This window comes from Schistocerca piceifrons, chromosome 2 (genome assembly GCF_021461385.2).
Source record: "Schistocerca piceifrons isolate TAMUIC-IGC-003096 chromosome 2, iqSchPice1.1, whole genome shotgun sequence".
In the NCBI taxonomy this organism is placed as follows: Eukaryota; Metazoa; Arthropoda; class Insecta; order Orthoptera; family Acrididae; genus Schistocerca; species Schistocerca piceifrons.
The window spans coordinates 838,440,508-838,512,596 of record NC_060139.1 but is presented as its reverse complement, the minus strand read 5'-3'; positions in this window follow the sequence as shown (position 1 = coordinate 838,512,596).

The following is a 72,089-nucleotide window of genomic DNA, read 5'->3' as shown; positions in this document are numbered from 1 at the left end:
CTCTGCAGTCGGTCAGAACTAGAACAGCCCGTTGTACCTTTAGAGGCACAGATTGGCAAGGATAAAAAGTAATAAACAATCTTTCGGTTTCACCAGATGTGTGCAAAGGTAGAAGAGCTACGACTCTGTTTGGAAAACTTACAGAGCTCTGAAAAGATACACATCCACTGCCTATCAGAACACTGCTCAACCAGAGAGGAGTTCCAGAAGTTAAATATGAAAGAATTCACTCGAGCAGCTAACTCATTAGAAATAATAAGAGAAAAGGAGGCGTTGCTATATATATTGAAACAGAACACAACTTCAAAACTATAGAAAGAAATAGATTTTGTGGAGGTTAGCACACAGAAGTGTGTCCTTATAAATTAACACTGATAAAAAGTTCACTTTCAATTGGAACTACGTGTAGGTTCCCCACTGGGAAGTTTAAACTACACTGTGAAGCCAAAGCATTATGACCACTGCCCACCGCGACGATGGATGCCACCTGGTGGCAATGCGAGCACGTGATGCGGTAACAAATGTATATAAACGGAACAGACACAGATGTGGGATCGCCTTAGCGAAGGCATGGGCTGCAAATGCGGAAATCTATTCAGATAAGCGATTTTGAGAAAGTGCAGATTATTATCACGCAGAACGTGTGAACGACTATCTCGAACACGGCGAATCTGGTCGAATGTTCACGTGATACTGTCGTGAGGATCTACGGAAAGAGCAGAAGGACAGTGAAAGTAGCACTAGGCGCTAAATGTTGAGCGTGCACGACTATTCACAGAACGTGGGCTTCGGAGGCTTCTCTGCTCTGTAAAGTAGGATAGACGGTGATCTGTGGCGTCTCTGCCGACAGAGCACAATGCTGGTACACGAACGAGTACTTCGGAGCACACCATTCATCGTAAATTGTTGAACATGGAGCTCTGCAGCAGACCGCCCATACGTGTTCACATGTTGACCCAACTACATCGTCAATTACGACTGCAGTGGCACGGAACCATCGGGATTCGACCGTTGACCAACGGAAACGTGTCGGCTCTTCGGGTGAATCACTTTTTTGCTACACTAGGGCTCCACAAACGCCGTCATGGAGGTGAACGGCGGTTCGAAACGTGCAGCGTGCCACGGACGCAGGCCGGTGGGAGCTATGGGCGACATTTTCCTGGGTTTGCATGGGACCCGTGGTAGTAATCGAAGACGACAGCTAAGAACCATCCGCATCCCTGCACGCTTGGTACCTTTCCCGACGGCTGCATCATCTTTCAGCAGTGTAATTGTCCTTGTCTCGGAGACAGAACCATGCTACAGTGGTTTAAGGTGCATTATAGTGAACTCACGTTGACGTCTCGGCTATCAAATTCACATGATGTAAATCCTATGGAACCCTTCTTTGTCACTATCGAGCGCTATCACAGCGTACGCAAATCAGTAGCTCGTTATTTACGTGAATTAGATGACCTGTACATAGACATCTAATGACACACACCTCCACAAACCTACCAACAAACTGTTGGATTCCTTATACGCAGAAGAAGTGGTGTAATTCGTTCGAAAGGCGGACAAACAAGCTTTTAAGCAGGTGGTCATAACGTTTTGGCTCATCAGTGTATTTATGAGACATGTGGATTCCATGTCTGAAAGACAACAAGCTGTTATGTTTTAGTATTTATATAGTGTGTAGTGATTTCGGTGTTCTTTCTCTAAACGATTCTGGTAGGAAAAAGATCTGGAAACCTTTTTTGGGAACTGTATGTGGTCTCGCAGTAATTAATATTCCAACACTGGTAGATAAATACAGCAGAGAGTTGATTGATAACATTGCCTTTCGTGAAGATCAAAGCAAGAAAATAACGTGTACACAGTAACAAAAGCTCTCTGTGTTCATGGTGTACAGTTAGTGTAAATAAGTTAGTGCCTTACAGTATAGGTTCCCCTCACTGGAAAGCAGAGTAGTTACTCCATGACAAACGGTTTTAGGAATAATTCGCAAGAAAAAACCTGGACTGCAATTAACGATGAGTCAAATTTGATGCGTTGTAAGATAAATTCATATAATTATTTGAAACTAGCTTTCATCTTAAGTTAATAATAAAGAATATATAACGGCCATTAACAAAACCGTGGATCATTGGGTCTTGTGAAAGGAAAAAGGAAACTGTTGGCAAGAACAAATAAAGATTGTACTATAGTTACACACTACAAAATCTGCTCAGAATTACTAAGAAATGTTTTTAAAAACTCAAAGAACATGTACGTTATATCAGAAATCAATGGCTCCTGTAACTGACTTGTGCCTACACGGAATGTACTGAAATTAGAGACAGGATAACATGTCATAGGACATAGAACAGGGTAACATCACTATTAATTTAAATAGAATACTTGTATGTAAGCAGTCACAGGTAGAAGGTGATAATAATCATTTCTTAAATGGAGTGTAAAATATAGGGACAAGCGGTTCCAGAGAAACATCAGTGACAGCTGTATGTTGAAAAAGCGTTTCACATAAAATCAGATCACAGGAATATGAAGGTGAGTTACTGTTAACAGTTCATTGATAAGGTTGCTGTCATCAGAATGGACAGCAAACCAACATCAGCAATAATAGTTCAGATACACGTGTAGACGCCACAAGCCGAAGATGAAGAAAGAGGGAGAGAAGGCATATGAGGATACTGAACAACTAATTCTGTACGTAAGGACAGATGAAAATCCAACAGGCATGAGGAATCGGAACGCGGTTGTAGGGGGAGGAATACAGGAAAGGATTACTGGAGAATATCGACTAGGTAGTAGGAATGAGAGAGGCGAAATTTCAGCCAATAGCAGCGAATGTTCTGTTCAAGAACCACAAAAGGAGGAGATACACTTGGAAAAGACACGGGGACACGGGAAGCTAAGGCGAAATGGTTGCATGAAAAATGTGAAGAAATCTAAGAAGACATAATTTCCGGGACGACTGACTCAGCATACAAAACAATCAAAGCAACAATCGATGAAATTAAGAGCAAGGGGCGATGACATTAAGAGTGGAGTGGGAATTCCAATTTTACATCCAGACGACAGAGCGGATAGCAGGAAACCGTACGTTAAAGGGCTCTATGAGGGGGATGACTTGCCTGATGGCGTAATAGAAGAAGAAACAGGTGCCCACAGGGAAGAGATAAGGGATCCAGTATTAAAATCAATATTTTGAAGTGCTTTGAACGACTTAAAATGAAGTTAGGCAGAAGGGGTAAATAACATTTCATCGGAATTTCTAAAATAATTGGGGGAAGTGACAACAAAACGACTATTCACGTTGGTGTGTAGCATGTATGACTCTGACGAAATACCATCTGACTTCCGGAAAAAACATCATCCGCACGATTTCGAAGATTGCAAGCGCCGACAAACGCGAGAATTATCTCACAGTCAGCTTAAGAGCCCATGCATCGAATATGCTGACAAGAGTAATATGCGAAGAATGGAAAATAAAATTTAGAATGTGCTAGATGATCTGGTGTCAGATAGGCAATTCTGAAGTTGCGATTGATAACAGAGGCAAAACTAAAGAAAAATCATGACATGTTCATAGGTTTTCTCGACCTGGAAAAAGCGTTCGACAACGCCAAATGTTGCAAGGTATACGAAATTCTGAGAAAAATAGAGGTAACCTATACTGACAGACCGGTAAATTACAATGTGTTCAAGAGCCAAAGGGGAATAATAAGAGTGGAAGACCAAGAAAAAAGTGCTCGGATACAAAAGGGGGCAAGACAGGGATGAACTCATTTCCCCCTTACTGTTCAACCTAAATATCGATGAAGTGATGAAGGAAATAAGAGAAAGGTTCAACAACGTGATTAAAACTCAGGACTAAATGATGTCAATGACAAGACTCGCTGATGAGATTGCTACCCTCAGTGAAAGTGAATTTGAATTACAGACTCTGTTGACCGGAATGAACAGTCTCTTGTGTGCAGAGTATGGCCTGAGAGCAAATCAAAGACGAAAGTGGCAGAAATGAGAACAGCGAGAAATTTATCAGATTAAGGATCATGAAGTAGATGAAGTTAATGGATTCTGCTAACCAGTGATTGAAGGAGCAAGGCGGACATCAAAAGCAGACGAGCACTGACAGAAAGGTCATTCCAGGCCAAAATAAATCTACTAGTGTCAAACATAGGCCTTAATTTCAGGGAGAAATTTCTGAGAATGTACGTTTGGAGCACAGGACTGCATGTTAGTGAAACATGGACAGTAGGATAACCGAAACAGAAGAGAATCGAAGCGTTTGAGATGTGATGTTACATAAGAATGTTGAAATTTAGGTGGATTGATAAAATAAGGAATGAGGAGATTCTCTGCAGAATAGGCGAGGAAAGGAATATGTGGAAAACACTGACAAATGGAGGGAGCTGTAGAGTATAAAAACTGTAGAGTAAATCGGAGACTGGAATACATCCAGGAAATAATTTAAGAAGTCTGTTGCAAATGCCGCTGTGAGATGAACGGGTTAGTACAGAAGAGGAATTCGTGGCGGGATGCATCAAACCAGTCAGAACACTGATGACTTAAAAAAATTAATTAATATTTCACCCACTTCTCCTTCGGAAATTCTCTCAAAATCAAAAGCACATCTGGATCTGAAGCCGTTTTCGTCAATGTACTCAAGAGTTGTTACCATATAATAAGTGATACCTTTTCTGAAATATATAATGCAGTAAGGCCTCGGGGTATTATCACAGACAACAATAATTAGTACTGTCTTTTCTGAAATATGTAATGTACCACGAACTCAGAATATTTTTCCAGAGATGTTCACATATGCTATTGTTTAACCCCTCAATAATAAAGGTGATATGAGAGATGCCAATAGTTTCTGACCCTTTCACTACTGACCTCATTTTCGAAATTTTGTGAGAAGGTAATGCACCTTAGAACAGCATCCTACCATAAATAGTATCCAACCTGAACAACAGTGATATCTTTAGTAAATCACATTTGGGCTTTTAGAAAAGTTGCGCTAATCAGAATCCGATTTACACGTTCACTTACCAAAATTGTTCGAGCATGAAATAACAAAATAGCACCAGTTAGCTTTGTCTGTGACCCGTCTAAGGTAGTTGAATTATACTCCTAGATAAACATAGGATTCGTGCAACTAGTGGTATAGCCGACATGGGAATAAATGTCTGACGAAAAGGGTGCAGGTAGTTGTTCTTAATAATTCAACAAATTTAAGTAGAGGAGATTCTTCTGATGTAGAAGATCAGTTATGGGATGTCACAATGCTCAATCATAAATCCATTGTTGTTTCTCATGTACGTAGAAGGCATTACATAAAATACACAACAAACAAAATTAATTGTTTTAGGAAATGACACTAACATTGTCACCAAGCCAAGCACACATACAGCAACAGGAGAATTGTTAAATAATGTTCTTAAAAGCATTATTGAGTGGTTTTCTGCGAATGGTCACATTATCAATTTTAAAACGACACAAACTGTTCAGTTCTGCACATCTAGAGGCACTGCACCAACGCAGGTAACACATGCACATGAGGAAGAAAAAATCATGAGTGTGGGAAATTGGAAGTTTTCAGGTTTCCATATAGTCGAAAGTTTAAATAATGAAATAAACGTTTTTGAGCTCCTAAATCAACTCAGTTCAGCCACATCTGCACTTAATAACATTGCAGATTTTGGGGAAGAAAAATCAGTAAGTTAAGTATTTTGCATATTTTCATTCGATTTTGTCGTGTGGAACAATGTTCTGGGATAGTTAATCTATAAGAAGCAAAGTTTTCATTGTTCAGAAAGTTTTTGTAAGGATGATATTGGTGTTGACCGACGCTCAACTTATAGACGTGTGTTTAAGGAGTTTGGAATTTTGACTACTGCTTCACAGTATATTTAATCCTTCATTAAACTTGCTGTAAATAATCAAAAACACCTCAAAGGGAACAGTAACGTCCGTAATTACAATACGAGAAGATAAAAAAGACAGTCATTATTCCACACTGATTCTGTCTTTAGCACAAAAGCTGGCGCACAACGCTGATAACACAATTTTTGGTCACCTAAAACGTCTGAGAGTCAGCAAAGTCAAATCTGAAAAGAGGATGAAAACCTTTCCCTCACAACTCCTGTTCTGAAGAAAATTTCTATTTATGTAATACGCCAAAAGTGGGTAGTTATTACAAATTCACGCTGTATGTAAAAAAAAAAAATTCAAAGTGATCATCATGTAGCGTTAGTTATGTATGTATTGTATAATAAGAATGTGATATGACTCCCTCCACATCATTACGATTAATCGTAGATATCTAATTAACTCACTAAATAAGTAACTATCTAATGACACACCAAAGTCATATCATATTAAATAGTTAGGCATAATTTATATTACACTTTTAATTGCGGTGTAAATGAAATCGAAATCTTAGTACACAGAGGCATACCGACAATCCTTCTTTCCACGAACAATACGAGGCTGGAATAGAAGGGAGAACCGACAGAGGTACTCAAGGTACCCTCCGCCACACACCGTCAGGTGGCTTGCGGAGTATGGATGTAGATGTAGATGTAGACTAACAAATGTTCGCAAGTAAAACTTGCACGAAGATGGAGGCTCAACCTGTAATTCATCGTTTGTGTCGGAGACACACAATGGGTCTCCCGCGAAACACCTGAAGAATCTCACGTTATCAGAGAGAAGGTGCTAAAAAATAATTCGTACGCAAATTAGAACTCTAAACTTACCACATGTTTTGGAATAATCTTCAGAGCTATGACTCCATTGTTTGTAAGATATTCAAGGGACGACAGCAGTAAATGGTTCCTGCGCTAATTTGCACAAATTTGTGAAGACTCACTATTTTTCCGGGTATTAGTGCTCTTGGCATTTATAACAGTTATCAAAGAAAACATCCACTGCTCGTGAAATACTTACGTTTATATGAGGGAAAAAGCTCTGCATCTGGGTATGTCTTTCGTTCCCACAAAAAATATGGTACCAACAGATTACCGACTGCTCAGCATGCACTGTATAAAGTCATTTGTTACGGGCACTCTGTTTCAGGCTGACTATTTATCTGTTCCGTAAAAACAGGTATGAATATGGTCTTCATTTACCCTTCTCTTCTCCTTAGGTATTAAACATTAGTTCCTTTGCAGAAAATTTTCGCCGTAAAACTACGGAGTCGTTGTTTGTCTTAGGTACCTATTAATATAATTATAGTCACACTTCTATTTTGTTGTTGTTTACAATCACGGAGATCTTAAAACTAACTTCTTGCTGCCTAGCCTGGCGGAAACAATGATCCCTTTATTTTGATATTGTGAAGTCAAGCGAATGAAGATAAATGTAATCTAGACGTGAAATTTAATAAGAAATATCCAGCACTTAAACCTATGGTCTTGTATGACGCTACCGTAAACCCAGAATAAAATTTCAGCAGAACTTCCAAGTGTTGTCACACACACAGTGCCCATACGACATCATTTCGTTTTATTTATAATCCAAAACGGTTTACTGTTCAGCTTACAAATCGAAGAAGGGAAGGAAATGAAGGGACGTTTCAGGAATGGATTAAAATTCAAGGTTAAAGAATATTAATGATAAGACTCGCTAACACTATTATTTTGAGTCCAAGTAAGGACGAATTAAAAAAATGAGTTGAAATGAATGAACTGTCTGCTGAACCCGAAATACGTACTGATGGTAAACCGAAGAAAGACAAATGTACCGAGGGAGGAAAGTACCGAGGCATTGCAGAAATGAGATCGGTTACATCAAAACTGAAGGCGTCGTAATAAACGAAGTGAAGCAGTTCTACTAGCTGAAAGAAAAACTACCATGATAGAGACAGCAGAAAAGAAACAAAAAAATAGAACACTACTCCCCAAACGAAGTCAGTAATCATTTTCTTCCTAGAGGGTACCATCAACAGCTGTTATATTTGCTTTATTTAATTACGCTGAACTTCCCAATTTCGCCTTACATGCCATTTTCATATGCATAGGTGCCAACATCCCGTAATATAATAGTATCAAACATAGACCTTCGTTATAAAAATACACATCTGAGAAAGGTACGTGTAGCCAACAGCACAATATGGGAGTGAATAATGATCAGTAAGAAACCGAAAACCGAAAAGAATTTAGGATATGGTAATGAAGGTTGCTGAAAATGAATTGGAATGATAAGCTGAAAAATGAAGAGTTTCTTCGCAGAATCGGCGAGGAAAAAAATCTACTGGAAACACTGACTAGAAAGGACTGAATGACTGGACGTGTGCCAAGACACCAGCGAATAATTTCCACGGTACTAGACGGAGTCGTAGTGGGCAAAAATTGGCAGGGAAGACAGAGAATTCATTGTAGACAGCAAATAAATGAAGACGTTGGGTGCAAGCACTACTCTCATCGTTAGAAGAAGAAAATGGCTCACAAGAGATAAAGCGACATGCTGCATTAAATTATTCAGAAGAAGATAATGGTCTAGTTTCAATTCGGACTCCATATGAGTTTTTCTTGGCTCACTTTATACCAGAAATATCCTAAATTTCTTTAAAATAAAATTCTTGTGCTCATCATAATTCATTTTAAAATAAGATAATCATTTAATATATCTGTAAACAAACACCTATGTAATAAATGAAAAGCACCAGTTTGCTTTTGTTCTACAATATTCAGTTCCAAAAAACTTGAATTTATCTAGTGTTTAGAACTGTGCACAAAACCGTAACAAGAATCAATCTCAGAGTCATTTCACTTCACAAAACTTCCTGCTGTTTCGTAAAAATGCATCAAAACTCACAAGTAAACACTAACGAAAATAAGCATATCTTTTGAAGGTTCGTAGTGACCCTTTGGCGTAGTTTATAGTAAATTTAATGCTTTACCTTGCCCTTTAATCCTTATGCTTTAGGTGTGCTGATGCAGACGATTTCTAATAAATGCGAATAAATTCGATCTCGCCATCAGTAATTGAAATTTGTGTCTAAAGGAATCGTTTAAGGACTGAATATTCTGTAAATTAACTTTTAAAGAGCTACTTTTGTTTATTCCTTATCTGTCACATAGAGTGATAGACAAGATTTCGGTTGACTCTGTCATCCTTGTCATAAAAGCTTGGGTTAAATATAATTGCAACCAATACTGTCCGTTTCTATTTGATGATTAATTTTCTCTTAGTTAGTTAAAAAAACGGCAGTGTTATGTGATTTACATATCATTATTCGCGCTCTTTATCTGCTGAACGTCAACCAACAAGAGGACATATCGTTTATATTAATTTCAGTTGTATCACCGAGGGAGCTGGCGCAATGATTTGTACACTGGGTTCGCATTTGGGAGGACGGCCATTCAGATTTATACCTTCCGCGCTTTCCCTAAATCTCTCTGTGCAAATGACAGGACGGTTCCATTGAAAGGGCGCGGCTGATTTATTTACTTATTTTTCTATTTACACATCTAGCTCCGTAGGACCAAATTGAGGAGCGAGTCTCCAAGTTCATGGAACGTGTCAATACATGAAATTACAACACAGAAGAAATAACAGATAAAATAGTTTATGAACTAAAAAAAAGTCAAGCTGTAAGTTTAAGTAAACGCAATCAACAGTATAACATAGGAATCAGCTTAATTTATCATGGAACTCCTCACCACAATAGAAAGAATAACCCATGAGGAAACTCTTCAGTTTCGCTTTGAATGTGCTTCGAATACTGCTAGGATTTTTTAATTTTTGTGATAGCTTACTGAAAATAGATACAGCAGTATATTCCACACCTTTCTGCACAAGAGTTTAGGAAGTGCGATCCAAATGCCTAGTATTAATTGAGTGAAAGCTGCTAATTCTTGACAATAAGCTGATACTGTTAACAAGACATGACAGTAAGGAATATATATATTGAGCAGTCAATGTCAGCATACCCAGAATAGTGAACAGCGGTCGACAACAGGTTCGTGAACTCACACCACTTATTGCCCGAACTGCACGTTTCTCAGCCAAAAATGTCCTTTGAGAATGGGAAGAGGTACCCCAAAATTTAATACCATATGGCATAAGCGAATGAAAATAAGGAAAGTAGACTAATTTCCGTGTCCAAATATCACTTACTTCAGATACCGTACGAATGTGGGCTTTCCACAACAGTTAACTATGTACCTGAACACCTAGAAATTTGAACTGTTGAGTTTCACTAATCATACGCCCATTCTGTGAAATTAAAATGTCAGTGTTTGTTGAACTGTGTGTTAGAAACTGTAAAAACTGAATCTTACTGTAATTTAACGTTAGTTATTTTCTACAAGCCATGAACTTATGTCATGAACTGCACTACTTGAAACAGACCCAATGTTCCACACAACATCCTTTACTACCAAGCTAGTGTCATCAGCGCAGACAAAAATATTTAGTCACTCGTAATGCTGGATGGCATATCATTTATATAAATAAGGAACAGGAGTGGCCCAAACACTGATGCCTGGGGCACCCCCCCCTCCCCCCCCATTTGACCCTGCCCTACTCAGACCCCACATCACAGCCATTCTCAACTGTTAATAATGATCTCTTGCTGTCTGTTGCTAAAATAAGAGGTGAACCAATTGTGAGCTACTCCCGTATTCCATAATGGTCCAACTTCTGGAGCAATATTTTGTGATCAACACAATCGAACGCCTTAGTTAAATCAAAAAATGTGCCTAGCAATCAAAATCTTTTGTTTGTTTAATCCATCCAGTGCGTCACAGAGAAAAGATAATATCGCGTTTTCAGTTGTTAAACACTTCTAAAGCCGAACTGCCCATTTGATAGCAAAGTAAGTGATATAAAATGATCAATTGTCCGTACATACTCAGCCTTTTCAGTAACTTTAACCAACACCGATGGCACAGAAATAGGTCTAAAATTGTCTACGTTATCATTTTCTCCATTTTTGTAAAGTGGCTTTACTACGAAGTACTTCAATGGTTCAGGAAACTGACCATTCTTAAAGGAAAAATTTCAAATATGGCTAAGAACAGTGTTAACATATGCAGCACAGTACTTCAGTATTCTGATAGCCACTCCTTCTTACCCATGAGAGTCCTTAGTCTTCAGTGATTTAGTTATTGACTCACTCTTCCCCTTATCAGTATCACAGAGGAGTATTCCAGACATCAAGCTCGGAAACGTATTTTCCAAGAGAGTTATATGATTATTTGTAGAAACTAAGTTTTCATTTAATTCACCAGCGATGCTCAGAAAATGATTGTTAAATACTGTACATGTATCTGACTTGTCAGTAACAGAAATATTTTTACTACGAACTGGCTTTATATCGTCGACCTTGTGGTGCTGACCAGACACTTTCTTCACAAGTGACCATATTGTTTTAATTTTATCCTGTAAATTAGGTATTCTATTTGCGTACCACCTACTGTTTTCCTTCCTAATAACATTTTTAAGCACCTTACAATACCTTTTGCAGTGGGCTACTGTAGTTTGATTATGACTACTTCTAATAATATGATGTAATTACCGCTTTATTCTAGATGATATCCTTATCCCAGTAGTCAGTCACTTAGTCTGCCTTTTACTGCTAGTACCGCGTTTATAACGTTCTAATGAAAAGCAACACTCAAAGAGCATGAGAAATATGTTAAGGAAAGTATTATATTTCTCATATATGTTATCAGCACTATCAATATCCTGCCACTCTTGTTAAAAAACTCTCTATTTCTGTTGGATTAGCTTTCCTACACAGTTTGTAATTATATGTAATATTATTCCTTTCCTCATCCTTATCTAAAACAATCTGTGCTTGTGCTCCATCTCTAATGAATTCGTTTACGGCGGTACGTTAAACCATAATTTTTCTTCATTATTTCAATTGTATACACTTGTATGCATGTTTAGATATGTGGTGCACTTCAAGCTAATAGCAATTCTACGTTTAGTTTCGTCGTATCATTTCATATTTCAAGTTAAATAGCTTCACAAATTTTAATTCTTGCAGTACATTGTACGATATTACGTAGAACTACTTCTGAATATTATGTAGTCTGCAGAACTAACTCGCTCTTAAAGTTCTGGAATGTTGCTGTGTAATTTGTACTACGCTGTACCAGGTAGTTCATATACAAAAATATTTTTTAGCGCGCTTCGCCTAGTAATATTTGTCAAATCTACAAAATAGTGCTTAATAATTCTTTGAAAAGGTGTCATTAAAGCAACGTTTAAAAGGAAGAAGTCCTATTTACGCAGTAGATCTACATTTCATCTAAAAACACAGCCGAAGGCAGGAAAGGGAAGTACGCTTCTAATTCGTATCAGTGATGTTTCTCTCTTTAAAACGTGCAGGAAGCAGTAGTTGCTGTTTGGTGTAGCTTGGAACTGTTCCTCAGTTTGGCAGTACTTGCTGATACAGCATTGGCTATTCCTACACAGATACAAATAATCTGGTATGTCTGCTCACTGTCGGTGTTATTTATGTCCGTCAGTCGGGCTTCGATTCCCTGCGCCGACGATCCGATTGCGGCCGCCGACAATCCGTTTGCGGGCGCCGTCCCAGCTCCGCGCAGTCCCCGGCGTTGCGCCGGGTGGCGGAAGATGCAGAATCCCGTGGACTGTCCGCAGCGGCCGTCGTGGAAGGATCTTGTGTCTGCTTGTGGCGTGTGGAGCTAAGTAATGGTTTCCATGCCTTGCTGAGGTGAAAACCTGTGTCTCGGTTTATGAGATTGACGATTCAGCGAATTTCAATCGCCTCCTTGAAGATGCTGTCCGAGTAGAAGCTGGTAGGGGCCAGAATCTTGGGTCTCTTCGTACTTCGAATTGTGTCCAGTTTCCAAGCACTGTTCTGCCAGTGCCGATTTGTTGGGCTGGCCGAGGCGAGTGTGGCGTCGGTGTTCTTTGCAGCGGTTCTCGACTGTTCGGATCGTTTGACCGATGTAGGATTTGCCAGAACCAAATGTAATATTATATACGCGCACTTTCTTGAGACCAAATCCGTCTTTCACTGTCCCCAGTAAGGCACGTATCTTGGACGGTGGTCGGAAGACCGTGTCAATTTTGTGTTGTTTTAGCAGTCTCCCAATTCTTGACGTCACGTTGCCTGCATACGGTAGAAAGGCAAGCCCTCGTTCCTCATCTTTAGACTATTCTTCATCTGGGTTTCTGCTGTGTTTCCGTTCCAGCACGGAACAGTGCCAGGGAATCGCCGATCTACGTGGAATCAGTCCCCCAGAGCCAGAATCGATCCGCCAGGACAGGACAACATATCAGGCGACAAGCACCGCTCCACGTTCCCTGCGTCTGAACCAGTACGCCAGTCTAAGCAAGCAGAAGGCATGTAAGCACGACCGCACGGGAACGATACAGTTTGTCACCCGCAACAAACAACAGAAGGCGCTCCTGCAGCATGCAGTAGCCGTCCCAACTTCGAACAGGACACGCAAGCTGCACAGCTGGCCAGTTCAATGAACACAATCATCTCAGCAGACACCAAGACTCTTGACATGATGCAGGAACTAGCAATGCAACTTGCGCAAATGTCGGCCTCTATGGCAGTCATGCCTTCGCACTTCGCTGTGACAACCCCAGTAAACACGACCTCCCACAAACACGAATAGAACACACATTCAAGGCCTAAGCTTTTGCATCTTCAATGCAAACGGTCTCAGTCATAGGTTCAGGAATTGAGACAAAAGACGAAGACATCGACGTCTGTTTGGTATCGGAAAATCACCTGAAGCCAGGCATTAAAGCCTCGTTGCCAAACTACGCTAGCTACCGACAAGACAGGCCAACGGCAGGAGGCGGGGTAACCATCTTCGTACAACGAAGAATCCCCCACCGCCAAATACACTCCCCAGACACTCAGCTAGAGTCAGTTGCCATAGAGAAAGTCACGAGCACAGGGCCACTGACCACTACAGCGGTATATAAGAAACCCTCCGAGAGCATACGAGATGGAGACAACGCGGCACTGGGTCAGCTAAGAGGCAAACTCCTCACTGGAGGAGACTTCACTGCTAAACACCCGGACTGGCACTCCAGAACAACCAACAGAGTCGGCAGCCAGCTCCGCCGACTTGCGGCCAAGCACCACTTCTATGCGTGGGGCCCAGAGGAACCCACACATTTCCCCCTCGACGGGAATCGTTCGGACGTCCTAGACATAGCCATGACCAAAGAGGGTACTGGGTTTTGTGGCCCCGAGTTCCATGAACAGAACCTCATCGGACCACAATCCTGTCATCCTCGAAATCGACGCAGGTGAATGGCTCCCCATATTACAGCGACAGTACTCATACAAACACACCAACTGGGAGCAATTCCGTGATGACTTGGCCACGGACATTGCCGACGCCCCACCTCCCACAGCAGAAACCACAGAACAGGCGCCGCACCAGTTCACCGGAACGATCCTACAAGCAGCTCAGGAAATCACACCCAGGCCTGCAGAAAGCGACCCCCCTCTAAAGAGCTATCACGCATCTGCTTGCTTAGATTAGGAACAAAAACAGGATCGCGAAGGAATGGAAATTAACAAGAAACCCAGGCACCAGAAGACTGTTTAACAGGATCCAGAGAGTGCTGTAAGTAGCCCTCACGGAACACAGATACCAGGAGCGGTCCGCTCGTCTCTCCACTCTCAAAGTGGGAGACAACAGCCCCTGGCAGGCAACCAAACAGTTTACCAAAAGACGCGCAGAAATGCCCCCTCTGCGCCGTGAGCGAGGCCTCGCGTTCAGTGCTGCTGACAAGGCTAACGCGCTCGCGGAAGTTTTCGAAAAACAATTCCAACCGCGAGAGTCACTGGACAGGGAACACGACGCCATCGTCGGGAGGCAGTTGGCCACCTTCGTCACAGCAGAAGACGATGAAGTTGACGCGCTACCGCTCTTCACCGCAGAAGACGTAATAGCAGTCATAAAATAGCTACCAACTAGCAAGGCGCCTGGCCACGACAAAGTCACAAACGAGCTGTTGAAACAACTCTCCCCAAGAGCTATTACGCACATCGCGAACATTTTCAATGAGATCACGCGATCACCGATCACGCAAGTCCCCTAAGGAATGGAAACATGCAGAAGTGATCGCGATCGCGAAACCAGGCAAAGATCCAATGTTTTCACAACATTACAGGCCAATAAGTTTGCTACCATCACTGAACAAACTATACGAAAGCCTCGTGCTTCTCCCCATACAGCAGCACACAGCAAGAGAGCAGATACTCCGCAGGACGCAGTTTGGCTTTCAGAGAGGCCATGCTGCCCCACAACAACTAATGAGGGTGACAGAGGCCAAGCTCTAAACTGCAGACACTACTGTGGAATGGTCCTACTAGACGTAGCCAAAGCTTTTAATACGGTCTGGCACGAGGGACTACTATTAAACTGTATACACAGGGTTTCCCAGGGCCCATAGTCAAACTCATAAAAAGCCACCTCTCAGGCAGAAGTTTCGCAATAAAACTCGACAACACAAACTCAACAAAAAGACGCGTCCGGGCAGGAATACCACAATGTAGCGTCGTAGGACCCATCCTATACAATTTATACACAGCGGACACCCCCAACGTACCGGCAGTAGAAACAGCGCAGCACGTTGATGATACTGCCTTTACGCACAGAGCTCAAAAAGGAACCTAGTCACAAGACGATTACAAAACGTCCTCGACAAAAGAGATAGGCCAAAAAATGACGCATAACACTGAACAGTGAAAAAACTCAAGCAATTATGTTTACGCATAGAAAAGGAAATAGACCTCCATGCCACCGCCTACATCGCACCCTCCGTCTCCACAGGCGCAACATCGAGTGACGGCCCGACGTAAAGTACCTCGGGGTGACTATGGACCAACTCCTCACATGGCGTAGGCACATAGAAGCTCCGAGGATAAAAGCAAGTCAAAGGTTCCACGTACTATACCCCATACTAAACAGAGAGAGTAGCCTAGGGTGTTAGGTTGTACTGCAGTCTAGTGCGCCCTATCCTCGAATACGCCTGTCCTGTATGGGGCTACGCTGCAGAAACCCACATCAAAAGACTGCAAGCAATACAGAACAGAGCCTTGAAAAGAGCCATACAAGTAGACTCTCGTTTCCCCACTGCAGACTTGCACGCTGCCGTCAATATAGAACCACTTAAAACAAGGTTTAAAAATATCTCCCAAGTGCTCTACAATAGAGCCAGGTAATCCCCGAATGCACTGATAAGTTTCCTTGGTAACTACAACCCAAGAGAATTCAGGATCAAAACCCCTAAATCACTTCTAACATGAAAATTCACAAACCCACTACGTAATCCCAGATAAATCCAGGAAAATAAAACACTTCTATCACAAACGACAGAACCCCACAAAAGAAGCCAGGACTATTACCCTTCCCCTCCAAAAGGCAGAAGTAAATGTCACGAAGACAAAGCGCTTCACCAAATTCAGCCTTCAAGTAAGGCTTATAGTAAGAGAGAGAGAGACAGACAGACCATTCCATCAGAACCACCTGGTGACGGCGGAAAGGTTATTCGCCGAAATATCGTGGGACTTCAGCGATCGCATCCGACTCGACGCCCGAGAGCCCCAGAAAAAACACTATGACGCATGTTTAGCAAGCGAAAAATATTTTTGTATATTACAAGAGTGCTTGTGGTATCGGGTTTCTGAAGCCATTAGATCATGTTACTGTCTCTAACAATAAACCAGCTTCGGGTTTTTTCCTACTCTGGCAATAACGCTTGTGTGGAATACTTGGACGCTAATGCAATGTGACTTAATGGCTTGGTTCAAATGGCTCTGAGCACTATGGGACTCAACTGCTGAGGTCATTAGTCCCCTAGAACTTAGAACTAGTTAAACCTAACTAACCTAAGGACATCACAAACATCCATGCCCGAGGCAGGATTCGAACCTGCGACCGTAGCGGTCTTGAATGTGACTTAATGATGGACAATTGTGGATAATTCAATCGTAAACATTGTGCTGAATTAACGCCAATGAAATCGTACTTGACAATTTCGAATACCTACTTTGCTAAAAGCTCACGTTAAAAATGTCCGGTCTCATCATGATAAGATTGCAAGACTGGCAAAATACTTTAACTGTACAGACATACAAAACTGCTCACTTCAAAAAACGCTGAAAAGTAGCGTGCTACTACTGCAAAAGCAGTGAATTTCAGCACGAATCACCCAAATCCCACAAATTCCTGAGTGTAACAGTTTTTAGGGATATTAAATGTAATAATAGATTCAGTTGTAGGTAAAGTAGGTGGCAAGCTTCCGTTCACTGGCATGATTCTGGGAAAATTCAGTCAGCTTAGAAAGGAGACTGCTTACAAAACACTTGTCCTTCCAATCTTAGAATACTACTCGAGTGGGTCAGATCCGTACCAGATAGGACTAACAGGTTATACTGAAGCGTTTTATAGGATAGTATTTCGTACGAATGCTCATAGGTTTGTTTGACTCACGAGAGAGCGTCTCGAAAATACTGAATCAAGTAATGTAACAAACTTTTTTTTGGGTTATAGGGTCTTGGGAAATTACAGAAAAGGCGTCAGTGAAAAAGAGTGCAAAACAAACAAACGACTGGGGCAGACCGGTACTGGAAACTACCGTAGCTGTGTTGGGCTGGAACCAGCACTCCAAAGGCTAATAGAAAGCACTAAAACTGAAATCGTTACAAGAAGGAAAGCTATCTAATGCTCGAGATAAATTCAGCCGAAATTTTTACAAAGAACCTAGCCATGTTTAGAGGGGATAAGTACAGTTAATTGGTGGTGGAATATTTATTGCTGTCAGAAGTAGATTGCCTTGTAGTGAAATTGAAGTAAATAATTCTTGTGAGTTAGTATGGGTACAGGATATACTTGGTCACTAAAATAAAATAGTAATCGTTCCTTTTATCGACACCCAGACATCGGTGATACAGTTCAAACAAAACTTGAGTCTTATTTCAAATAGGTACACCGCTCATACAATTACAGTTGGCGATGAGTTCCATCTACCCTAGCTATGCTTGCAAAAATACATGTATAAAACCTGTAGTAGGCATAAAATGTTGACTGAAATCTTACCGAATGCTTTCGCCAAAAATTAATTTTAACAATTAGTACAGGAGCCCACTCGAAGTGTAACTGGTTGCGGAAACAAACTTTATCTCTTAGCAACAAATAATTTTGAGCAAGTAGGTAGCTTTGTGACGGATATAGGGATGAGTGACCACAAGGTCGTTATAGCAAGACTGGATCCCGTAAAGTCTAAATCTATCAAAAATAACGCAAAATTTATTTAAAAGAGCAGATAAAAATTGGCTTGATGCCTTCTTAAGAGACTGTCCCCACTCCTTACAAGCTGACTATGTAAGTGTAAACCAGATGTGGCTTAAATCAAAGGCATAGTTGATCCGCTGAGAAGCAAAGTGGTCTATGTCAAAAAAATTTAGATTTTGAGTTATACCACTAAGTCCACTCACAACGTACGGAAATTTGTTGTGAAGAAGCGGTATAACGATAACTCCCACCGGAGCCACTTGAGAGCGCCAAATGCATTCTTTCTCTCACGCCAGAGTGAAGTGTGTTCGCGGGAATATTGGTACAACTCTAGCGGCAAGGCCAGGTGGTCGTGTTGTTCTGTGTTGTTTTGCGTGTTTATTTATGCTCTAAAATCAAAAAGGCATTTTCTCTCTTTTGATGTTATTAAAGCAGATTGTCTTTAGAGGGAAGTTCGCTCTCCATGTTGAAGTTTAAGTTAAATCCTACACGAATCAAGCAGTTATGTCTCAGATTAAATACATAAACCACACATTCTGCTTTGTTTGATCTATTCATAAATATCTTACAACAGAACAATCGCGAGCCAGATGACAAATTTTAATTAAGTTATGAGGTCAGATATTCCCTTTTCTTATCATGTAATCTGTGATTGCTGAAGTTTTCTGAACGCTGTTCTTGTTCTCTTAAAATTTGTGGGTCAGGCTGAGTTAAACTGTAAACTTAAATAACAATTGTGAGACAGGAGAACACAGTTCACAGTTGGTCAATCAAGGTGAAAACGCAGTAGTTGTAAGTGTTTGAAACAGTGTTTTTTGTCTGATCCAACAACTGCAAAGTACTACAGAAGAAATATAATCAATACCACGGCAACATCTTTGGAGACCGATACCAATCCTGAGCATCGTCCATTTCAGGAATCAACATTAACACAGGTCACTATGCTAGAAAACCCTGAACGGGTCAAAGGGATACCCCCACCAATCACCAAACTAGTAAATCAAAGTGACGTTCCTGAAACTTGAACATTCTGCAGCAAAATACAAGATCCAGTGCCTAGAGACGAAACCGAGGAAACGTTGGAATCAGGAAAAAAAACTAAACGTCAACCTCAAAATCAAAGGAAACAGCTGGCAACAAGAAAGAGAAACCCAGGAGAATCTGATGCATCAACCGAAGGGAAAGAAAGTGAAGAATAAAAATTCAGTGTTAAGAGACTGCGGTTGTTATAAGAACGAGTGACTGTTAAGTACCGGCGAGAGGTTTGCTTTCTTTAAAGTATTTTGGGGTTTGGGAAACTTCAGCAAACAGAACGGTTACCTCTGCGGTCTGGTGAAACGTCCTCATGTTCAACAGCAGCGATCAAGTGATGAAGGCAAGCGCAAGGGACTAAAATCAGTTACATACAAGTACTTAGTGACTGTAAAAACAGAAAGTGTTCTTATTTGCAAACGGTTTTTCTTGGATACCTTTTCCATTTCCGATGGTCGATCAACTCGAGCACTAAAGGTAGAAGAACTGGGACGAACACCTGGAGAGCATTTGGAAGGGAAGAATATTTCAAAAAACAAAATTTACGAGGATGTTGTCAACATGGTAGTTGACCACCGTAAATGGTTTCCACCTTACGAAAGTCACTACACTAGGGCACACAAAGAAGACTGCTTTGAGAAACAAGTTCCACAAAGGAGTGTAGTGCAGTAGAGTTTCAACAGGCGTATTTTCAATGAGAGATCACCTTATCGTCGTTCCACGCCCTAGTGAAAGATTGCTGTGCTACATGCGACTCCTTAAAGTAGAGAATTTTGACTGCAGAAGACCCACTTGCATCGGCATTAGTGCAAAAACGAAATAAACACTGGAGAACAGCAGAAGTAGCGCAACAGTGTTTGGCTGAGGACAGCATATTACGTCAAGGGAATGTGAGTATAATAACCATAACTTCCGATCTTCACTGCCTTTCTCTCAGCTTTCAACATCAAAAGTTTGTTATTTTAGGAACTGTGGCATTCGTGGTCTCTAAACGGACAGTGGCTTTATGCCCATTTGGGATGAGACTTTGGCATCAAAAGGCTCCCAAGAAATAGGTTCCTGCCTTCTAAGGCATGTAGAAGTCCATGTCCACGATGCTTGTCACGTAATAGTATACAGTGACGCTCCAACTGGTCAAAATCGGAATTCAAAACTTCCGCTAATTTGGATAGAGATTGTAAAGAATTCAACAAATGAGATCCATACAGTTGACTATAAGACTGTGTTATCGGGAGACTCCTTTCTGCCAAACGATCCGGATTTCGGAGTTACAGAGACAAAATCAAGTACCACTCAAATTTTGACTCCAGATGTTTGGTGTGACGTCGTTAAAAGGCAAGGAGAAAACAAATCTTTACCGTTTGTAGAATGGCCCTTAATGATTTTGTCTTAACAGAAGGTCTAGAGGCAAGTGTGGCATTTAGAAAGAATAACACGCACAATGAAAAATTCAGTCGGCTTCACGTTCAATGTTTTCGTTTCCAGAAAGAATGCCCACATCTAGTCTTATACAAAGAATTTCTTGATGCAGGAATCCCTTGCAAAACTTTGGATATCACCACTTCACATTGTGCTCGTGGCCATACTCGCTTGTCTAGTGTTCAAATCTCTCTCAACAACGCTGTGCGTCCTGTCACCGAGGCAAAAAGAAGAGTCATGATGGCACTTCTCCCGTACATACCTCTGGTATAGCACGCTTTCTTTTACCAACAGACAGCAGCAAGTTCGGCTCAGGAATCTGATCTTCGACATGTTGTCCCTTTAGCAGAGGAAGACGACGTGGACGGTGAAATCGACTAAACAGGCATGCTAGATTATATAGCCTCTTGAAATATCGGCTTGACAAGAATTACACTTTAAGAAATTTCGACATTTAGAAATGAAAATTTATTTATAATGCGTCGATGAACGAACTGCTGAACTATTAGACTGACTCTATAGTAATTAAGAACAATACTGCAGTTATTTTAACGCAATTTGAGAGAGAAAAGTGCATAATGGGAGCAATAATTTCAAAATGGTTCAAATGACTCTGAGCACTATGGTCCCCTAGAACGTAGAACTACTTAAACCTAACTAACCTAAGGACATCACACACATCCATGCCCGAGGCAGGATTCGAACCTGCGACCGTAGTAGTCGCTCGGTTCCGGACTGAAGCGCCTAGAACCGCTAGGCCACCGCGGCCGGCGAGCAATAAGTGCAGACTCACATTTACTGTATCACATTATGTTTTATAAATAAATTGTTACATGGAGATTAAAATACAGCGCATTCCTTCTCAGATATTCAGCTTCACCATGAATTTTGTAAGAAGAGTGATACAGCTCTTCATTTATACCTCTTTACAATTCACTATGGGTAAATTGCTGAGCAAAAAAGTGGTACTCCAACTTTGAGGGACTATTAAAAGGAATTTAATGTAAAACAACTAAAATGTTTATAGTAAACGTAATCGCGAATTATTGTAAAGCATGAATTTACATTAAACGGGACGCAAAACCTTTCAGTTCACAGAATTTAGAATAACTGAGTTATACGCTTTTGGCTCTCAGCGGCTCGGTTTTCGACAGCAGCTGAGAGATATATACCAAATAAATTAATAAGAGACGGTACTAATCCCCCATGGTACACAAAACAGGTCGAAAACTTTTGCTGAAGCAACGTAAAAAGCATGCGAAATTTAAAAGAACGCAAAATACCCAAGATCTGCGAAGCTTTACAGATATTCGAAATTAAGCGCGATCTTCAGTGTGAAATGCTTTTAATAGTATCTGCAACGAAACTCGAAACCTGGCAGAAATCGCAAAGAGATGTTACTGATGATAGTGCCACTAAAGCAGCGTTACTAAACACGAGGCCGGCCGTTGTGGTCGAGCCGTTCTAGGCGCTTCAGTCCGGAACCACACGGCTGCTACGGTCGCAGGCTGAAGCCTGGATGTGTGTGATGTCCTTAGGTTAGTTAGGTTTAAGTAGTTCTAAGTCTAGCGCACTGATGACCTCAGATGTTAAGTACCATAGTGCTTAGAGCCATTTGAACCATTTTGAACTAAACACGCTTTTCCGAAATTGCTTCACCAAACAAGAAGTAAATATTCCAGAATCCAAAACAAGAACAGTTAGCAACATGAGTAGCTTCAACGTAGATACACACGGTGTAGCGAAGCATTTTAATCACTCAATGAAGGCAAGGCAATCGTATACAAGCGCTCGTTCGTCGAAAGATCCTTACATAAAGACTGGAACATTGCACTGGTTACAAAGAACGAAAATAGGAGTAATCCGCTGAATTACACACTCATGTTACTAACGCTGATTTGCAGTAGGGTTTTGGTTCATAGATTGTGTTCAAACATTATGAATTACTTCGTAGATTTATTGACAAGTAGTCAACACAGATTCAAAAGACACCCTTCTTTATTCTCATCAAGTAATGAATGCTGCAGCCAGGAGATGTCAAATTAACTCCATATTTTTAGATGTCCAGAAAGCTTCCGACATTTTTCCTCGCAAGCGATTTCTAATCATATTGCGTGCCTACGGAGTATAGTTTCACTTGAGTGACTGGATTCGTAATTTCCTGAGAGGAAGATCATAATTCGTGTAACAGAAATAATGCCTTACTTTCTTGACTGAAGTGTTATAGAGTCCCTGTTATTTCTGTTTCTATAAACGATTTAGGAGACAATCTGAGCAACGTTCTCAGATTGTTCGCAGATTATGCTGTTATTTACCGTCTTGTTAACTCGTAAGATGATTTAGACAACATGATTGTACGGTGTGAAAAGTGTGAACTCATCCACATGAGTACTAAAAGGAATCCCCCGCATTTATGTAACACGATAAATCACACAAATTTAAAGGTTGCAATTTCAACGAAGTATTTATCGGTTATGACTAGGAATTAATTAATTTGGAACGATCAGATAGATAATGTTGTAGGGAAAGCGGAACACTTAGAAAATGCAACAGGTCTACTAAAGAGACTGCTTACACTACGCTTGTTCGGCCTTTTCTGGGTTTACTGCTGCACCGTGTGAGACCTGCATCAGATACGAATGACGGAAGACATTGAAAGAGTTCAAAGAAGGGCAGCTCGTTTCGCATTATCGCGAATTAGGGGAGACAGTGCCACGGGTATAATACGAGAATTGGGGTGGAAATAATTAAAACAAAGGCGTTTCTCGTTACGGCAAGATCTTCTGATGAAATTTCAACCATTAACTTTCTCCTCCGAATGTCAAAATGTTTTGTTGTCTTCCACCTACGTAGAGGGAAATGGTCATCATAATAAAATAAGAAAAGTCAGAGCTCGCACAGAAAGCTTTAAGTGTTCGTTTTACCCGTGCGCTATCCGAAAGAGGAACGATAAAGAAATTGCTTGAAGGTGGTTCGATGAACCCTCTGATATGCACTTCATTGTCAGTTGCAGAGTAAACATGTAGATGTAGATGAAGACAGAAGCCAATTATCTGCGAAAGCCTACTTAAATAGTTTCTACAATCACTGTTATAAGAACAATATTGAAATGTATGTACAGCCCCATATGTATCGCTTCTATACGGAATATAAACAATATTATTCATTGTAGTGCACCCAGAAGCAATTAAGCACTCATTCTTACACAATACAAATGTGGTCGTAACAGAAAGAAACCTTTATACACACATCACAAAAAGTTTTTCATCAGCCCGGTTCCCAGAACTCCTGAAGACAGATGTTGACTGTGGATATTGTATCACAGACACAGTCCCTTTGACTGTTCAGATATGTCACTAAACCCGCTCAAAGCTGTAAACAACCATGCGTGAGCAGCGCTTGCTAGACGGATGGGGCCCGACAGTCGATCAGACATTCCACCAGGAAGGAGGTACACGGCTCATGTTATCTGTAGTTCAACCATGCCTAGACGGTCAATACCGCGGTTCGATTGCGACCGCATTGTTACTTTGTGCCAGGAAGGGCTCTCAACAAGGGAAGTGTCCAGGCGTCTTAGAGTGAACCAAAGCGATATTCAGATGGTTCAAATGGCTCTGAGCACTATGGGACTCAACTGCTGAGGTCATTAGTCCCCTAGAACTTAGAACTAGTTAAACCTAACTAACCTAAGGACATCACAAACATCCATGCCCGAGGCAGGGTTCGAACCTGCGACCGTAGCGGTCTTGCGGTTCCAGACTGCAGCGCCTTTAACCGCACGGCCACTTCGGCCGGCCCAAAGCGATATTGTTCGGACGTGGAGGAGATAGAGAGAGACAGGAACTGTCGATGACATGCCTCGCTCAGGCCGCCCAAGGGCTACTACTGCAATAGATGACCGCTACCTACGGGTTATGGCTCGGTGGAACCCTGACAGCAATGCCACCATGTTGAATAAAGCTTTTCGTGCAGCCACAGTAGGTCGTGTTACGACTCAATCTGTGCGCAATAGGCCGCATGATGCGCAATTTCACTCCCGACGTCCATGGCGAGGTCCAACTTTGCAACCACGGCACTACGCAGTGCGCTACAGATGGGCCCAACAACATGCCGAATGGACAACTCAGGATTGCCATCACGTTCTCTTCACCGATGAGTGTCGAATATGCCCTCAACCAGACAATCGTCGGAGACGTGGTTGGAGTCAACCAGGTCAGGCTGAAAGCATTAGATACACTGTCCACCGAGTGCAGCATGTTGGTGGTTCCCTGCTGTTTTGGGGTGGCATTACGTGAGGCCGACGTACGTTGCTGGTGGTGATGGATGGCGCCGTAACGGCTGTACGATACGTGAATGCCATACTCCGACCGATAGTGCAACCATATCGGCAGCATATTGGCGAGGCATTTGTCTTCATGGACGACAATTCTCTCCCCCATCGTGCACATCTTGTGAATGACTTCCTTCAGGATAACGACATCGTTCGACTACAGTGGCTAGCATGTTCTCCAGACATGAACCCTATCGCACATGTCTAGGATAGATTGAAAAGGGCTGTTTATGGATGACGAGGCTCACCAACCACTTTGAGGGATTTACGCCGAATCGCCGTTGAGGAGTGGAGCAATCTGGACCAACAGCGCCTTGATGAACTTGTGGATAGTATGCCACGGCGAATACAGGCATGCATCAATGCAAGAGGACGTGCTACTGGGTATTAGAGGTACCGGTACCTGTGAAGGTCTCGCTTATGGTGGTACAACATGCAATGTGTGGTTTTCATGGGCAATAAAAAGGGAGGAAATGACGTTTATGTTGATCTGTATTCCAGTTTTCTGTACAGGTTACGGAATTCTCGGAACCGAGGTGATGGAAAACTTTTTTTATGTGTGTATGTGGTACAACGTAGAGTAGCCCTGTCATGCATCTCACAGTGTTATGTAGATATAGATGTCGACTCGCACAATGCCTAGCTATGAGTAACGTCCTAGATAAGCGCAAGTGACACGGTTGGACTATAATTTTTTTTTACTTTTGACTTGAGCAGACCTGCTCTAAAGTCTGATCACTGGATTCTCGCAATGTAATTTTAGGGTTTCTCAAAATTGCATTCTAATGAGGACACCCTTAGTAGGTGTTGAAACATTGGTCAATCGTACCAAACATTTATTTGCAACCGGTTGGCTGTGTAACTTCTGTTTGAGAACTGTACATCTTTGTTGAGAAACAGCCATGTTTAAAACTGTTAAAATTTCCTCGTATGATGCTCGTCCGGTGTTCAGTTACGGTAACAACGGAAGAACCAGGACCTTACGAGACTACGAATTGATGCAGGCTGCTTCGCTGGAACCTACTCAAGAATATCAATACACATTGATAGTCTGAAATTTCAGTGAAAGATATTGCCAAAAGGACATTCCAGAAGGATGAGACTAGAAGAAAAGAGCTGCATGAAGAGCAGAAAGACCTACTGTGTGGTTACGGGCAGCGCTAAGGAACTTTTTTTTATTCATCAGTCATTTAACTGGTTTGATGCGACCAGCCATGAATTCCTCTCCTGTGCCAACTTCTTCATCTCAGAGTAGCACTTGCAACCTACGTCCTCAAACATTTGCTGGGTGTATTTCAGTATCTTTTTTTCTATAGCTCCCTCTGGTACCATGGAAGTTATTACCTGACGTCTCAACAAATTACCTGGCCGTTTTTGTGCAACTTCCCCCAAATGATCTAAGTAATTGTGATGGAATGGAACCTATACCTTCTCCCTTATTCGATTGTAAATCTGCCGAAGCTCTTTTAAATTTTGGTTGTAACTCTGGATCCCCTCTCTCTTTAACATCGACTCCTCTTTCTTCCTCTATCACGTCATCAAACATGGCCTCCCTCTCACAGAGGCCTTGAGTGTACTCTTTCAACCTACCCGCTCTGTTCTCTGCATTTAACATTGGCGTTCCCATTGCACTCTTAATGCTTTTAATTTCACGAATTGTTGCTTTGATTTTTGTCTATGCTGAGTCAGTTCTTCTGAAAATAATTTATTTTTTGATTTCTTCACATTCTTCCTGCAGCCATTTCGCCTTAGCTACCTCGTATTTCCTGTTTATTTCATTCCTAAGTGACTTGTATTTCTGTATTCCTGAATTTCTCTCAACACTTGTACTTCTCTTTTTCATCGATCAACTGAAGTATTTCTTCTGTAACCCAGGGTTTCTTCGCAGTTACCTTCTTTGTACCTGTGGTTTTATTTGCAACTTCTTCGAGTGCCCTTTTTAGAGATGTCCATTCCACTTCAACTGAACTTCCTTTTAAGCTATTCCTTACCGCAGTATTTGTATCCTCAGAGAACTTGAAAAGTATTTCCTCATTGTCTAGTCCTTCCGTGCCTCTCTTCTTTCTGTTTCGACTTTTCCTAATTTCTTGAACTTCAACCTGCTCTACCTGATCACTAAATTGTGATCTGAGTCTGAATCTGCTCCTAGGTACACCTTATAATCTGATATATTATTTCGGACTCTCCACTTGACCATGATGTAAACTAAGTGTTATCCCCTGGCATTTTCCAAGTATACCTCCTCCACTTGTGATTCCTGAACAGAGTACTCGCTATTACTAACTGAAATTTACTGCAGAACGCAATTAATCTTTCCCCTGTCTCATACCTAGTACCAAGCCCATATTCTCCTGTAAACCTTTCTTCCACTCCTTCCCCAACATCTGCATTCCAATCCTATATGACTATTAAATGTTCATCTCCCTTTAAGTATTGAATTGCCCATTCGATACCCTCATGTACTCTTTCTATCTCTTCATCTTCGGCCTGCGACATCGGAGTGTATACCCGAACTATTGTTGTCGACATTTGTTTACTCTCAGTGCTGATGAGAACAATCCTATCAAATAACTGTTAATAGTAATCCACACCTTCCTATTCATATCGAATCATACTCCCGTTATACCATTTTCTCCCGCTGCTGATACTGCCCTATACTCGTCTGACCAGAAATCCTTATCTTCTTTCCACGTCAATTCACTGACCGCCCCTCCCTAGATTGAGCCTGAGCATTTCCCTTTTCAGATTTCATAGATTTCCTACCACGTTCAACCTTCTGAAATTCCACTCCCTGACTGTAGAACGTTATCCTTTCGTTGATTATTCAATCTATTTCTCAGCGTCCCCTACCACTTGGCAGTTCCCTCCCGGAAATTCGAATGAGGGACTGGCCTGGAATCTTCTGGCGATGGAGAGATCATCATACCACTTTATCCAATACAGACCACATGCTCTGTGGATACACATTATGTGTCTATAATATAGTGGTTTCCATTACCTTCTGCATCCTCATGCCATTGATCATTGCTGATTCTTCCGCCTTTAGGGGTAGTTTCCCACCCCAAGGGCAAGAGAGTGCCCTGTACCTCTGTCTCCTCCTCCGCCCACTTTGACAAGGCCGTTGGCAAAATGAGCATGACTTTTTATACCAGAAGTCTTCGGTCGTCATTGCTGAAGACTTTTATTCAAATTTTAAGTGATTATGAAATTCGAACCCGGACCTAGGACGTTACGATGAGTTGCTAGTTATTGTTCGTTGCATTTGGGTCGGTGTGTAAGTCACACAACATCCGTTCAATTTCATCATTAATCCGTTCACTGAGTCTTTTTATTGCAGAGGCAGCCAGACCTTTGACCGAACACTCTGAACTGCTAGTAAAATCTTCTTATTGAATTTTCCATAACTTCCATTTTCCGAACATTTTCTACTAAATTACTGCAGATTTAAGGTGGAAATAGCTTACAGACGCCGTAATACCATAACACAACTTGCTGTGGTACAAAATTTTCCAAAATGGATTACTGTTAAATTTGTTTAATTTTTTCTGAAATAAAAATTTGTATGAACCATACAAATAAATTTAATAAAAAATTGTTGCGGGAGTTCTAAGACAAGACATATTGAAAAACTGGTTCACAGATCTGTTTATGTAATTACTAAGAATAACCTACCCCATTTTGAAAGTGGCAAGTAAAGTAACCTTTGAGAAAAGGTTCCTCTTGTGATAATATGGGTTCTAGAAGTATTCAGCAACTTCCTGGGCAAAACATATTTAACAAAAAATGGTAAAAATTCAGATTATAGCCAATAACAAAAGACAACATATGAAAAATTTGGTTCAGTTATTTCTCAAACAGTAAAAAATACATCAGCTTATATGTACCCATGTATTTTCTCATGCATTCTCATTTAAACTATAATGAGGAAAAGCAGGGTTGAAATCAATCAGTTTACTTCTTTCGTGATTTTCCTGAATCATTTACGGCAAACGCCAGGATACATCCTTATGAAAGACCGCTAATCTTGTCCAGTACGAGATCGTTCTGACTGTAATTAACAAATCTTCGACGGGAAGGAAAACTGTTATCCTGCATCCTACCTTCCTTTCAGTTATAATAAACAGTCGAATAATAACCTAGGTAGAAAATTTATTACCAGATTAGTAAATAAATCATTGGTGAAGAGGCTGTAACGCTGTTCTGACCGAGATGCGAAAAGCTTCCAGATTTCCAAAACAGTTTAGGTTGTAGCGAATTATATGTACCCAGCATCATGCACAATGTTGATGTCGGCATAATTATCATTTTAGTGCTAATTTCGTCTATTACAAGTCAGACAAATATATATACAGATCCACTCTACCCTCAGCTTTTGCATTACCTATTGTCCTTTCATACCGTCCTTTGCAGGTTTCAAAATTTTTACAGTAATCAACGTGTCTAGCTTCTAATTGAGAGTACCGCTTTGGGTATCAACGTATTTCATTTATTGCCAACGTAGATGTCACGTTACGGAATGTATTATAATCAATACAGCAAAATTCTTAGCTTAAAGACAGAGCAAGAATAACTGAAAATACTCTTGTAAGCTATTAGGCTGGTAAAACAAGACTTTCTAAAATTTCAACATTAGTGATTAGCTGCTTTTTTCGCGTGTTGTGAAATATATGTTGTCTATGTGGGCAACTGAGTGATACTGGATAGCGGCTGTTCCGTTACATCCATTTGTTCTCTCCCTTCCTCAGCAGCCACGGGATTACTTAAAGAAATTGTAGAGACTCCCTTGGGTAGTATTAAGTGTTATAAGCCGACATCTTCGAAAGCTCTGTAGACATTATCTACATTGATTTCTCAATTTTGAAAGAAAATCGAAAGAGGTTACATTTTAGCGCTGAGTAGGAAAAACTGCGCACAGACTGCACTATGATGGACCCATGGGACAGTTACAGCACGACATTGACTGATGGCTGTGGGAAATTTCGGAGTCTCGCCTGGACACAACACGACATTGGCTGACGTGCTCAGTAACCACGCGCGGCTTAAGAGCGTGGTAATTTTACGGATATATAGTAGCCTGTCCTGGTTTGCATCGGCTGATAGGTAAATCTGGTACGTTTCTATGCAGTACTGATAATAACGCTTTTTTCGAGTGGTATGATTGTTGGTAATCTTGGTTCTCAAATAGAGACAATGAATAACATTTGTTTGGCAGCTTCGTAGAAATTTGATGGAAATGGACATAGAGGATTATATATAGTGATTAAAATGTGATAAAATTTAAGAAAAGTGATCCCAGCATAGATAGTAACTAATCTGAGGGAATCTGTAACGGAAATTTACTATGACAAAAGTGTGTACAGTGTTAAACATATTCATTAAAAGAAAGCTGACACAGACACATAAGAACTGAGTCTCCTCTACGATTTTTAACCGCCCCCCACTCCATCGCTTCCCTCCAATACTAAATTGGTGATCCCTTGATGCCTCATAATGTGTCCTACGAACTGATCCTTTCTCCTAGTCAGGTTGTACCACAAATTTCTCTTCTCTCCATTTATATGAAGTACTTCCTCATTAGTTACGTGATCTAATCTTCAGCATTCTCCTGTAGCGCCACATTTCAAAAGCTTCTATTCTCTTCTTGTCGAAACTATTTATCGTCCATGTTTCACTTCCATACAGGGCTACATTCCATACAAATTTCGGCAAGGATTTCCTGACACCTAAATCCATACTCTATGTTAACAAATTTCCCTTCTTCATAAACGCTTTCTTGCCATTGCCAATCTATATCTTATATTCTCCCTGCTTTTGCTTCCAAAATAGCAAATTCATCTACTTTAAGTGTCTCAGTCACCAATCTAATTCCCTCAGCATCATCTGATTAATTCGACTACATTCCATTATGTGGTCTTGCTTTTGTTGATGTTCATCTTATGTCCTCCTTTCAACACACTGTCCATTTCGTTCAACTCTTCTTCTAAGTTCTTTACTGTCGCTTACAGAATCATAGCGTCATCGGTAAATCTCAGAGTTTTTATTTCTTCTTCCTGGACTTTAATTCCTACTCCAAATTTTTCTTTTGTTTCATTTACTGTTTGCTCAATGTACAGATTGAATAACATCGGAGATAAGCTACAACCCTGTCTCACTCCCTTCTCAACCACAGCTTCTCTTTCGCCCCTCGACTCTTATAACTGCCATCTGGTTTCTGTACAAATTGTAAATACCCTTCCGTTCCCTGTATTTTACCCCTACCCCTGTAGAATTTGAAAGAGACTATTCCAGTCAACGTTTTGAAAATCTTTCTCTAAATCTACGAGTGCTATGAACGTAGGTTTACCTTTCCTTAACCTGTCTTCTAGGAGAAGTCGTAAGGCCAGTATTGCTTTGCATGTTCCTACGTTTCTCCGCAATTCAAACTGATCTTCCCCGACGTTGACTTCTACAATTTTTCCATTCTTCTATAAAGGATTTGTTAGTATTTTGCAACCGTGAATTATTAAACTATAGTTCGGTAATTTTCACACCTCTTAGCACCTGCTTTCTTTGGAATTGGAATTATTACATTCTTCTTGCAGTCTGACGGTATTTCGCGTGTCTCATAAGTCCTGCTCACCCGATGGAAGAGTTTTGTAATGGCTGGCTCTTACAAGGCTATCAGTAACTCTAACGGAATGTTGTCTACCCCCAGGGCCTTGTTTCGTCTTAAGTCTTTCAGTATTTTGTCAAATTCTTCACGCAGTTTCATATCTCCGTTCTCATCTTTATCTACGTTTTCTTCCATATTGCCCACAAGCACACCTCCCTTGTATAGACCCTCCATATACTCCTTACACCTTTCTACTTTCCCATCTTTGCTTAGGACTCTTGATATTCCTAAGGTGGTTCTCTTTTCTCCAAACGTCTCTTTAATTTTCCTGTGGGTATCCTCTATCTTAATCCAAGTGATATATGCTTCTACATCCTTACATTTGTCCTCTAACCATTTCTGCTTAATCGTTTTGCACTTTCTGTCGATTTCATTTTTTAGAAGTTTGTAATGCCTTTCATCTGCTTCAGTTATTGCATTTTTATACTTTCTCTTTTCATTGATTAAATTCAATATCTTTTGTATTACCCAAGGAAATCCACTATTCCCTGTCTATTTACCTACTTGACTCTCTACTGCCTTCATTATTTCATCTCTAAAAGCTACCGCTTCTTCTTGTACTGTATTCCTTTCTCCCGTTCTTGTCAATTGTTCCCTAATTCTCCCTCTGAAACTCTCTACAACCTCTGGTTCATTAAATTTATCCAGGTCCCATCTCCTTAAAATCCTGACTTTTTGAGTTTCTTCAGTTTTAATCTGCAGTTCATAACCAGTGAAATGAGGTCAGAGTTCAAATTTGCCCCTGGAAATGTCTTACAGTTTAAAACCTGGTTCCGAAATCTCTTTCTTACCATTATACAATCAATCTTAAACCTTCCGGTGTCCCCACATTTCTTCCATGATACAACCTTCTTTCATGATTCTTAAACCAAGTGTTAGCTATGATTAAATTATGCTCTGTGCAAAATTCTACCACCCGGCTTCCTCTTTCTCTCAGTCCATATTCACCTACTACTTTTCCTTTTCTACCTTTTTCCGTTATCAAATTCCAGTTCCCCATGACTATTACATTTTCATCTCCCTTAACTATCCGAATAATTTCTTTTATCTCATCATACATTTCCTCATTCTCCTTCTCATTTGGGGAGTTATATGGCATATAAAATTGTACTACTGTGGTAGGTGTGGGCTTCGTGTCTATCTTGGCTACAATAATGAGTTCAGTATGCTGTTCCCAGCAGCTTATCCGCGTTTCTATTTTTTTTGTTCATTATTAAACCTACTCCTCCATTACACCTATTTGATTTTTTATTTATAACCATGTATTCACCTGATCAGATGCCCCTTTCTTCCTGCCACCGACTTTCACTAATTCCCACAATATCTGACTTCAACCTATCCATCTTTCTTTTTAAATTTTCTAAAACACCTGCCCGATTAAGGGATCTGGCACTCCACACTCCTATCCGTAGAATGCCAGCTTTGTTTCTCCTGATAACGACGTGCCGTTCAAAGTACCAGCACAGCAAGGCCGTTTTGGTTGACGTTACAATGCCAGATCAGTCAATTATCCAGACTGTTGCCCGTGCAACTGCTGAAAAGGTCTCTGTCAGTCTTCAGGAAACACACGTTTGTTTGGCCTCTCAGCAGATTCCCCTCTGTTGTGGTTGCACCTACGGTACGGCTATTTGTATCTCTGAGACACGCAAGCCTCCCCTCCATCGTTCAGAGGCGGCAGAAACAATTATCAATGTGAAACAACGCAAACAGAAAACTTCACAAAAGGTGACCGTATACCATACGGACACTAAAAACACCATGAACACTCAAAAAACTCTCACTGAAAAATCACGATAACCTTCAACTGACGAGACACCACATTACCCAAAACCGGAAATTACATCAAGGCATAAACATCACAACCAGTACATCAGAAAGAGTTCCAAACACTTGAGATAATAAACAAAATGGAGTACTATGAAATCGAAGAGAACTTGCGTCGACTGGAAAAGAAAGGAGTTTTTCAGACTGCAATAAGGCTAGTAACTGAATCACCCTCTAGGCGACACTAAATGCTGCCCCACGACGGATCAAACAGACAGAGTAATTCTACGAACCGAAAGCCTATTGACAGATGAACTCGAACTCTGCATTCTTTTACGCAAGTCATATGGGCGAAGAAACTAAGATCTGAACCGTTACAATGTCTACAAGGACGCGTGTACCTTGATTACACCCGCACGGGCCGAGGAGCTTTGTTTTCACTAATTTTCCATGGTGAAAGTCTTGCAGCTAAACTATATGGAAGTACGTCGATGGACTCAGAGCTTGGCAGGCTCGTGAATAAGGTACGCGCGTACATATTGTATCAGCAAGATCAGTACACACGAGATGGAAGAATTCGAGGCCTTCCCAGTCAGTGCTTGCAAGTCACAATCAGAAACAAGTCCATGGCTGCAATAGTTGTAGTAAATGCTGAGACTATAGTCACACAATAACGCAACTATACACACAACATCATATAACTTTAGGCAGGGAAACATGGATCATCTCGTCGATCTACCACCAGCACTCATTTGATATGGAGCCTTTTACTAAAGTGATAAAAGATATTGCACGATTTTCAGATGCCAGTAGACTGGTTATCTTAAGAGACATAAATGCTAGGTCAACCCTCTGGCAGTCTGACAGGATGGACGCCAGAGCCAAATAACAGTCGACGTTATAAACGAATGCAGTCTTTCCCTTTTAAACTAACTAGGCCAGTCGCCAACTTACCGCGAAAATAGTGGAGTAGGCAGCAACATAGGCGTTTGCCTGACTAACGGCGCATCATTAATGCAGGCAGCCAATTGAAAGTAAAACATACACAGACACAGACACATAACAACACCCAAGCTTGCTGTTGTGCAAACCAAAATGGCAAAAAGTAAGACACGTGATTGAAGATCTTCCTCTGTATATCACCCAAGGAAGCGTAGATTACAGACAGCACAAGCTGCAGCAATACCTGCAGTACGCGACGCACCAAAACAAAGAGCACTATTGTCAGCACTATTAACAAACTAAGAAAAGACACTTGTGATAAACGACTATATTACCAAAATCCCTAAGACATACAGATCAATATGCCTAATTAACATTCTGCCAAACGTCCAGGAAAGATTTCTGTGCGACAGACTTCAGTCGCATCGGCAGCTCATCGGCCTTAACCCAGATCAGTTTGGTTTTCAACCTCATAAATCCATCGACAACGCAATAAGCAGGGCCATAAAAATGGAACAGGCAATACATGACAAGTACATAGAAGCAATCTTAACTGACATATCTGTTGCTTTCGACAACCTTTGGTGGACAGCGCTGTTGACAGGACTTAGAGAGATGAGTATTCAGTTGGCTGTACACAATAACCTTAGAGATTATTGTAAAAATAGGAGACTGATCGCCAAAAGATTATAAAGAGGGTAACAAGGGCTTGTCCGCAGGGAGCCATATGTGGACCGGTCTTCTGGGACATAGCCATAGAGCCACTACTGAATGCACTAGAAGACGACATGGCAAACGGGGTGGCTGCGTACGCTGGTGACCTTATTGTCATGGTATCTTGCAAACTCCAGGTCCTAATTATAGAGCAAAGCCACGCAGCTCCTCGCGTTCATCGGTGAATGGTGCACGAACAACAAAACCCACAGTAGCAACTAACAAAACTGTTTACAGACTTCTAAGAGACACACTGAAAAGAAATCCTGTTATAAAGCTAAAAAACGTATCTATAAGAAGAAAAGCTATGACGAGATACCTCGGCAATTGTACTGACGAAAATTTGCATTTTAACTAAATGTCAGGCTAACACTTAACAAAGAGACGAATCTTATGCATAAACTTGTAAGACTGAACACTATGCTATACAAAGTACCCACACAGACAATGAGGACATATTACACAGCACTCTTTGAGTCAATAATTTGTTTTGCGGCTACTGCTTGGGCACGCCGATTATGCTAAGGTACGCAACACCATAATGAGATGCGACCAGAGACGTGTTCTAATCAGAGTCTCGGGGGCCTTTGGCACGGCCTCGATTGAGGCACACTGAGTGGTATTGGGAGTTTTTCTATACATATTACTGTTCACCACTGAGCAGTCGGAAGACGCGACAAAATAAGAGAAATAACTAATACATGGCTGACAGAATGGGACACAATTGATAAGGGAAGACAGGCCTACCCTTTCTTCCCCAATATCCGAGAGCGGATGATTTTGAGGTACATAAACCCAACACTTGGCCTGGTGCACTTTCTCAGGGGTCACGGCCCTTATACCTTGCATCTCCACAGATTTTGCCTAAAACAGACTCACACTTGTGCCTGTGGTGAGAGTGGCACACCGGAACACGTAGTACTTAACTGCAATGCCATAGGACATATAAGAGAGAGGTTAGGTAACCAAGACATACGACTGTTAATACGTAGACAAGTTGACTGGAACTCCCTAAACAACACAGTAAATGAAGTATCGCGAGCACTACATGCGGCATACAAATAGGAGAGACCATACGCTAGAATAAGACAGGCCCCATATCTGACAGATAAGCAGTACACAGTAAACGACACAGATACAAACACAGAAACTGACTCGGATGATGTATCACACACAGGAAGTGAAGACGGGACACACATACAGTTATAATAAAGTACGCTAAGGCTCTCCAACACTAAATGGAATCAATGTGAGGCTGTAACTCTCTTTCTGATTGGTTGTTATAGCATTTCATAGCATGTAACACTATCTGAAGATGTGACATTTCTTCTTCTTTCGCTGTATCAGATGTGACTGGCTGGAAGTTTTGCCGAGCCCTCACACCTGGCATTGCTCACTATGACATACTAAATCAACTCTCAATCTCCACTGTTACCTTAAGTTGGGAAACACCTCGTAACTTAATTAATCAATACATTATTAATTATTACCACCGCCAAGACAACATATGGCATAAACAGATGACTTGTCACATCTTATCTAAGTCAAACTGCCATCTCTTATTTCTTCCATGAAATGCACTTTAATTTTTACTTAAAATACATCTAAAACCTATTACATCTCATATTTATTATCATTATGTAAGTTAGTTACAAGTTTCCCCAAAATTGTACATATATATTTGTACTTTTTTTATATATTTTTATTTTTAATTTTATCCTTCTGTAAAATTCTCAGAAAAAATGTAGTAATTATAAAACTGAATTTGTATGATGTAACACGTAAAATCACAAAATGTATGACCTGCTATATAACAACAGGCAGCAGGTCTTTACTTGAGAAATAAATAAATTCCCAAACATTTAGAAAACGTTCGCACACATTCACATAGGATAACACTAGATGTAAACTGACAGGAATACATACAGTAGCTACTGCCCTGGGACAGAAAGGGGTGGTGAAAAGCTAGGTGTCCACTCACCCTATACTTCACTGTCAATTCTAAAGTAATACGGGATAAGGCCAAGGAAGGAGAAAAAGAAGAAGAAGAAAAATAAGAAGAAGAAAGGATCGCATATGATACTAAAAAACCACAGAAAAGAATTTCTGCAGCGTGAAGTACCGTGGATTTAGGAGTCACTAAAAAATTTGTTTGGATGTCACGATGTTCGTGGGAAAATATGTTGCTTCACTGGCGGAGGGGTAGTTTCGACGTTGCCGTGCAATGGAAAAAGTGCGAACCTATACGGACCATGACCAGAACAGTGCCCCAGTCGTTCCTCTGTCCCTGCTTTCGCATTCCTTATCGACCTGCAGGAAAGGAACTGTCAGGAAACCAATGTAGGATCCGGCGCCAGTTTGTCGTAACACCCCACTCCACCCTCAAAAGTGGCATATAAACGAGGTTTTAATATACCTTGATATAAGAGAAACGCTAAAAAATTTCTCTTGCAGCTAAAGTCTTGCTGAGAGTGTTGAATAGAAGGTTATATGGCAAGCTGGATAGAGGGATTGCAGAGGAGCAGTTCGGATTTAGAAGAGGAAAAGGAACAGGAGATGCTATTGGTCTGCTAAGAACTATAGGGGAAAGATATATGGGAAAGGGTAGAGAAATCTTTGCTGTTTCTATAGATTTAGAAAAGGCTTTTGACAGAGTTCAGCGGAGCAAGATGATGGATATCTTGAAGAGGAAAGTAGTAGACTGGAAAGAGTGACGACTGATACAGAATCTATATTTACACCAGAAAGTAAGGATAAGGATTGGAAATGAAATGTCAGAAGAAAACAGCATTGAACGAGTTGTTAGACAAGGTTGTTGCCTTTCCCCACTGTTGTTTAACGTATACGTTGAAGAGATGATTGCGAAAAGCTTAGATGGAAAAAGAGGAATATGTATTGGTGGATAGTGAATAGTATGTATAAGATTTGCTGATGACATGGTATTAGTGGCAGAAAGTGAGCGGATAGTGAATAACATGCTGAAAGATCTGAATGAAGCTTGTGTGGAATATGGGATGCAAATAAACACAGCAAAAACAAAGAGTATGGTCATCAGTACAAGACGCAGACTGTCCAATATTAAAATAGGACAATCTATCATTAGCCAACTAAGTGAATTTAAATATCCCGGAAGCACAATAACTGAAGACTTGAGATGTCACCAGGAGGTGAAAACTCGAATTGCCATAGCGAAGGAGGCATTCAACAGAAAGAGGAGACTAGATAAAGGACTAAGGAAAAGGCTTGGCAAATGTTTTGTCTGGAGTGTGGCACTATATGGGGCAGAAACATGGACACTGAGACGAGAGGATGAAAAAAGGTTAGAAGTATTTGAGATGTGGATGTGGAGGAGAATGGAGAGAATAAGCTGGGTGGAAAGAGTGAGTAATGAAAGAGTACTGGAAAGCGTTGGTGAGAGAAGATGTCTGCTGAAGGTTGTAAGAGAAAGGAAAAAGAACTGGTTGGGACATTTATTGGGAAGGGAGTGCTTGCTAGTAAATGCTTTGGAAAGATTGGTTTGGGGGAGAAGACTGAGAGGAAGAGGGAGATACAAGATGATAGACGACATAAAGGGAAGGGGAAATTATGCAGACGTGAAGAGGACGGCAGAAGACCGGACAGTCTGGAGAACTACCTTGTGAAAACCTGCCTTTAGGCAGAACACTGATGATAACTTTCACACCAAAATACCGCAACACGTTCCTTCCCGTACTAGCCAACATAATTAACTAACTGTATAAACTATAGTCGTGACGGTTAGCTGAGATTACATTCAATTTTACACGGCAGAAAAATTGTAGTGCACCTTGAAGAAGATGGCCATGGTATTATGTAGGTGTTTTCATCCACTCTTCATCTGTGAACTCAAATAAAGCTTCCGGAAAGAAAAAAATACTATTTTACGCGTAGAAAAAATATAACAAGTTGTGAAATTTCATTGTCAGGAAGATGTCTTCTTGACACGTAGAACGTTCTTCATCTATACAAGGGAAGCACATACACTCAGCAAATCGGCATGCTGTGCTGTAGAGTGTCAAACTGGGAAGTGAAGACTGGTAAGGGTCTACAGAACGAAGGTAGAAGCATACGGAATAGGTTTCCAGATATGTAAGTAGCTCGAAGACTTGTTAAGCAACAGAACCCAGTTTGTTGTCCTCGCCGGCGGGTGTTCATCAGGGACAACGGCATCGTCGGGAGTGCCCCCAGGGAAGTGTGATAGGACAGCTGTTACTTTCTATACGCATAAATGATCTGACGGATAGCGTAACCAGCAGTCTGTGGCTGTTTGCTGATGATGCTGTAGTATATGGAAAGATGTCATCGTTGAGTTACTGTAGCAGGATATAAGATAACACTGACAAAATTTGAAGTTGATGTGATGAATGGCAGCTAGCTGCATATGTAGAAAAATGTAAGTTAATGCACATGAGTAGGGAAAACAAACCCATAATGTTCTAGTACAGAATTAGTAACATGCTGCCTCAAATAGTCACATCCACTAAATATCTACGCGTAACGTTGCAAAACAATATGAAATGGAATGAGCATGTAAGGACTAATAGGGAAGGTGGATGATCGATTTCGGTTTGCTGGGAGAATTTTAGGGAAGTGTGGTTCGTCTGTAAACGACACTACTGCAACTCATTGTTCAGTACTGTTCGAGTGTTTGGGATCTGCACTAAGTCGAATTAAAGGAAGATATCGAAGCAATTCTGAGGCGGGCTGCTAGATTTGTTACCGGTATGTTTGAACAACACGCAAGTATTATGGAGATGCTTCGGGAACTCAAATGAGAATCACTGAAGTTAAGACTCTTTTCGAGAAGCACTACTGAGAAAACGTAGAGACCCGGCATTTGAGGCTAACTGCACAACGATTCTATTGCCATTAACGTATATTTCGCGTAAGGTACATGACGATAAGATTAGAGAGATTAGGGTATGGAGACACATAGCCGTTTTCCATCGCCCTATTTGCAAGTGGAACAGGAAAGGAAGTAACAAGTAGTGATAGGGGCTACCCTCCGCCACGCACTATACGGTGGTTTGCGGAGTATGTATGTAGATTTAAATGTAGATGTAGATCAAAAACTAACTAAAAAAATTAACTACTAAGGCGTGTTTGGTTAGGCTTTAATTATGGTAGCCAAAATTTAAAAAAATAAAAGGCATCCAAGAAATTTGTTAACAAGATCAGATGTAAGCAAACAAGTTTTATAGTTGGGGTAAAAGTTGAGTAAGAGATTGTTAAAGTTCATTTCCTGTATATTAATTCATGGTATTTTTTTCGTTGTTTATTTTGGCTGGTATCTAACAGGATTTTTGTAGATCTGTTAATTTTTCCGATTTCATATTTTTAATTTTTAATAGCAACCGAATATTGTTGGCATGTGTATTAAAATCTTTTGTGGTCGTTTTCTAGCTTCATTTCCTGATTTTGTGGATACGCTAGTTTTAATCATACACTCCTGGAAATGGAAAAAAGAACACATTGACACCGGTGTGTCAGACCCACCATACTTGCTCCGGACACTGCGAGAGGGCTGTACAAACAATGATCACACGCACGGCACAGCGGACACATCAGGAACCGCGGTGTTGGCCGTCGAATGGCGCTAGCTGCGCAGCATTTGTGCACCGCCGCCGTCAGTGTCAGCCAGTTTGCCGTGGCATACGGAGCTCCATCGCAGTCTTTAACACTGGTAGCATGCCGCGACAGCGTGGACGTGAACCGTATGTGCAGTTGACGGACTTTGAGCGAGGGCGTATAGTGGGCATGCGGGAGGCCGGGTGGACGTACCGCCGAATTGCTCAACACGTGGGGCGTGAGGTCTCCACAGTACATCGATGTTGTCGCCAGTGATCGGCGGAAGATGCACGTGCCCGTCGACCTGGGACCGGACCGCAGCGACGCACGGATGCACGCCAAGACCGTAGGATCCTACGCAGTGCCGTAGGGGACCGCACCGCCACTTCCCAGCAAATTAGGGACACTGTTGCTCCTGGGGTATCGGCGAGGACCATTCGCAACCGTCTCCATGAAGCTGGGCTACTGTCCCGCACACCGTTAGGCCGTCTTCCGCTCACGCCCCAACATCGTGCAGCCCGCCTCCAGTGGTGTCGCGACAGGCGTGAATGGAGGGACGAATGGAGACGTGTCGTCTTCAGCGATGAGAGTCGCTTCTGCCTTGGTGCCAATGATGGTCGTATGCGTGTTTGGCGCCGTGCAGGTGAGCGCCACAATCAGGACTGCATACGACCGAGGCACACAGGGCCAACACCCGGCATCATGGTGTGGGGAGCGATCTCCTACACTGGCCGTACACCACTGGTGATCGTCGAGGGGACACTGAATAGTGCACGGTACATCCAAACCGTCATCGAATCCATCGTTCTACCATTCCTAGACCGGCAAGGGAACTTGCTGTTCCAACAGGACAATGCACGTCCGCATGTATCCCGTGCCACCCAACATGCTCTAGAAGGTGTAAGTCAACTACCCTGGCCAGCAAGATCTCCGGATCTGTCCCCCATTGAGCATGTTTGGGACTGGATGAAGCGTCGTCTCACGCGGTCTGCACGTCCAGCACGAACGCTGGTCCAACTGAGGCGCCAGGTGGAAATGGCATGGCAAGCCGTTCCACAGGACTACATCCAGCATCTCTACGATCGTCTCCATGGGAGAATAGCAGCCTGCATTGCTGCGAAAGGTGGATATACACTGTACTAGTGCCGACATTGTGCATGCTCTGTTGCCTGTGTCTATGTGCCTGTGGTTCTGTCAGTGTGATCATGTGATGTATCTGACCCCAGGAATGTCTCAATAAAGTTTCCCCTTCCTGGGACAATGAATTCACGGTGTTCTTATTTCAATTTCCAGGAGTGTATGTACATACATAATTTGGGATGATGAACCAAAAAAGAGAGCATCTATAATCATTGTAATAAAATATAAGTGATGTACTTCGCATGCCCTAATGGAATATTCTTACCTTTTAGGTCTCAAAAAAGCTGCCTAAAGAAATATTGAGTGTGCAGCTACCACTTCTTTCAGGTAAGTTGTTTTTGTCTCCTGAAATTTAGTTCTTGAGACACGACAAGTATTCAAACCCACCAAATAAGTTATATCAAAGACTGCAATTTTAGAATTTTGCCCTCTTGGACAAATTTCTGTTGATATTCCTGAATTACATGAACTTTTATAATCAACGTGGTTCGTTTCGGCCATATAAAGCCTTTTAAAGAAATTTAGAGTGCCTGAGTGACAATCTAACAGCAGTGCCTTTTTGTAAAGCAGCAAAATTATATTTCTGTATCTGTATCATCAGTAATCATCACTTGATTGTTGTTTTCTTATCTTCCCGTGAAAAGCTGTAGAATATATGGTAGATATAAAGCTACGAGCATACACAACTAACAACGTCATGTGAAAAGAAATAAAAATCCCACTGACGATAGTGCATAAGATGCTGAAACATGTCTGCGTAACAGCAAAACTAAAAATGGTGTCTTGCAGAAGACGAAATTCTTCTCCAGTTCTTTTTTTATTACCAATAACTGTTATTAACTATTCAAATACGATTTACAGGCTAATTAAAATGACAACAATAAAATGAACGGTACTTTTCCTAAAATAACTGCATGAGAGAACGATCTGTTTCGGTAAAACACTAGTAACTGAAATGGGGTCAACCGTCAAAGGTTCATCATCCATCATAAAGAGAGAACTGCAGTCAGTAAGCTTTTCTAAAATAGAACCATAGTGTGTATCCGGGCTTTGGATCACAGAATGGATATTACCGAGATGACATGTCTCGGATGGTGCTGTGTGTATGGTAGTGTTACACCTACTAGCTTGGAGCACCTTAACATGGCGAACAGCGAGGCAGCTTATGTACTTCTTGCCATTTGTTACTGTTACTGGAGAGCAGAATTTCTTGTTATAAATAAAGGACAATATGTGATTTTTTCTCATGGTAAACATTGCATACAAAAATTATGACTGTAATAGTCAGAAATTCTGTACTCTCATGCCGTCGAAATTCATTGCAGTGGAGGAAGAAAACTCTTCATTTTGGTCTAGGCAACAGTGTTGTTACTGAGCTCCAAATGTTACATTATTAACCTGTAGCAATTGCTGTACGAAAATTACATTTCAGTAAAGTGTATATAGTCTCCGCTCGTGTTTGTTGTTGACAGCACATCATACCCATAGTTTAGCCACAGTTCATAAAGTAATTGCACACTACCTACAGTTTATATGCGTTAGGACTATAGTCACAAATTATTCTGAAAAGACTGCGCAAATAACATGTTCAGACTGCATCTTTGGAGTTAGGCAATCATAAGCCTGGGAAAGGTAATACGAGGGAAGTCTCCCAGCTTGAACTGCTGAAAACGGATAAAAATTATTTAAAAATACGGAGAAGTGTTTGTTCAATCACCCATAAAGGAGATTTGTATGTATAACTCTTTATTTGTGGAAAATCGATGACTGCAGGTTAACGAATTTAAAGACTACAGAAATACAAGTTGCTGAAGAATCAATACCATGTAACAGACAATATGACCGGCACATTCACAAGAGTTATTACGCCAAAAAGCAAAAAAATTGTTTGTAACAACTGAGCCGTATTTCTCTAATACGAGCTGGTGTGTTGTCGTACGTTCTTCCCTTTTTCGACGTCGGGTGTAAATGTGGAATTTCAATTAAGCGATTAAAGCACAGACAAATGGAATAGTATATACACTTGACAAGGGTAACGTCTGGACGAAATGCGAAATTTTCGGTGTACCCGCTCTGCGGTAGTTCGGCATTGAAAGCCACAGTGAGCACACTATTCAGATATTGGGCACTAGCTGTTCCACTCTACTGTGCCTTACCTCACTTCACTAGTGCTCCACACTTGCTCTTCGAGGTCGAATAAGGAAGGAACGTACCACAAGAGAGCAACTTTTACTTTGGGAAAAATGACTGTGTCTGTACTACATGTGTTAACATACCAGTCTTTTCCCTGCAGCTTCGCCTGCAATCGTTTCGACACGTTCATTGAACACATCTCCTTCTCTTCCTCTCTCTGTCTCCACCTCATCCTCCCTCTGTCTGCCCACCCCAACCTCCCACATCTACCTGTCTATCTTCTCCACCCTTGTTTCTCTGTCTCTTTATCTCCGTCTCCACCTCTCTTTGTCCATTTCCTCCATCCCCTCTCTATAACCTTATCTTCCTCCCCTCGCATACTATCCGTATTCTTCCCTTTTCTACCTTCCCCTCTTCCCTTTAGACCTGCCCACCATACCTCTCTACACCTTCCACTTGCCTCATACATCTCCCACTTTTGTCCCACTTCTCTTTTCTCTCACTTGCTCTGTTTATTCCCTCCTCTATACATCTTATCCTGTTCCCAGCTACACTCGTAGCCTGTGCAATACAATTCAATAAGGCAGGCTTGTACTACTTCCAGAAGATGCCCATCGTGCAGGGCAGACTAAACATCAGGGGCTTTACCCTGACGCACAGACTGCAATGCAAAGCAGGTCGATAAAGCAGGTCCATACTACTCCTACTTTCGCGCAGGGCATCCTACTTGTCGGGGCTGGAAAACTGTTTCTTTCCCCTTACAAGTAGCTGCCCTGTGAACCAGGTTGATTGGGTGCATCGGTACTTTTCCCACGCAACATGCCTGCTGTGCACGGTAGCGTTCTTGATTGTTGTGTCCGCTACTATTGCATCTAGGAGGTTCTAAACCCCACAGTGCTTATACTCAAAAGGCCTGCTGTTTCTGTGCCACATTTGATTGAGGAGAGATCCTGAAAATACTCACATACATATATTACAGATAGAGTTTTGATCAAATGTTTAGCATTTTGCCAAATAACATCCCATTTATGACTCTTGTCACACGTAATTGTTTTTCAGTAACTTGATTTCCGGTAGTCTATAGATTCGCTAACCTTCAAACATTCATTTCGCGCAAACGAACAGTTTTACAGATAAATTACATTGATGGATGGCTGAATAGACGCATTTCTGTATTTTAAAACCATTTTTATTTGGCTTTACAGCTAGAAGTAGGGTACTTCCTGCCGTTAGTGCATAGCCCACTAGGCGCCTGATTTTTCTGATATTTCAAAAACTGCTATGTCTCTATGTGAATGATGTGATCGTTATTTCCGAGCATCAACACTAGCCTTCAGTCACAGCTGGTCACACCACGAGACAGAGCAGTACAGTTTACTGCCATGGTATGCTGATACTTTGACTTTCTTAGATTATGTAATTTACTTACTGGGTCCACTTACAGCCTCGGCAAGGTGGGCGGTGTAGATACTTACCTTCTCCGATAACTCGATGTTCTGGTACTGCACCGTTATCAGCAGCGAGTAACAGGTTCAAAATTTAGTCTGTAAAATAATTTACATTAAAACTGTTGTGCGGAAACATTTTTCTTTCCAGTTCACCAGATTCCAGTAGCCTCAGCAACATTTCACAATTGCAGACACTAAGAGGGGATGCAACATCTGTGTTAACAGATCTGAATTAGAGTACCAAACATCTGAAAATAAACTACCCGATGAGCATTTTTACTGAAACATGTTTTAATGCATAGACTCTTGGTGATTTGACCAGACAAATGTCTTGAGGCCAGTTAATCAGACAATCAGCATGCTTACGAGCTAGCATTATAGGTAACATTAGCTAACACTTTTTGTTAGTTTTTTTTATTTCGTGACACAAGTTATAAATTACAGAGAGACTTGGCGTGCGAGGAGCCAGCTGCGGCTCGCCACACGGCCCACATACACTTAACTCTATTGTGCGTATGCAGTCGACTGACTCCACATTCTTCATCCACGCTGAGGGTGGCTTACAACTATTCTCTGCTTCCACTGTGAACGCGAAACCCGGGCGCAATCGCGTTTCCGCGCGCAGCTGTGTACGCCAGTGGCAAGTGCGTTGTCTCAACTTGGACATCGCTCCTGCTGTACTCCGTGCGTGTCGGCTGTAGCCTTTGATCCCCTGCCAAAGTGGAAGTTCGAAATTATTTTGTTGGCGGATGAGTTTGAGGGGGCATAAAGACGTCATCTTGTTGTTGGCGTAGTTCTGAAAACGGGTAGCCCCCAATCCTACCCTAACACAACCCAATGGAATCTGGAGAGCTGTGTTACCACACATTGGACATAGGGTTATAAATGATAATGTGTTTCCATTTACACCTTATTTGGCCAACTCTAGAATTTTTTTTCAGATATGGCAGTATGGTAGCAGAGTGAATAACGCTTTGCCGAGAAACTTCCGCTATTCATCAACAGAACGGTAGGTTGATAACAGTGTCAGCACTTGTCGCCAGCTGTAGAGAGAAAAATGTTGATTGCTTGATATGTACAGTCAGAATTCTGTAATACTGTTCTTACAAAGGAAACATGGAAAAAGCACTATTAACGTAAACCCTAGAGATACCACGTACAAAACCACTTCGTTTTCTTCCAATGACCTAAGTGGTAAAAATTAAAAAAAAGAAAAAAGAAAAAGTGTTTTGCTGCCACATTAATATGATCTTATACCTTCCGCCTGTCTAAAATCACTGTTATTTGCAACTGTGAAACTTGTATTCCGTAATAGTTTACATAAATTTATGCTGAATGGGAGACACCTTAAGATCATGAATACTTTAGAAGTAGCTACAGAAGTAGCGGTTCTCAGTAAATGCACCAAATTCTGGTTTTTGAGAACTGCAATAAATTTGGCACGAATAGTTCGGTAGCAATCCACGAAGAATAGCACAGGGTAACGAGCAACGCATTAAGTCAGGGAAGTGGCGTTTTTTTTGTGCAACAGGGGTTGCTGGTAAGTGATATAAGGAACAACATGGATTGCGAAAGCCAAGAGTCGCCAAAAGACTCGAAGGCGGAACCATACACGCAGCAAGATCTGCCTGGCACTGCGCCACTTAGTTATTCGCAGTTCGACTTTATTGTAAGTGATAATTTGGCTCTTAAATATGCTTGCCTTTCAATTATCTCGATTGGAGTGCATGCCTACACTCGAACCAGGAAGCTACACCTAATAAAGTCATCTGGTCAGATCGCCAAAACACTGTCAATAAAAATGGAATCACCTTGACGCGAAAACGTGTCGTCTGTTGCATGCACTGAGAGAGTCTCGCAAATGGTGTGAGTTTCTTGTGTGGGTTTCGCCTATTTTTTGCCAGGGCTGCTAATGAACGGCACCTCGGTGTGTACAGCAAGTGCTGACGGAAATTCAAGTTGCGGCGGACAACGCGGCACGCCCGGATCGCGAACTTGGGCCTCAACACAGACCGTCCTACCCAACGCCTAACCCTTGCCCGTGACGTCACCAGGTCGGCCCATCTTTCCTCAATTCACTTCCCTCCTGGAAGTTATTTCCTTTGTACTATTGATTCAAGAAACTAACAGTAAGAAAATGGAGTTCTTTTGCTATAACAGAGAAGGCACTATCTTAATATTTCGTCTTCTTTTTTTCTTTATTTTTTTCTGCTTTCAGCGTATTCCTGATATCTTACGTTTATTTACACACTACACATAAAAACAGAGGGACATGTAGCGGACTACTCTGCTACTCAACTAGCACGCGCATTGGCTGAAAAGGCTGTTTTAGGCACATTGGAGCTTATTGCTTTAATATATACATATATCTGCTGCTGAAAAATTTGATGTTTTGATTCCATTGTTATTTGCATCATACTTCTGCGACTTATTTTCATAGTGTGTTGAGGACTACACATAAATTGGTGCGGTACCTACTGAAAATACTACTCGCATTTTGCAAATTTAACTGTTACTTGACGTTAGAATCGACAAACTGAATTACATAAATAGTAACTGAATGTGACCGTATGAGAAAGTGGCTATTAGCCCACTGAATTAACTTAAGGCTGAAGTGACAGCAATGATTAATGAAACACCATTTAAAAGAAAAGTATTTCAAAAGCCAGCATTTAATGCAAGTTAAGGGAGAAATAATAAAAAAAGGGGGGGGGGGAAACATATATCTCAACTTGGTGCAGCTATGTTAAAACTAGAGTAGTCCCGCTTCGACGATAACATACAGACTTTTGCAATCAACAGTGAATTCACAGTGGAACGGAGAATAGAGCATACGAGCCAACTTGAATGCAGTTTACTAGAATATGCGAGTGCCAACGCATATTTCTGCATGTCAGGTGGAAAACAATTCTTCTTTAAAATCCATAGTGGGACTCTTTTTTTTATTTCACATCAACATTCAGAGTAACATAAAAACACAAATTTCCGCACATCTGTCACAGAGGTCGGAAATTTGCCGATGCTGAGCCACAGGGCATTCCACACAATTCCAGTTCGCCAAGCTAACCGTGGAAAATTTCTTTGTTATAAATTTTATATAAAACAAATTTACATGTTGATCTACAACTTCGTAAAAAAGGAACATTCCTATAGCTCATATATATATTTTTATTTACATTCCAACTTGTTTGACATGACCTTATCGCTCTTTTCACAATTATACATGGCAGTTTCTGTGTAGTATCTAATGAAAATTATTTTCCTAGATGTCATTTAAGTAGGTTTGTTAACATACAGAGTAATGTAAACTGAAGAGACTGGACGAACTATGTGGAAACAATAAGTATGGGATGGAAGCTGAGGGGCCTTCGACTGGCTGAAGTACAGTGCCCTCAGTGCCAACAGGCTTAAAATTCTCACACCTTGCCGTGATGTCTAATGCTCCGGAAATGAGAAACAGAAGAGGACAGTAAAAATCCAGCTCGAAATCAGGTCTGACCGTGGAAACGAGCGCGCTGCAAGTGTTGGCGGCGTGTACTGAGATGTTCCTACGTCACAGTCCTGGCTTGACGTGTGTGCGGCGATTCGCATGCAGGAGTTATAAGGCGGCACTCTTCTGCGGGTTCGTTAGCATGTCTTCCGCAAATTTATACGACAAATCGAGCCTAAATTTCATGAGAAATGTAATAAACGAAAAGAAAATGCTGCGGAAGGCAACAGATCTGTATTCTTATTGCTGAGTGACTGGTATTTCCTACTGTTTATGCTTTCCTTCGTTGCGTGAAAATAGCTATTCGTATTGTAACGCTACAGTCTTATCTAACTAGCTGAGACTATTGTCATATTACTAAGGACCTGTCAGTGACGAAATGATATTGGAAGTTAACTAAATGTTATCGTCACATAATTAGTAATTAAATGTCTGTGGTCGAGAGAACAACGGGAAAAAAGACTGAGCCGTTGAAATACTGTAATGGAAAGACAAAAACTTCACTTTATGGATCTCCTGAAAGGGCTCCTCTTGCTGTTACTCTCTACAGATCTACTACCCACATTAGTTCTATTCGTGAGCGAAGGAAACATTTTTAATCTAACACACTTCAAGAAACTTGCTCTCCTTATCTGCCCTAAACTATCAGCAACTTCAGCCTAGGAGAAGTAAAAACTTTTGATGGCATTTTTTGCAATCCGCAATACTGCAAAAAGTAGAAATTTCGATAAACAATCTTGATTGTAATTCACACACTAATCCCATTGGAATTGCTCAGTACGCTAACTTCCTGTAGGTTACACTACGTAAACAATCCCTAGGCATCTGACACACGTTCAGACTGTATCTGTGTAACCACTTCAGGGAGGGCGCGTCAGCGAATGCTTCGTGTGTCTTTTCGATTACAGTAACGTAATATCTTACGAGCGGCGGAGGTGTACTTGTTTGCATGAGCTGCGTAGGGAGCTAATCGGACGGACGCTACTGCTTTCTGTGTCCCCCAATCGCTGAAATGTGCGACGAAACAGACCTCGTGGCACACATATCAAGCCAGGGATACCGACTGGGATAGCTTAAATATTAAGCATATGTATGCTTCTACAGCTGACAATCATCGCGTAGGAGTGACAATCTTGGTCGTTCGAGCACAAACTCATGGAGTACCATTTCGTTCTGAATCTCTGCCTCTGATTTCTGTGGATGCAAGAAACACAATTCTTAACTGACGAGCTACGACGTAGCGGCAGAATGCTAGGGCAGCCGTTCCAATACAGGCATGTATCTGCAGAAACTGATTTGAAGCTTTCACTGCGGTCTGATCTTTGTTAACATCTTTGCCACGCCACTGAATGCTACGGTACTTTTTTTTAAAAGTTCATTGACGACTATTTCGCACTTTGTCCTAAGAGAGGGCTTTAAAAGTATCGCCACTTGTTCTCAAAAGAGTTGAAAGGATCTTCTTCTTAACAATGATCCAAAATCTTATTTTTTCGATATTGGCTTAAAATGAGATACCTATATTAAATTGATTCTTTCACGTAAGTTCTACGGAAGATGAGTAATTTAGCAAAAGGAATTAGTTGTTAATCTATACTGACACGGTACGCATTAATTTTGTATGTGTGGCTAATGACCGTTTTTACCTTAACCATTCCAAAATATCCACGTGCGTCTGTCTCCTGTAACTATTCCAAAGATTCGATTCGTGAGAAATTATTTGTGAAGGTCAGTGTGATGATTAAATGAAATGGAATTTTGAGTCAACTGGGAGAAACATATTCTTGAGATGACTGACAAATGACTTTCAAATCTGTGGCGTTTCTGAGATGGAATCTTACTTATTGCGATACAGTGCTTAAGTTTTAGTCTAACTGAGTTAACATGTGGATATTTTACTGCAACAAGTGTCTCAAAAACAGTCTTTGATATGGTGGTTTTTTTCTTCAAACGCTAACGAACTCGAGGATTTCTGAACTTTATTCCTAAATCTAATGCGACGGTTGAAAAGGGGGTCAGGTTAGGAATGGAATCCACTACAGATTTATTGTTTCTTAACTGCACGAATATGCATTCAGAGTTGATAGTAATTATTTTCTTAAAAAAGAGATTGTTTACTTTCAGTGTGAAAACCAATTTTGTTTCAAAGATGTCGGTACAATTTTTCGCAATCTCGCACACCAATTTAGCTATACAACTCGGCTGTCTCTATGTTCTCACTCGTAAAAACGGAACACGTATCAGACGTTTTTCCTATCCTCTTTCCGATCATGATATTAAAATTTGTTTTCATCGTAAACAAATAAACTAGAAATATAAATGAATGCTTCTTACTGAACGAGCATCTAACTGTAACAGTAATCAGATTCTGCATCACCGTTCCTATACAACCGAAAAATAAAGCGGTGTTCACCTAGTTTTCCCCGTTTTCCTTCGACTTCGTTCTCTTCTTTTGGTGTCTTGTTTTAGAATGTGACGAAATGCTACGTGGGGTTTCGCGTGCGCAGGGACGACGCCCGCGGAGTAGTCATGTCGTCATCACGGCTGGTTCATAGCGGCCTAGGGAGGGGAAAGGGGTACAGGGGAACTGGGGCGAAGCAGCTGCCAAAAGCAATAGCAGACGGCGTCTCTCGTGTCAACAATACAACAACAAGTAGCCTCGGGCGAGAAAGGGGTGCTAGGCCTCGTGTAGGCTTCAAACATCTACTGAGTCTCGTAGTTAGCTTCTTCTAACTGTTAGAGACACCCCTTACTTCTCACGAGCTATGTATAATAATGTCTAGTATTTACAGGATATTTTATATATATATAACTCTCTCTTTCTCTCATTTTCTTCATAACGACTAGTGATATCACAAAAATAAATAAACATTTACGTCTATATGGTAATAAATTATATACATATCAAATTTCTTCACATTCTAAAACAATCGCTCTTATGATTAGAAAAATAGGTCTTAGGGGCCTTGCTGATCTCATTCACTCCTTTGCGCGCATTCTTCTCTGCCAAGGAATCCTACCTCTCGCACAAACAGGAATAGCGGACCTATACTGTATAGTGACCGGCTCCACTCCCTCCTCCAGCGCTCAGGCCGGGTGTGGCGTAGTACAGAACGGAAAAGCAAACAGTGCGCTTCTGCGGCTGCAGCTCGAGCGGTCGCAGGGGTTCGAAGCCGGGACTCGCCCCGCGTCCGTCCGCGGCGCGCAGAGCCGGCCCGCGGCCTTCACTACAGCACTTCGCAACAAAGCCCTCCCCTCGCGCGGCGAAACGCTTTACATTCGACGATTATCTTCCGACAGCAAACGAGCGAAAAGAGAGGTCGTTCCGCTGTCTGAAATACAGACAGATAGCGGGGAGTCGGCTCGTTCACCTCCGTGACAGGATATTTCCCTCCTTTCGAGTAGCACCTTTAAACCTCGCGCCTACGTCGGAGCGGTCCGGCTCTGCGTGCTGGGCGAGGCGGGCGTGCTGCGAACCGGCCTCGAGCGTTCTAGAAATTTCTCGCTTAATGTAGTTCCAAATGCTGACTGCATGCTGAGTGCGTTGGTCGGCGGCACCGGGCGCGGTGCCGAACTTTTTTTTCCCTTTATAACAAACGAATTATCACATTCACGTGTAAAAATATTCTTAAAATCAGAACATCCAACAGAAATAAATCTTCCAACAGGTGATGCAGGTTCTTTTTTCCCTTTTCATATATATATCAATATTATTAAGTGACACTTTTCAACGTATTTCCCTGTTTTCTTAAAACGTAACTTAAAAATAAAAATATCTTCTCATGTTTATATTTTCGTCCACGCAGTTTCTTGTTATTATTATAATTATAATTATTATTATTATTTCTTCTTGTTTCTTCCTTTCGCTACGTGTAACCGAAAACAAACACTGTCTGTTCGACTAAAATGGTTATTATATATAACAACAAGGTGATAAATGAGGTCTTTGCTGTTCTGTCTAAAGACACGGGCAGCAGGAGAACTGTCCAACAGGCGCAGCGCCGACGGCGCACGGCGACGGCGGCGGCGGCGGCGGCAGTCGTGGAGGCGGCGACGGTGGAGGCGGGGCACGCCGAGAAGACGGGCGGCGGCGGCGGCGGGCCGGGCCCCGCGGGGGTGGAGGATGCGCCGGAGGCGGAGGGCGCGCAGGGGGCGGCGTGGGCGGCGGGCGCCGGCCGCGGGGACCCGCCCTCGCAGCCGGCGCTCAGGCAGACGCCGCCCCCGCCGCCGCCGCCGCCGCCCTCGCACGGCCGGAAGCAGCACTCGCCCGCCGGCTCGTCCGCGAACAGCGACCGCTCGCGCTGCTCCCCCGTCTCCGGGATGTTCGTATCTGCAACAGGCACACGCTCCATGAAATTCCGCGCGTCTACACGGGAATGGCAACGAAAGCGTTTCTGAAGAAGAAAAATTTGTTAACATCGAGTATAGATTTAAGTGTCAGGAAGTCGTTTCTGAAACTATTTGTGTGGAGTGTAGCCATGTATGGAAGTGAAACGTGGACGATAACTAGTTTGGACAAGAAGAGAATAGAAGCTTTCGAAATGTGGTGCTACAAAGAATGCTGAAGATTAGATGGGTAGATCACATGACTAATGCGGAGGTATTGAATAGGATTGGGGAGAAGAGGAGTTTGTGGCACAACTTGACCAGAAGAAGGGATCGGTTGGTAGGACATGTTCTGAGGCATCAAGGGATCACCAACTTAGTACTGGAGGGCAGCGTGGAGGGTAAAATTCGTAGAGGGAGACCAAGAGATGAATACACTAAACAGATTCAGAAGGATGTAGGTTGCAGTAAGTACTGGGAGATGAAGAAGCTTGCACAGGATAGAGTAGCATGGACAGCTGCTTCAAACCAGTCTCAGGACTGAAGACCACAACAACAACAACACGAAGGTTCGACGTCGGACAAGTGTAAAGATGTGCAAAAAAAAAAAAACGGCGCACCACGAAGAAAATATTCGAACGGGACGGAAATCGAAAGATGTGATTATCAAACATATGAGTACAATTTCGGAAACACTCAATGATTTTCCCACGAGAGAGAGTTTCACAAATTGAGGCGTACCGCCGTATACCGATCCTGCCTTGGAGGCGGTTAAGCGGGAGATGTGTGTCAGAGCTGGATAGTGACACATGGTTCAAATGGCTCTGAGCACTATGGGACTTAACATCTGAGGTCATCAGTCTCCTAGAACTTAGAACTACTTAAAACTAACTGACCTAAGGACATCACACACATCCATGCCCGAGGCAGGATTCGAACCTGCGACCGTAGCGGTCGCGCGATTCCAGACTGAAGCGCCTAGAACAGCTCGGCCACACCGGCCGGCGTGACAGATGGTGATGCGGGACTGGACGCGCACGTAGTTTATGTATCAGTCGATAGAAGAACAATATTGGATAGAGGGACTGTGATTTTAGTTTCGATTGTGCCCACTAGAGTGCACTAAAGTAATAGAATGTTTTTCATAAACTGTTTAGTTCAAATGGTTCTGAGTACTATAGGACTCAACTTCTGGTGTCATTAGTCCCCTAGAACTTAGAACTAGTCAAACCTAACTAACCTAAGGACATCACACACATCCATGCCCGAGGCAGGATTCGAACCTGCGACTGTAGCAGTCTCGCGGAAACTGTTCTAGTATTTTCATAAAGTGTTGTTATGTCTTTTTGTGTATTTAAAATGTTATAAATGTGTTTTAGCAGTATGAATGATGCGTGAGTGTCGTTTAGGGTTAGTATGAAGATAATTGTTTAACGAGTTATGTAGCAGCGTTTAGTGTGGGAACATTTCGAAGAAGTATGAATGTGGACAAAGGGGATTTTTGGCTCTGAGCACTATGCGATTTAACTTCTGAGGTCATCAGTTTCCTAGAACTTAGAACTAATTAAACCTATCTAACCTAAGCACATCACACACATCCATGCCCGAGGCAGGACTCGAACCTGCGACCGTAGCGGTCGCTCGGTTCCAGACTGTAGCGCCTAGAACCGCACGGCCACTCTGGCCGGCGGGGATTTTTGTAGAATAGATTTGTAAAGTAAGTTTATGGTAAAGGGGAAGTTAATTCAGGTATAAATAACAATAGTAAATAACTTTATGCATAAGCAAAACTTTAGTATATTAGATAATTACGTCACTAAAAATTGCAGTCGTTAGGTTTACTATTTTGCAATTGGTTATTGGTGAAAAGCGCGGATTGACGAGGGAGAATGTTGTTTTCCTATTGGCTGTTGAGTAAACTGACCAATAGTAAAGCAGTATTCTTCGTGCGCCTTCCTCTGCTGGTAGAGAAAATTTGGAGTATTCCAAAGAAGAGTGGGAGCCTAGCCATGAAGCAGTTCGAACGTGTGTAGTAGTATTTCCGATGGAAACGATAATTTGCCGGATCTAGCAGTGTTTCATACATCAAAAGTGTGGTGAAGTGACGGCATACTTATTCCGAAGGGCGTGTAGAAATTTCGGAATTTTAAGTGAGTTTTGTGATGAGAAAAGACATCAATTCCGCGTGGCGTATTGAGCAGGTCTGTGGCTAAAAACTGTGACTGCATTTGGTACCGACAGACTTAATATTTGGCATGCATTATCAGTCATAAACAATCAGTATTTTTGTAGCTATTACGTTTGCGGGAAATGCAACACCATAAACTTGCTAACGTGAATGAAAGGGATTGTGAGTGACTGTGTTAAAACTAGCACGGGCTTGGCAGCGATACTTATTCACCTAAGTTTCAGAATATATTAATTGAGGACAAAATTTCCAACTTTTCATTTTGTGTGAAAAGTTTCTCCCGAAACGTAGATTAGTGGCTTTAATTGCAGCCTAGTTCACGTCGAAGTGCAGTAGGTTTCACTCGGCTTCCCTACTGATGGTATGCTGAGACAATGTTCACAGGTAGATGCAGGTCCGTCGTAAAGAGACGGCAGGAACCGCGCCGCCGCAAAATCAACAAGTCTGTCACAAGTTGGTGCACCTCTAGCCCTTATACAAGCAGTTATTCGGCTTGGCATTGATTCATAGCAGTGTTGATGTCACCCTGTGCTATATCGAGCCAAATCGTCAAAATGCTTCAGATGTTCTCGTGGGGGGAGATCAGACAGCTTGCTGGCCGTGGTAAGATTTGGAAACCACAAACACGAACACTAGAAACTTTCGCCCTGTGTGGGCGAGTAATATCTTGTTGAAATATAAGCCAACGATGGCTTGCCTTGAAGGCAACAAAACAGGTCGTAGAATATAGTTGACGTAACGCTGTCCCACGAAAGACAGCCAAAGGAATCCTGCTATGGAATTAAATGCGCCACCCCCACCCTCCCAGACCATCATTGCTGGTTATCGGGCCGTATGGCGGTTGACACTCAGGCTGATATTCCACCAGCCTGACTGCCCTCCAGACACATCTTCTGGATGGAACATCACTGACTGGAGTATAATTGTCTTCAGTGATGAGTGCCGCTTCGAAATGAGCCCCGATGACCAACGGAAACGTGTCTGGAGACATTCCAGACAGCACTGGGATACCAACCTGACTGTCGCCAGCGATATGGCCAACAAACAAGAGTAATGGTCTGGGGTGCCAATTCATTTAATAGCAGGATACCTTTGGTTCTCATCCACGACACCTCTGCAGGGCAGCAATATGTCGAGGATATTCTACGAACTGTTTTGTTGCCCTTCATGGCAAGCCACCTTGGGCTTACATTTCAGCAACATAATGCGCGCCCGCACACGGCGAGGGTTTCTGCTGCCTGTCTTCGTGCTCTCCAAATCCTACCGTGGCCGACAAAGTCACCGGATCTTTCCGCTATTGAGAACATTTGGTGCGTTGTGAGCAGGGCACTCCAACCAGCTCCAGCTCGTGATTTTGACGATCTTAAGCGCCAGTTGGACGGAATTTGGTACGATGCTCCTTAGGAGGATATCCAAAACTTCTATTAATTACTGCCAAGCCGAATAACTGCTTCCATAAGGGCCAGAGATGGACCAACGCCTTACTGACTTTCTAAATTTGTGAAACCCCTTCTCCTCATTAAATCGTCCAGTTGTTCTGAAATTGTAATCATGTGTTTGTCTGTACATATATAGCACATATATCGATTTTCGTCCCGTTCGGAATAATTTCGTTGTGGTGCACCGTCTTTTTTGTCTTAGAGTGTATTACACTCAATAATTCAATCAATAATAAGAGGTTAGCTAGTGACTCGTCCTGAACATATCTAGCAGATTGGGCACAATTAGTAGAGCTAACACAAACCTCATACAAGGCTAAAATTTTGGTAGAACACTTATCAGAACAGCAATTCATTAATACAGGTGTTCCTCAGCGAATCATTTTGGAAGCAGTAGCGTTCCTGAAAATTGTTATATATTTTTTGTAAATGATTGCAAAATACGTACAGGGTGTTCCCAAATTTTCGTTCATATTAATACAGGAGATAAAGAATATCAAAACAAATATGTTTCAACAAGTACTATATGTCTCTGAAATCAGCTTGTAAGCATACAGAATATTTTGTTGCGGCGCTGACGTAAACTCTTGTGTCGGTGTCGCTGACGGCGAATGTGTACTGATGGTTGACTCTGAGGGCTCCTTGGAAACACACCGATTCATTACAAAGCATCATTAGCGATTCGGTGTTACCATGTGGGTCCGCATTCTCAATGACAGGTTGATTGCACCATACATTCTTCTATTTCGCGTCAATGGACATGAAAGTGTGTTGCCAGAACTGCTGACGGATGTACCTCTGAATATTAGACAAAGAATGTATTTCCAGCACAGTGGGTCGCAAGTCAGTTTCACCACTGCTGTGATGAATCATCTCAGAGCCACCTTCGAGAATCCATGGATCGGCGGATGTGATACTGTGACCTGTTGACACACGTCAGCTGACTTCACGTGTCTGTATTTCTTTCTCTGGAGGCATATGAAGCAGCTGGCACTATTGCGCACATGTTAGGAATCTTAGAACGAACACAACATCAATGGCCATTCTGTAATATCTCTGGGATGTGTTGTTCAGGTCAAATGTGAAAGAGGACCTTATGGCTGTAATCTGGTCAGGCCAAATATGCAGTAAATAAATAAATAATAAATTCGATATTTGCACGTTAGTAAAATTATCTGTATTATTTATCAAAATATGTAAAGATTCTAAGTGTACTACACAGGTAGCTTCTCTACCATAACCGAACTTTCTGTAGCATTACAAAGAGATAAACTTGGCCCACATAAGAGCACCACTAGTTTATCTTATAGGTAGAACTGCACTTCTCAGTGAGCGTAGTATGATTTTTGTACTCCACTTGAAAGGAGCAAAAACTGTCTGTAATATTTTTCAAAATATATAAAAAAAATTTCCTTGGCATAGCAAAACACATGTGACACTTCTACTGATCTAACTTACAGATTAAATTGTACAGTTTGTTCTCTGTGCCAAAGTAAACAACGTTACTCCCATACCTAAACTGTCTTCCGTATTTGTCGATAGCTCATTTTAGCTTGGCCAAAACCAATACCAAATTCAGCCAATATTAAAGTGACCAACGTGTTAGTGTATTAGCTTCATTTTGCAGCACAAGACATTTATCACCTTCTGCTGAAAACTCTAAATTATGTTGTCACACAGTGGAAACTACATGAAACTTTCATGAGCTAGCATGTCAAATAGCAGCAATTCATATTCAGATAGGTTGCTGCATGAAACTGTAACAAAATTTCTCCATATACCACCGACCAATCTTGTTGGCACTTGTTCCAAGATTTGTTGCAACAAGAAAAAGTGATTACTTAGCAAGTTGTGGTTTGTCAATGCTTTTCAATTAGTCAATTTCATCCACTTTCCAATTGCAACCGAACATTTTATGATACCTTCCTAGGGTATTAATTTTCTCTTGCAGTAGGTAATGCTTGTTATCTTCTGATGAGGATGATGCTAACTTATACCTTTGGACAATGGAGAACACAGGACACTTCACTCCATACATTGCTATATTACTACAAAACTGTAGCATATTATCCCATACATTACCACTACTGCATATAATTATAACGAATTACAGCAGAATTATACCAAATTGCTCCAAACATTGTTAGTAACAGTAAAACTGCATCAAAATGCACAATGTAAAAAGTCTTCTTCTGCTGACAATGCCAATTTATGCTATTGTACAATGGAGACTACATGACACTTTACAGAATACATCTCCATTTCCCATTAAGTAAAGTCTGAAACTATCTGTACAGCTTACTGTTATCCTCGTACTGTTTCAGCTGAAGGTACAATCTTGCATTCTTGTGGCCTTTAGGTAATTTAAGTAATTTTAATTTCTGTAGATCTGTTAGGTTTCAAAGTAAGTAATTGTTAGGTTCAGTTATTTGAGCAATACTCAAAGTTTGTTTTCTCCTGAGTTCCTATACTGAATAATTATCATGGTTCAGCCATATTAATTTCCAAATTGTGTGGATCATGTGTGAATTTTGAGAGAAATTGTTGTATGGAGCACAGGCTGTAAATTTGCTAAAATTTTTAGAATGTAATATAAGTGCGATGTGTTAATGTAGCTTTGACTCAAACAATCGTTTCAAACCTTTCTTATCCTATGGCCCTAGTAAATGCAACACTTGTGGTAGCAGAGCGAGCTCTGTTGTTTAAGTGACAGTGCACAGAGATGTACAGCATAGTTACGCTAGCTTCTTCACCCATACTGCGTCAGGTTTTTCAGAATGCCTACCAATGTAAAGGATCCAGCTTTCCTGAGAAGAAAGAAATTGGTCTATGAATTACAGAGGAAAGATAAATAAAAGGTATCATTCCCAAACTCATTGAGCAACTTCATCAAAACAGTCATTGCCTGTACATCAGATTACCAAGCCCAAGGAGGTAAGTTTGTTAGGTGACATTTCTTACAATTTTATGTAACACTTTTGTAGTGTGGGACAATTTATTATAATTTTGTGTGATGCTTCGATACTATTGGAGGTACAGTAGCTGGCACCCACTGGTAGTGAATAGGGCAATTTTTACAGTTTTGCTAAAAATAGCGATATATGTGTTAATTTGTTAGAATTTTTGATATATGACAGACAATTTGTTACCATTTGGTGTGACAGTGGTGACCTAAGTGGTAATTTGTTACAGCTACGCTTCAACATGACGATGTATGAGGCGATTTTCTATAGTTCTGCTGCAAAATGGTGATGTATTGGATGACATGTCATATATTCTGCACTGTGCAACAGATTACATTAGATTATATTTAGATTATACTTATTCCACAGGTCATGAATACGACACTTCGTAATGATGTAAAATGTGTCAGTTTAACAAAAGGTTTCTCCACATGTCATAATTCAAGTTAGCGTAAATTTGCATTAACAACAGAGGTTGAGAAACGTTTTTTACATACAGTAATTTGTTGCAATTTTGTTGTAACATGGGAAACTTTGTTACAATTTTTTTAATTCTTATCTGTAGCCCAGAATACCATTTGTGGTCCAGTAATTGAAACCCACTGCAATGTTACGGTAATACACTGTCAACTTCTGGTGTTACAGTATGGTTCTAAGGTTTAGTAGCTGACACACACTGGCAAGTTATAGTCCACATACCATTAGCTTCTTTTTTTTAGAATACTGTTTGAGATCCTGACACCAACTTTCCAAGTTATGGGAGATGCACTGTCAGCTAGTAGTAGTAGTATACTATTTCTGTTCTGAATGGATATTTGTTGGTGTCAACAATCACTGTCTTCATAAATTTTGACAATGTAGTCCACAGAGAGCAGCGACCTGATTCAATATTTAAAAATGAACAGTCGAGATCGCAATAATATATCTTTATTAACCAGTTTTGGCTTATCTACAAGCAATTTTCAGAATTTTTTGCCCCCTTATCGCAAAACAATTGTACGATCGTGGTATCACGAAAAATCCGAGGAGCCGTCAGCACCAGCCAGAGGTGTCAAAAAACTCTGAAGAGGGCTTGTACATAAAACAAAACTCGTTAATAAAGAAATATTATTGCGATATCGACTGTTCATTTAAAAAAATCACTGCCTTGCCTGATTAACATTGTAGTTTCAACTGTGTGACAGCATAAGGATACGATAAATATCCTAGGAATGCATCATCAAATATTTGGTTGACTTTGAAAAATAGTTGAAATTTGGTAGTTGAAAGCAGATTCTTACCTATTTGTACATGTATTACTACTGCTAGGTATGCTAGGTCATCAAAGTTTCATATAATTTCCGCCATGCTACAAGATAATTTCGAGTTATCAGAACAAGATTACAAACATTTTGTGCCGCAAGATGAAGTTAATACCCTAAGTTGATGGTAACTATAATATATGATTAACTTTCATATCGGCTCTAGTCAAACTAAAATACGCTTTTGATAAATAATAAAAGCAATTTAGACATAGGAAAAACATTCATTACTTCAGTTCAAAGAACAAATCATTCTCATTGGTAAGTGCAGTTTAAGTCCTAGTTTAGATTATTAGTAATGCTACATGTATTTTCCAATAAAAACATTTTGGATTGTTTAAAGCATGGTACATAGCTTCAACTAGCCTCACCAAGAAGTGCAGCTTAAACTGCGTGATGAATTAGTTGTGCTGTTATTTGAGCCAGGTGTGCAATTTTGTAATATTTAGGTCTTTATGTATTTTTGATAAATAATGTAGATAATTCTATTTAGGTGTAAAGATCGAATTTACGCTCACAATCAGAGATATGTAATTAGTCTTGCGTATTATGATATGCAGTCTGTATGTGTTTTGCAGTTTAAATCATTACATATTTGATAAATAATTTTGTTGTGGTGTAAAGATAGTATTTTCGAGATATCTAACTTTCTTATTTGCGTGGACCCTTGTTATTCATTGTGGTTTTCCAGTTACGTGTGTTTACATTCCATATTTTGAGTATTATGAAGTTATCGTTCTTGTTGTTAAAATATGTTGTTTATGTGATAGGACACATTAAACAGCTCATCGTGCCTCGTTTTCAGTATGGTTTGTTGTGTTAAAGTATCGCGAAAATGTAACATCAGTGGATAAACTAGTTATGATAGGTGCATCAAGGATAAAAAAACTTCGTACTAACAAGATCATCGACTATTTTTTCTAGTGTAGAACATGGTGCATTATCTTGTTCCACTCACCCCTAAAATGGTGCAAAGTGAGGCCAAGCACAACTTAAAAACTTCTAAAATCATTAGATGATTGTGTACCACCAATTACATAGCCATATATACACTTGAGATCGAAATTACAATATTAAAGACAATTTAGACACCGAAATAGCATTGTGGCAATTCCTTTGAGAGTTCACTGTCATGTGTTAGATGTCAAGTGTAATTTACTTGTTAACTCCACTGTTCCACTATCTTGCAACTACAGAATTGAAATTCAGACTGCCTATTTGTTTGCGCCAACTGTCATTGCTTGCCTGCTTAGCGTAGTAATGTGGTCAAGATGGGTATTGTGCTGTTATTGGCTTGGGCATGTTCGTTTTTGTACATAGCCTCATTTAATCCTTAAATGAACAAACAAGCGTCAACTGGGCATGCTATTTTTGGACAGAAGTCTTTTGAATCACTACAGAACAACGTAGGTATGGAAAAAGCATTGGAGCACTTAATTTGAGAAACCACAGTCCTGTTTTATGGAACACTTTTTATGGATGTTTTGCCAGTGGGTTGACACTTGGCATAACCATTGTGAGTGTGTGTGTGTGTGTGTGTGTGTGTGTGTGTGTGTGTGTGTGTGTGCATGTGTGTGCTTACTTATTTTTGATAGATAATACAGATAATTTGAATTTGGATGTAGAAATGTTTTTCTTGGGACTCCATTGTGCCCTCCTCCAAGTGTAGTACGCACATAGAAGGAAACTCACTGGCAAGAGCTGTCATCTGTAGGTGATATTTTTGTAACGAGTTGTACCTCTGTGTCATACTGTGCATTGGCACCATAAAACAGCTGTTGACTTTCTTTCACATATTCAAGTTTTGCATAATAGTAGTTGATGCAAAACTCATGTTCCATAGCTTTGTAATTCTGATTAATGAATAAAAGCGTAGTAGTGAATGTTGTTTTTAAAATATTTATTGTGAGTATCGTTCATACTCTTTCTCATATTTAATAGCGAATGCTATGTACACCAACGTTAAAACGATTGATCTGCGCAGTTATGTTGACCTGCTTAGAGATTGAGTTTTGCTTTTGATCCATTCGTATCATTTTGTTTCAGCTTCCACAACAGACCAATATTCCATATCCTTCTTGCATTGTCTATATTATATCACATTATAGCTTTCAGAGTAACGAGTTGTCTGTGTGCAGTCAAACTAACTATAGACACTTTCGGCAATTACCATGAGCACTAGACGAGAATGAGATCATGTTCTTGCCCATCCATGAGATAGGAAGCTCTCTGATTAGCAGATTTGCAAGGAATAAAATACAAATGGGCAGAGGTGACATGGCTTAAGATGGAATTGAAAAAATGAATGCTGTACTAAAGTGTTGAGATATTACTGCAAGCTCTATAATTGTGTGTGTGTGTGTGTGTGTGTGCTTTGCTGAAGAGATATAATTTTTCTACTGAGATAGAATTTTTGCTGACGAGCATGGCTGGAAGGAAATGGACACTCCAGGGCACTTGTGTCCTACATTTAATCTCGAATCAGCATTATTTCCCTTCTAATTTGCACGCAAAATTCAAATTTCAGGAACTTTTACATATCACATTGTGCACCAATAACTTTCCCAACAATGTTAGTAAAGGGGAAGAATGTCTATTTGTAGGTGATAGCGAAATTGAAATAACTGAGAAAACAAGGATATTCCTGGCAGAGAAAGACAATGAAACCAGCATGAAAATTTACAACTGGGCAATATGTAATAAACGTATATTGAAAATAGACAAAACAGGTGCCATGAATTTTATTTTAAACGACAAAAATGATTGTGTTAAGTAAAAAGCAGATTCTATCTCTATAAACTGCATAAAAAGCACAAAATTTGTTGCAAAGAGCATTCATTCTCAATTGAAGTGGTGTGAAAACACAAATAAATTTGTAGAAGGAATGCTCTTAAAGTCCTGTCATCAGTGTGTAAAAGCCAGAGCCTTCTAATACAATACTGCTCGTACATAGGCTACAATCAATTCTTGGGGATGGAATAATTTTCTGAGTATGAAATACATAAAATATGAACAGTTTTCAAACTACAAAAAAGGGTTGGAAGAATAATAATTAAAAATTGTAATCAGGCTCACTTAAACAGCTGAACAAAACATTGTTGCTTGTAAGTATACCTGTGAGTATATTTAACAGTGACCTATGCACATGAATAAAACCTAACGAATGATCTGTTCATGAGCATGGAACAACTCATATTTACCAAGAGAGAATAAATACAAAACACAAGTCAATGTGTCTGAATAAAATTGTAATGTAAATTGCCAAGGTAGATTAAAGTGATACAAAAGGAAACTTATTTGAAAAGGTAGTTGAAAGTATATGTTAAGCAATACACAGTACATAATTAAGAATTAATTACATAACAGAGAATATGGGTGGCCAAAGGATGTTTCAGAAGTAAGTAACATTAACAAAACTGTCATTTCACAAGACACTTTCGCACAACAAAGCATTTATTTTGGAAAACTCTGCAATGAATAATACTAACGTTTTGTTCTCTTCCTGAGGCTTACATCTAATTTATTATCTGAAAATGCTGATTTAATTGTTCACGCAAGGAAATAGGAAGTTACGGAAAAAAAACTGGAAAGAAGATATCGTCGTCATGGTCGTGATGACAGCTGATAAAGGGTGTAGTGTTACGTAATGGAATAACGTTTGAGTTGTGTGTGCAGTGATTGGAATCGAGACATTAATTATTAGTGTAGCACTAGTTGTTATGTTATTAAGTAACTTCTTTGCGTGAATACTCGTTTATGAACAAAACAATGTAGCGGCATAAGGACAAAGAGAATAAAGCCGCACTGTTTTAAACAGATTGACCTTGTAATTGGGAGGATAAAGACTCTAATTTTGGTCCCCCCCCCCCCCCAAAATGGCTTCAGGTAAATGTCAGAATGCTTCTGACTACGGTGCCATGGCCCACAACGTGGGTTAGAAGGCTTTAATTATTATTTCGAAAAAATAAAGTTAGGTAGTTAATATTTAGTTTATTTTGAGGCCCGCGTCTTCAGCGCAGTTTTTATAATACAGAAAATAGCACACCACTCAAGGAGCTAAAAGAAAACGGCGGAGCCCTTCGATAAACTTTATCGCTCGTACCTTTTCCACACTTGTGAAACTACCTGCAGGTATTTCGGTGTCTTTATATACTGACGAGCCAAAATATTGTCATCACTGTTTGCCTGCAAGACTGAATGCTGCCTGGTGATGTTGCGAGCATGTGAGGTGTTAAGGAAATTATGTAAGCGGAGAAGACACGAATGGGCGACCATTCTAGGGAAGATACGTACTGCAACGGGGAAATCCGCTGACAGTGACTTTGGCAAAGGGCCAATCCCTATGCCTTCGTGCCAAGAAACAACCATCTAGCAAAATGCGATGCTGGTCGGCTTGTCGCCTGCTCCTGTCGTTAGCACCTGTGGAAAGTCGTTGAAGAGTGGTGATGATGATGTTTGGTTTGTGAGGCGCTCAACTGCGCGGTTATCATCGCCCGTACAAATTCCCAATCTTTACACAGTCCAATCTGGCAACTTTCACGAATGATGATGAAATGTTGATGACAACACAAACACCCAGTCCCTGGGCAGAGAAACTCCCCAACCCGGAAGGGGAATCGAACCCGGGACCCCGTGATCCAGAGGCAGCAACGCTAGCCACTAGAACACGAGCTGCGCACTTGAAGGGCGGTGGATCCACGAGTAGTCGACAGGGTGATGGACGTTGCGATCACATCGCAAAACGCAGTCTGCGGTTTCTCCGCTCTGTTGAGGAAGTGGCTGGCGATCTGTGGCACGTCTGACAATAGAGTAAAATACAGGCGAAAGAACATGTGTTTCGGAGCACACAACTCTACAGATTTTGTTCACTGTGGGTCTCTGCAGCGGTATATCTTCAACTACGATGGCGGTGGCCACGGGATCATTGAGGTTAGACCATGGATCTATAGAAACGTATCGCCTGGTCGTATGAAGTTTCTTGTTTTCCCAAGTCGATGGTACATCTGGATAGGTTATGATCCAGGTGAACGGTTGCTCGAAATATGCCCCACGCCACGGAGAGCGCAGTATTATGCGATGGGAGTCATTCACCGGGGCATCCATGGGATCTGTAAAAGTAATCGAAAACACCAAGAGGCAGTGGACTATGTGAAGATTATTGTGGAGCACCTGCATCACTTCACGCTTGATATCTACCTCGACGACGATGGCGCCTTCCAGAAGGATAATTATTCATATCAGAAGACCAAAATCGTGCTACAGTGGTCTGGGGTGTATGATAGTGGAATCACGTGGATGTGTTGGCTACGAAATTTGCCTGAGTCGATCGCGATGGAACACATGGGAAACGCTGTGTGGCGCCAGCTTCACGACCACGACCCAACGGCCAGTAGTTTACAGGAAGTGAGTGTCCTCTGCATGGACACCTGGTGGGCAGATACCTCTGGAATATTATCGAGAACTTCTCGAATCCTTGCCACGCACAATTGCTTCTATACTGTGCTAAAAAGATGGACCAAGACGCTACTGAGTATGTTTTCACAATGTTTTGTATCATCGTCTACATGAACTACACTTCTGGCTATTAAAATTGCTACAGACGCGTAATTTAACTGACAGGAAGAAGAAGCTGTGATATGCAAATGATTAGCTTTTCAGAGCATTCACACAAGGCTGGCGGCGGTGGCGACACCTACAACGTGCTGACATGAGGAAAGTTTCCAACCGATTTCTCATACACAAACAGCAGTTGACCGGCGTTGCCTGGTGAAACGTTGTTGTGATGCCCCGTGTAAGGAGGAGAAATGCGTACCATTGCGTTTCTGACTTTAATAAAGGTCATATCGTGACATTGCTGCTCGCGTTGGTCGAGATCCAATGACTGTTAGCAGAATATACAATCGGTGGGTTCAGGAAGGTAATACGGAACGCCGTGCTGGATCCCAACTGCCTAGTATCACTAGCAGTCGAGAAGACAGACATCTTATCCGCATGGCTGTAACGGATCGTGCAGCCACGTCTCGATCCCTGAGTCAACAGATGGGGACGTTTGCAAGACAGCAACCATCTGCACGAACAGTTCGACGACGTTTGCAGCAGCATGGACTATCAGCTCGGAGACCATGGCAGCGGTTACCCTTGGCGTTGCATCATAGACAGGAGCGCCTGCGATGATGTACTCAACGACGAACCTGGGTACACGAATGGCAAAACGTCATTTTTTCGGATGAATCCAGGTTATGTTTACAGCATCATGATGGTCGCATCCGTGTTTGGCGACATCGCATTGTAAGCGTGTATTCGTCATCGCCATACTGGCGTATCACCCGGCGTGATGGTATGGGGTGCCATTGGTTACACGTCTCGGTCGCCTCTTGTTCACATTGACGGCACTTTGAACAGTGGACGTTACATTTCAGATGTGTTACAACCTGTGGCTCTAGCCTTCATTCAATCCCTGAGACACCCTTCATTTCTGCAGGATAATGCACGACCGCATGTTGCAGGTCCTGTACGGGCCTTTCTGGATACAGAAAATGTTCGACTGCTGCCCTGGCCAGCACATTCTCCAGATCTCTCACCAACTGAAAACGTCTGGTCAATGGTGGCCGAGCAACTGGCTCGTCACAATACGCCAGACACTACTCTTGATGAACTGTGGTATCGTGTTGAAGCTGCATGGGCATCTGTACCTGTACACGCCATTCAAGCTCTGTTTGACTCAATGCCCAGGCTGTTATTACGGCCAGAGGTGGTTGTTCTGGGTACTGATTTCTCAGCATCTATGCACCCAAATTGCGTGAAAATATGGTCACATGTCAGTTCTAGTATAATATATTAGTCCAATGAATACCCGTTTATCATCTGCATTTCTTCTTGGTGTAGCAATTTTAATGGCCAGTAGTGTAGGTTCCTCTTCGTTCTTAGACTGTAATCCCACGAGGTGAATGAACGATAGCTCTTATTAAATTCGATTAAATGCAAGATAATGGCTATAACAGAGTGAAAGGTCAGTGATGATTATCTGTAGCACGTCCATCGTTGAAGTGTTGCTAAGAAGTGATATGAAGTGATAAATCAATACTAGCGAACAGGAATGAAACTTTGATTTGCTAGAACTGCTAGTAGTGCATACGTAAAGGCAACCAAACAAAAGTCGTCAGCGTAAGAACGGATTCAGAGACGCTGTGTTAGTATCGTAACAAATCCGTACAGCCCATACGAAAGTGTAAAAGAGATACTCAGTAAAGATTAATGGGCGTCTTTGGAAGACAGGCGATGAGGGTCTCGTGGAACCTCTTTGGGTAAATTCAGACGTCGTGTATTCAAGAAAAACTGCGTGGCTGTTCTGCTGCCATCGCCGTGCATCCCGCATACATACTATAAAAATATGATAAGATACATTAGAACGCGCATGGAGGCATGTAGTCAGTTACTTTTCCGCTGAATGTACGTGAATAGAGTAATCGCTAGTACTGTCTTGCAGAGTTAACTTGTAGTGGAAGCTGCACCCACAGCGTCTGTCTCAGCCACTAGAGATCTGAATTCCTTCGTGGACACTGATCTGTGAATATTATTAACTACACTCATGCTCATAAATTAAGGATAATGCTGATACACGGTGAAACAACGCTCTGGTGGGCGGTTTGCAGGTTTAAATCACCTCGAGGTATGACCATGCGGTGCATTTGACCTGCGGTCGTCGCACGGTGGCGCTGGCAGCAGTCCATATACGCAGAGGTGTGTTGGTGCGTGTCAGAGTTAGGTGCAGCGAATAAGTGTGCAGACGTTTCCAGACGTGCTAATGGTGACTGTGTGTTGAAAATGGCTCAAAGAACACATATTGATGACGTTTTGAGAGGTAGAATACTAAAGCGACTGGAGGCTGGTCAAACATAGCAGGTCAAAGCACGGGCCCTCGGTGTGCCACAATGTGTGAGCTCAAGATTATGACAAAGATTCCAGCAGACAAACGTGTCCAGTCCCTACAGTACGGGACGTCCACAGTGTACAACACCACAAGAAGACTGATATCTCACCATCAGTGCCCGCAGACGGGCACGGAGTACTGCATGTGGCCTTGCTCAGGACCTTACCGTAGCCACTGGAACAGTTGTCTCCAGACACACAGTCTACAGACAACTGAACAGACATGGTTTATTCGCCCGGAGACCTGCAAGGTGCATTCCACTGACCCCTGGTCACAGGAGAGCCCGTAAAGCCTGGTTTAAAGAACACAGTACATAGTCATTGGAACAGTGGTCCCAGGTTATGTTCACGGACGAGTCCAGGTATAATCTGAACAGTGATTCTCACTGGTTTTTTATCTGTCGTGAACCAGGAACCAGATACCAACCCCTTAATGTCCTTGAAAGGGACCTGTATGGAGGTCGTGGTTTGATGGTGTGCTGTGTGATTATGATTGGTGCACGTATACCCCTGCATGTCTTACACAGAGGAACTATAATAGGTCAGGTGTATTGGGACGTCATTTTCCACCAGTATGTCCGCCTTTTCAGGGGTGCAGTGGGTCCCACCTTCCTCCTGATAGATGATAACGCATGGCCCCAACAAGCTGCCATCGTGGAGGAGTACCTTGAAACAGAAGATATCAGGCGAATGGTGTAGCCTGCCTGTTCTACAGACCTAAACCCCATCGAGCACGTCTGTGATGCTCTCGGTCGACGTATCGCTGAATGTCTTCAAACCCCTACGACACTTCAGGAGCTTCGACAGGCATTGGTGCAAAATGGGCGGCTATACCCCAGCAGCTGCTCGACCACGTGATCCAGAGTATGCCAATCCGTTGTGCGGCCTGTGTACGTTTGCATGGCGATCATATCCAATATTGCTGTCAGGGTACATGCGCAGGGGACAGTGGCGTTTTGTAGCACATGTGCCGCGCGGGATTAGCCGAGCGGTCTGAGGCGCTGCAGTCATGGACTGTGCGGCTGCTCCCGGCGGAGGTTCGAGTCCTCCCTCGGGCATGGGTGTGTGTGTGTGTTTGTCCTCAGGATAATGTAGGTTAAGTAGTGTGTAAGCTTAGGGACTGATGACCTTAGCAGTTAAGTCCCATAAGATTTCACACACATTTGAACATTTTTTGTAGCACATGTGTTTCGGGACGGTTTTCTCAACTTATCACCAATACCGTGGACTTACAGATCTGTGTCGTGTGTGTTCCCTATGTGGCTATGCTATTAGCGCCAGTTTTGTGTAGTGCCACTTTGTGTGTCACGACGTTCTGTAATTATCCTTGATTTATGAGCATGAGTGTAGGGAAATTCCGTGCGTTTCCCTGGTATGTATTTATTGCAATTTTCGATTATTCCATCTTCTCCTTCCGCCTCTCTCTCTTTCCATCTGCTCCTCTCCCCTCTTCCCATTTGCTCCATCTCTTACTCACCTCCTTTAAGTCCATCCCATCCTCCATCCCTCTTACCCATCTCCTCCTTTCTCTGTCCACCTACTCTTTTTCGCTCTCTCTGTCCACCTCCTCTTCTCCCCTTCTCTCTGACGATTTCTTTCTTCTCCCTCCCTCTGTTAATCTCCCCTGTTTCCTTTCTCTGTGCGTCTCCTCTTCTCCACTCCTTCTGTCTATCTTCTCCTCCTTCTGTCAACTTACCCCTTCCACTCCTTTCCCCTCTATCCATCTCCTCATCCCCACTATCCCTGGCCACCTCCCACTTCCCTCTGTATGTCCGTCTGCTCTTCCCTCCTTCTCTCTCCGCGTTATCACCCCTACCCCAGTAACAGGTTGATGGTTCTTACTCCCACAGCATTATTTGGCTCGACAGTTTCGTTTTCATGAAAATGTTTATTATATCATTTCTATTGAACCATGCATTCTGCTCTCTCACTATGTCTGACTACCGAGGTCGGACACCTGGCTGAAAATGACTTACAACCTCGTGGCGCTCTCCAACGGTAATGCTGGAATTCAATATGTGTTGGCCCTCCTTAGCCTTGATGACACCTTTCACTCTCGCAGGCATACGTTCAATCAGGTGCTGGAAGGTTACTTTGGGAATGGCGGCCCATTCTTCACGGAGTGCTGCACTGAAGAGAGGTATCGATGTCAGTCGGTGAAGCCTGGGAAGACGTCCGCGTTCCAAAACGTCAAAAAGATGTTCTGTAGGAATTGGGTCAGGACTCTGTGCTGGCCAGTACATTACAGGGATGTTATTGTCGTGTAACCATTCCGCCACAGGCCGTGCATTAAAGAACAGGCGCTCGATCGTTTTGAAAGATGCAGCCGTCATCCCCGAATTTCTTTTCAACAGTGGGAAGCTCGAAGGTGCTTAAAACATCAGTGTAGGCTTGTGCTGTGGTAGTGCCACGCAAAACAACAAGGGGTGCAAACCCATTCCATGAAAAACGCGACCACACCATAATACCACCGTCTCCGAATTTTACTGCTTGCAATATGCACGCTGGCACATGACGTTCACCGGGCATTCGCCATATCCACACCCTGCCATCGGATCGCCACACTGTGCACCGTGATTCGTTATTCTACACAACCTTTTTCCACTGTTCACTTGTACAGTGTTTACGCTCCTTACACCAAGCGAGGCGATGTCTGGTATTTACTGGCGTGATGTGTGGCTTATGAGCAGCCTTTCCTCACCTCTCGTCTAACTATCGTAGTACTTGCAGTGAATCCTGATGCAGTTTGTAATTCCCGTGTGTTGGTCTGGATAGATGTCTGCCTATTACATATTAAGACCCTCTTCAACTGCCGGCGGGCTCTGCCAGTCAACAGACGAGGTCGGCCTGTACGCTTTTGTGCTGTACGGGTCCCTTCACGTTTCCACTTCACTATCACATCGGAAAAAGTGGACCTAGGGATGTTTAGGAGTGTGGAAATATCGCGTACAGACGTATGAAGCAAACGATATCCAGTCACCTGACCACGTTCAAAGTCCGTGAGTTCCGCGGAGTGCCCAATTCTGCTCTCTCACGATGCCTAATGACTAC